The 72,089-nt window shown below is 32.7% G+C and overlaps 5 protein-coding genes and 1 pseudogene across 18 annotated transcripts; 2 read left to right on the top strand and 4 right to left on the bottom strand.

Moving 5' to 3' along the window:
- Positions 1-6,200: 6,200 nt before the first annotated feature.
- LOC137811804 (WAT1-related protein At1g68170-like) lies at positions 6,201-8,821 on the bottom strand (annotated as a pseudogene).
- Positions 8,822-20,342: 11,521 nt separating this feature from the next.
- Positions 20,343-28,439, bottom strand: LOC137811801 (putative pentatricopeptide repeat-containing protein At1g12700, mitochondrial). Of its 10 annotated transcripts, XR_011081151.1 has the most exons (6): positions 28,123-28,358; positions 25,940-27,701; positions 23,812-23,896; positions 23,501-23,555; positions 20,824-20,898; positions 20,343-20,748 (listed from the first exon to the last, which is right to left on the bottom strand). XR_011081151.1 is itself a non-coding variant. In XM_068613632.1 (4 exons), exons 2-3 carry the CDS (start codon positions 27,628-27,630, stop codon positions 23,836-23,838), a joined length of 1,752 nt encoding a protein of 583 aa, XP_068469733.1. In that variant the 5' UTR covers positions 27,631-27,701; positions 28,123-28,358; the 3' UTR covers positions 21,743-21,881; positions 23,812-23,835. The 10 variants fall into 10 exon arrangements, 2 of the variants coding, with proteins under 2 accessions (XP_068469733.1, XP_068469734.1); XR_011081156.1 differs by lacking the exon at positions 25,940-27,701 and having other exon boundaries at positions 28,123-28,287; XR_011081152.1 differs by having other exon boundaries at positions 20,403-20,898; positions 25,627-27,701; positions 28,123-28,419.
- Positions 20,677-23,184, top strand: LOC137811803 (WAT1-related protein At1g68170-like). Of its 2 annotated transcripts, none has more exons than XM_068613635.1 (7): positions 20,677-20,876; positions 21,051-21,113; positions 21,192-21,308; positions 21,608-21,851; positions 22,110-22,268; positions 22,413-22,564; positions 22,655-23,184. In XM_068613635.1, exons 1-7 carry the CDS (start codon positions 20,677-20,679, stop codon positions 22,875-22,877), a joined length of 1,158 nt encoding a protein of 385 aa, XP_068469736.1. In that variant the 3' UTR covers positions 22,878-23,184. The 2 variants fall into 2 exon arrangements, with proteins under 2 accessions (XP_068469736.1, XP_068469735.1); XM_068613634.1 differs by having other exon boundaries at positions 22,101-22,268; positions 22,655-23,098.
- A 10,171-nt stretch (positions 28,440-38,610) lies between the features above and the next one.
- LOC137809447 (protein AGENET DOMAIN (AGD)-CONTAINING P1-like) lies at positions 38,611-39,036 on the bottom strand. The gene has a single exon (XM_068610556.1). It carries the CDS (start codon positions 39,034-39,036, stop codon positions 38,611-38,613), a length of 426 nt encoding a protein of 141 aa, XP_068466657.1.
- Positions 39,037-47,303: 8,267 nt separating this feature from the next.
- On the top strand, positions 47,304-49,498 carry LOC137811800 (protein ROH1D-like). 2 transcript variants are annotated; one of them, XM_068613630.1, is made up of 2 exons: positions 47,304-47,557; positions 47,989-49,498. In XM_068613630.1, exon 2 carries the CDS (start codon positions 48,085-48,087, stop codon positions 49,252-49,254), a length of 1,170 nt encoding a protein of 389 aa, XP_068469731.1. In that variant the 5' UTR covers positions 47,304-47,557; positions 47,989-48,084; the 3' UTR covers positions 49,255-49,498. The 2 variants fall into 2 exon arrangements, with proteins under 2 accessions (XP_068469731.1, XP_068469730.1); XM_068613629.1 differs by having other exon boundaries at positions 47,334-47,557; positions 47,946-49,498.
- A 1,061-nt stretch (positions 49,499-50,559) lies between these two features.
- LOC137811798 (uncharacterized) lies at positions 50,560-70,712 on the bottom strand. Of its 3 annotated transcripts, none has more exons than XM_068613626.1 (15): positions 70,038-70,712; positions 69,854-69,939; positions 61,061-61,215; positions 56,396-56,457; positions 56,056-56,250; positions 55,666-55,720; positions 55,281-55,496; positions 55,044-55,180; positions 54,461-54,653; positions 54,298-54,357; positions 53,963-54,208; positions 52,285-52,543; positions 51,997-52,202; positions 51,716-51,766; positions 50,560-51,365 (listed from the first exon to the last, which is right to left on the bottom strand). In XM_068613626.1, exons 1-15 carry the CDS (start codon positions 70,220-70,222, stop codon positions 51,078-51,080), a joined length of 2,394 nt encoding a protein of 797 aa, XP_068469727.1. In that variant the 5' UTR covers positions 70,223-70,712; the 3' UTR covers positions 50,560-51,077. The 3 variants fall into 3 exon arrangements, with proteins under 3 accessions (XP_068469727.1, XP_068469729.1, XP_068469728.1); XM_068613628.1 differs by having other exon boundaries at positions 61,061-61,184; positions 70,038-70,647; XM_068613627.1 differs by lacking the exon at positions 55,666-55,720 and having other exon boundaries at positions 56,064-56,250; positions 70,038-70,555.
- Positions 70,713-72,089: the final 1,377 nt, after the last annotated feature.

Here is a 72,089-nt window from a genome sequence, read left to right as displayed (position 1 = left end):
AGTCACAAGTGGACCACCTGCCAAAAGAAATAGCCAAACGTTTTATATTACTAATTGAGATTCTAAAATGATTTAATAACTCAATGTGTAATTTACGAAATTGAGTAGCAACATGTTTTGATCATTAGAATTCTAGTTTGGATATACTTTTTCAAAGTACTAAGAGGAGGACATCCAGACACCTCGTTCTACTCACAGATTCATACCATCATTAATTATAATGAGGTCAAACTAATATGTTACATATTGTCTAATTTAAATTCAATTATATTAGTCTTTGTATGTTCTCATACTCCAATTAGCATGATCATAAAAAAAATATAAAAAAAAAGTTAATTAAAAACGTCAAACACATGGAAAAGTAGTCTTTATCCTTTAAAATTATGTAAACCTTAATTTTCCATTACGAATGGAAGTAAATAGGGTCAAGATTATTCTTGTCAAGTTCAAATAAAAAATTCCAAAAATATTTTCTTTATTATCACATGCTTTTGTTTCTATTTTTAGGAAAAATATTCTAAAAGAAATATTTGTTTTGCATATTTAATTAAAAATATCCTCTTAGGAAAGACGTTATATGGTACTAACACCTTGCTTCCACGTAACCAACTTCCAAATCTGGTTCATAGACCTTTCTTTCGATTTTTTTATAATTTTTCATAATAAACTATGATGGTGACTCCTCTGTTTTTCAACGTTTGTTATCATTGTCCCGTTGTGATCCCAATTGCGACAACGTGCATGTGAAAGATGTCACAGACGGTGAACAAGATGACTTATATGGCGTATTTATGAATTGCAATATCTGGGAAGCTCTAAGAAGATTCACCTTTTCCATTGTGAATGATTTGATCTAAAATTTAGATGATCCATGATGTTACTTTTTTGGCAAGAAAAATAATTAGGAGTAGGGATAGAGATGACTCTGCAATTAGACGTGGCAATGTACAACGTGAAGTTTTTACATCTATGCATGGCCATTTGGTCATAGAACTTGGCAACATCCCCTATTCTAATGTGCCACCAGGATCTACTGCTTTTGTTGATGGTTAGCAAAGTCTTCCATATTCCTTAACCCCATCATCCTGCAACCCTTCATCCTGCACCCCCTCTTCCTCTACCCTTTCTTCCTAAAGTGACCAACTCCCATTTGATTGATCATCTTTGTTATTTGTCGCTTCAGTTCCTCGTATCCTTGTTGGGGAACATGTTGTACAACATCCTACCTTTAGTCACTCCCCATCCAGGTTATCACCCCATCACAGAGTTATGTCATCACCTCATGCCAGCACAACTCATCTACTACATCTTGCAATAGGTCCACCAATGCAATCTTAATCTTCTCCAACAATCCATCACTTTTGGGGTTTAGCACTACAACCCACTGTTGTTCCCTCTCTCTACACTATTTCTACCTTTCTCCTAGTCCACACTAGCCCTACTCCCCACACTATTTTCTACCCCAACTGAGCCCATCCATGATGCCTTAGTCCATTCCATTGTTGCAAATACAGACCATGATCTTCCTGATGAGGAAGTACAACGTGATGCTAATGGGAGGGTCATCATTCGACCAATGGGTAAAGGGTAAGCAAAATTTCTCATTCATATTTCATTTCATGCTTAAAAATTAAATGCTTAAAATATTCATTTATATGGTGTGTAGATGAACACCTAATCATCATGCTATTGAGGCGATTAGTCATTGATCACTAATTTACGACAAGTGCACCGTATTGTCAAAAGTAATAATTTTTCCCTAAGAACGGATATCAAATTCACAAGGAACATTCGAATAATCAAGTAAAAGATTCACTAAATAGAAAACAAAGTAATAAAGTTTGTTGGGAGTTTCTTATGATCGCAAAAGAAAGTAAGTCAAGGAGTTTGTTGGTTCAATTGGGAAAATTGGAATTGAGGTTCATCCTTCTTACCCCGTTGTATTTTGAATACCATGGTAATATTCTATCATTTGATTGATATTGATAGTCGTATAAAAATCATTTATATCGATTCATCGCATATAAAATTATTAAGAGAGTCTCCTAAATATCGATTTCTCGCATATTTATAAAAAAACTTCTTATCATTACAATTAGTCGTTGACAGCAATTAACATTTCAAATATATTCCTGGAATTCAAATATGTTAAGCATGATCATTTGGGTCAGAGACTTATACGTACTTTCCAATCAAATCTAAGGATCTAGATCATAGAAACAAACATTACGAATAAAATGACAATACCAATCATCAATCAAGAAAAAAATGTTATATTTAAATATCACCCAATACATAAGAGTTTGAATAGATTAATTCCAATCTCAAAGGGTAGAATTAGCCATTCATGTTGGCTATTACAAGTAGGGAGAGCAAGAAAATAAGATCCAAGATGTTTCTCCTTGACGGTTGCCTCCTCTAGGGTTTAAACATCTTTTATTCTCCCAATTGGATTCCAATCCACTTAATGATCCTCAGGGTTGTGCCTTAAGCCTCATATTTAACCTAGTTAGACTTAGGCTAAGTGACTTCTCGCTTGGGTGTTCTTGGGCTTGCCTGGACGAGTTACACAAAAAAGTCCCAACGTCAGTGGAGTGATCTCACCTGGGCGAAATTAGGCTTATTAGGGCGAGATTCTTTGGGAGCATCTGGCTTGGGCAAGTTTGGGTGAGTGCTGGTGCGTTCCAGCTTTCCCTTTTTAGCTTTGTGTATTCTGCTTTTCCCCTTTCATCTCCATTCTTCCCTAGAACTCTGAAATTAATACAAATTTGGGAATAAATCATTCTTATTCAAATTAAAATCACAAAATATGTAAAAAGGTATAAATTTATAAATTAGGGATTATTTTATGTTTATTTTATCAATTAATATTCATAAGTGTCTATATTTTAATATGAAATATTACTGAAATTTTTCACTTATGAGTCATGCAATTATGTCACAATTGAAAGGCCTCTACCACCATTGTGAAACCATGAGTGAGGAGACCCAACTTAGATGGCGGATCAAATTTAATGTGAGTTTTTTTATTATTAATTACAATGAATTATAATTTATTCAAGCTTTAATATAATCATATTAATTTAATTGTTCCTCGTTTGTGCAGACTAGAGTGACTTGGGTCCCTCATGATGAGTGACAAATTAGAAAGGTGTACGAGTCAAAAGTTAGAAAACGCCTCTATTACGTGCTTAGTAAAGCTCGGGCGGCTTTAGACTCACTTGGATAAGAGAAGAAACATACATACTTGGATAGGAGAAGAAACATACCTACTTGGATAGGAGAAGAAGCACGGGGTGAACTTTGAACTATTGGGATACCTAAAAGTTAAAATACAAATCATCCCAAAACAAAATTAATCGGTCTTCATCATGGGACAGAGCATTGCACTCAAGTGGCGGAAAATCAAACTTCAATATTTCATTAGACCTTATAAGTAATACTCTTTACTTATGTGTAGGAAATTACATGTAATCCAATTAAAATGTGAAAGACAACAAATTCTTTATAATTGTACAACCTTTCTTAGGAACCTAAATATGGACGACTTGTTGAACTAGATGAATTATTCCTTGCCACTCATACCAACAAGAAGGGTGATTGGGTAAATGGTCATTCCCAGGAATAGTAGAGGTAGAGTTTATGACACTACGGATTTGGCTGCTAATTTTCACCATGGTGTCTCATCCCTCACTCAACCCTCTGTATTAACTTCTATCATTGATTGTAATGTTCTTAGATGAAAAATCCTAGAAGTAACTGGAAGAGAAAACTAGGCTAATGAAATGACTACACAGTTAGAGGACATAATGATGTTGATGCAACAACAATTAGCTATGATGGTGTTACGACATGTTGGTGACATTTCAACAGGTACCCATCAAGTCCACCTCCAATATGTTGAAGATTATGATAATCACCTATTTCCTTGATGAACACTTACAATGTAAGTTAAATTACTTGCTCATTGTTTTCCTCTACTAAGTGTTTCAATGAACATGTTCAGTAGAACTTTGTGTTCTATATTTTTATTTCCTTCAATTCATCTGTATTCTCAATTTTTTATTAATTTTAACTGTTGTTATTCTTTTTCATAGGTACTTCCCTTAGTCCACTAACTCCGATGCTTTGGAAAACACTATATTTGTGAAATGGAACACTTTTTTCCCTTATCTATAATATCCATCTTTTATTCGTACTTTCTTTAATTGGCACATTGACTATTTTATTAAACTTTGATTACTACTTCTTATGTTCGATAATTTCAATTTCCATGTGGTGTTTACCTGTATATATGTATTTTTCATATTGATTTGTCCTTTCCAAACAAAAAATGGATATCTAATTGAACTTTCAATTCTTATTTAGATTAGGAATTATATTTCATTCATATGTGTTATCATTGAAAAAGAAGTAAATGAACTTCTATTGCATTTAGATTAATCACATTGTTCTTAAAAGATTGAGAATTCACTTATACCTTTATAAGGCCAATTAAGTTCTCCTAACTTTTATTATTTGCATTGCACTTTGAAATTGTATAATAAGGCAAATAGTTCTAAAGTTCTGGTATTCTATAAAAACTACAACTTTTTTTTAACTCGTAGAATGCGTGGGCTAGACTGACGCTAGGGTCAACAATACCCCTAACTTAGCAAGGGCTTAATGAGTGTCTAGCTCACTCTAAGCTCTTTTTTCTCATTGTGTAGTGTCGACGGTTGAGGATAAGTGAAAAGTCTACTCAACTTTCATTAAGAAGTGTTTGATGAAGATAACTTGTTTGAAGGTTTATGAAAAAGATAATTCATAGTCTTAGTTAGGTTAGAGTTGTTTAAATAGCCTTTTTCACTCTGAATCTTCCTTATATATCACAGGCATAGTGATGAGCTTAAGCACAAGGGTCTCTTAATAAGTTTTTTAAAATCTATTTCATTGTTTTCAAAACATTGTTTTACTGCACAATTTAATCTTTTGTTTGACAAAACAATTGATTATTTGGTATTGCTTCAGAAATAGTTACCTTTTTCAAAAATTAGTTTTGACTCTAAATCCGGTTGTGTTCACATTTTCAGTTATCAACAAATCAGAAAGTGGTTATGTTTCCACTAAGAGTATTTTCAAAAAACAATTTGTTCTTTTGAACTTTAATATGTTATTTTTGTCAATCTGTTCTTTCCTGTCAGGTTTCTTAAATAGTTTTCTTTGTGAAAATTTTCTAAGTCCAATTCACCTCCTTCTTGAACTTAGACACTAAAAAACTCAACCCTCTCTAAACAAAAAAAAAATACTATTAAAATGTTTAACTTAGAAAGTTCTTGACCCACACTATTAGGTTCAACTTAGCGAGACCTCAACCTCTATAGCGAGAACTCAGCTCTCAGTAGTAGCTTCTACTTAATGAGAACTCAACTACTCTATTAGCATTTCTCTTAACAAGAACTCAACCCACTGTATTAGGTACATGCTAACCCAGAAAAATTATCTTCAAAATATACATCATTCGTTTTCTCCTTTAAAATGGTTAGTGACTCACTTTATTAAGAAGTTTCTTGTAGCGTTTGTAAACAATTTACAATCGTACATTTGTTTTAAATTGCAATAAAATAAATAAATGATCCTACTAAAAGATAAAATTTGTTGCTGGTCTAATAATTATTATTTATGACACAAAATCCTGCCACTTTGTATCATTTGGAAAAAATATTTTGAGATCTTTTTCTTACCCCATCACTTAGTATCCAATTCTTGGCTAAGAAATTCATATCCACCGAAATATGAAATGTTATACAAGTATCTTTTCAAAATTCCCATTATTTTGTTTCAGAGTCCTTAATGGCTGTAATTTTTTAATATTGAAGTTTATGTGATGGAGATACGCCTAGTTATATTGTAGAGCTTTTAATGACTGTATTATGTTTGGTTATTTCAAATTCATGTGATAGTGAAAAATGGAAAGTTGCAATCTATTTTCTGGCATGGCAAAACTTCATGCAAAATTTCTAAACTAAAGTTAAGCAGAAGGGCAGAGTGCCCTCTGTTTTAGGTAGTTTTGTCTATTTTTCTTTCTGTATATGCAGCACAGTGACAAGGATCTATATGAAATAACCTTCTTTTATAAAAAGGTTAGAGTATCTCAAATACTCTATCATTTATATATTCTTTTTGCATATTAAAAAAAATCAGTGAGTTAATTCAAACTCTAATGTGAAGTGCTTTTAAACATTATATTTGTCGAAAACCTGATGGCAAAGGACAACTTTATGTTTCAGTTCTATGATAATAAAGTGTACAGTGACTTAGAAATACACACATATAGTATGGTCAGTATACATCACGAGAAACGAAAGGCTTTAAGTTCAAACTTTTCCGAAACCATGTCTTCTGCTAGCTGGTAATTTTCAGTGTCGTGTGATTGTGTTCATTTTCCATGAATAGTCAAGAAACTTTGGCAACTATGTTACTTTTGCAATTGGCGTTGGAATGGTAATGCAGTCACTATTCTCACTATATTTTGTCGTGGACATGACAACTACTTCGGGTGCTTCATGTTTCTGGGTGATTTCTGACGAGACTGTCATATTCACCTTTTTCACTTCTTTGCTTTTACCCCACAGAAACATGTACAAGCCACACACAATTAGCACGCCTCCAATCACACTAACATATGCACAGAAAATTCACGTCATTACTAAACTTTTAAAGCAAAACATTTTAAGAATAATACAACCATGGATGAACTAATGAAGGGATAAACAAGGTTTTCACGAGAAGAGAGTCATTATGACATAGAATTTACTTTGTGATACATAACAAATTTAAGTGATCAAGAGCTTGACTCATACCTTCCTACATATAAGTTTTCACCTAACATCAAGCAATCAGCCACAGCCACAAGCACAAGCATAAGAGGGTTGAAAACAGATACAAACAATGGACCTCGCATCTTTACACACCATGCAATGGCAATAACCACTAATCCAGATGCCACGATTCCCTACAAAACATTTTCATTTCAAAATTAGTAATTATTCTGTTAACCTATTCATTATCCAAATCTAGACCCAATTATATTATGAATTTATAGCATAAGATATTACCGTATAAACCACAGTTAGAATCCTAATACTCGAACCCAACTTCCACTGGTTCCAGTCCTTCTCAGCATAAAGGGCAAAGGCTGTGGCTTGTATTGCACCCATTAAGGACATCAACGCAGTACTTGAGTGATGACTTGGGTATTCTTTATTTATCTTAGACTGTTCCATAGAGTGATAATGACAAAATATGAAATCAAACTCCACGATACTCAAATATGTATGTAAAAATAGGAAGAGCATGTACCTGAATGATGAGCCATAATGCAAAACTGAAGCAGCTTCCAAAACCACACAAAGCACCCAGAAATTTATGACTAGAGTCAGTATGCAAAGTTACTACCTGGTTATTTTTATGCAAAAGATCTGTGTGAAAACTCTTAACATTCAGTTCTTGCCCTTTGAAAAATGTCAGTAACATTGACCCTCCAATTCCTATTATCGTCCCCACCACCTTGGCCTTCCCTGCTGTGGTTCTCATATTCAACTTTTCCAAGCTACCAAAATTCAAAAAAATAATCCAACCAACCATGCTCAGTAATATTAATTTGATATTAAATTAAACTACTTACTTAGTATTTATAATGATGGTGGTTTTCGTTTTATAGAAACATATTTCTATTCAATCCATGGTGTGTGTATGTATGGTATTTCATTGCAAACAGTGGCATATATATGGTTATATTAGTATATATAGGTCTAAACAAATATATAAATTAACTTTTAATTTCTATCATGTGGTGGTGTGTCTGAAATTGACATTCGACAAGTTTGTATACAAGTTATAGATGTGCGTCCTCCACTGCAACTAAAAAGCAATGGTTAATCAACTAGTAGAAGTCACGTAACAACTTTTTAGTTAGTGAACCAGATTTAAGTCACTAAACCCATCATGGATGCTGATTGCAATTTTTGCAATGATGGCCATAGCATGTATATATTCTATCCACTCTCTCTTTCCCTAAATATATGGTCTATAAATCGTCCTATTAGCGATAACACATTTAAATAAACATAAAAAAAAGCATAATGGTTATAACTGGTGACTACGTACCCGCAAGAGATAGCCAAAATAAAAGTGACTGCAGGAACAAGATTATATATTGCTGTAGCGAATGTTGGCGACACCAAATCCAAGGCCTCCAGAAATAGGTTATGCAATAAACTTGCACTGTATATATGGTTTCACAATGACAAACATACATATGAATATGGATATTCTGTTTAGTACTATACAATTTAGCAATGTACATGCATGTTAAGGCAAAGGGGTGAAGACAGAAAGCTTAAATGAACCATATGTAGATGCATAAACATACCCAAATAGGCCACTAAAAAATGACATGAAAAGCACCCTCGATGTCAGTTTTGGTCTGCTCTTTCTGTTTAAAAAGAAAGAAAATGGAATCATGTTCTTCTTGTATAGTTATTAATTGAAGTGGTGTAAGTGCTCAAAATGAACAAAAGAAGAAGTATGAGGGGGTGAGAATGAACCTTTCGAAAATGAAAGCAAGAGAAAAAGTGAAAACTACTGCGAAAATAAGACGGTAGGCAGTGACTACCCTAATGCTCATTCCATCATTTATGGCGAGCTTATAGAGCACATTCACAGAAGAATATGTGATTTGAACCAGTACCATCAGCAGTACAGGCTTGAAGTCTTGCACTAGTTTCCATACGTTATTCATCTTTACACAAACTATAAATCAAGTTTGTTTGAGATTGAAGAAGAACATAGAGAAAAATGTGTTCTAGTCTTAACCCGAGTAGTGCATTTATATATATGTATGTAGACAATCAGCAACACTTGTATTGATCTGAATAGTCAAACTACTTCACCAATAGTATGACCAGTCACATAATAAAAGAAATCATGCTTAAATTAAGTTGCATTTTTTTAGATAGTTTATATATTGTACCATTAGGGTCAATATATGATAAGATAAATGTAAATTAATATAAGTTATATAATAAAAACAAAGTAGGTAATACAAATGTTTGATTGTGATATGCATATTTTAAATTTGATCTGACTTTACTTTAGAAGGATTCAGACCTTATTAATACACAATCAAGAAAAGAAACAAAATGCATTATTATTATAGTATTTAATACATCAGTATACTAAGTATTCACTTAAACATCCAACATCGGATAATTTTTTATAAATATATTCTAAATCCAAATCAAAAATAAAAAACAAGAATGTAAGTTAAAGGTGGAAGAATCGTGATCGACTAAGAGGAATTAGTATCTCAACTCGTATATAAATACCTATCAAATTACACAATAAAAAGATATTAGGAAAAAATTTAATTACTAAATACAAATTTAAAGGTAACAAATATATTTTCTATGATTAAACTATTAATATAATAAATTTTTGAAACTAATATTTTATTATTTTCTTGGTATTGCCAACATTTAGAAAGTGCACTTTCTTTAGTGGAGGCTAATGATAAATACAAAATGAGCCCTTCAATTAAAAATAATAGAAAAGGTTACAATCAAAATTTTATTTTATTTGACTGTTTGACATGTCAAATTTTAAACTTAACATTACAGTTAATTATTCTAATATTTATTTTCTTTAAGTTATTGGCACCCATTAATTTAATAAACAATATAATACTGTTTACTGGGAATAAAAATTGTTAAGTAGTAGAAACTAAATACATATCAGACAACCAGAAACTAAGGAAAACATGATATTTTATTAATATTTAAGAAACAAAATTAATTAAAAAAAAAACGTGTTAGACAGTCAAGCGAGGACCATGCATTCTTTTTAAATGAAAATAACAGTTAAGAATTTGTAAACATGTGAAATTGAGAAAAATAATTTGTAAATAGAATTTAATATGAAACTATATATCTTTTAGCTATTTTGCAGATAATTTAATATACTTTTGTGCTTTCAAATTTAATATAGGCTTACTTTTAAAAAAAAAATACTTTTAATCCTTATGTAACTTGAAAAAAAGTATGTTTTATTTTTGTTTAGTCCAGACGTTTTCGGCCTAAAATAAAAAAAAAAACAAAAAAAACTGAATACTTTAAAAAAATGTGATAAAAAAACGGTAAAAATGCAAATTCAAAATAGATTCTAATATAAATAATTTATATATTAAAACAAAAGTTTATTTCAAAATTGAAAACTAAGGAAAACATTTAAATTGGAAGTAAAAAACATATTTTGAAGTCTATATTAACTTACACTTAATGATTTCAAAGTAAATTAGTTTTTAACAGAATAATTTTGAATTAAAATTAATTTTTAGTAAGACTTTATATTTATAAAATGATTCATATTAATATTCAGAAAAATATTCTATATGAAAACAAATATTCTAAATATAATTATATGAGAGTAACCCTTGCTTTAAGACTTGACCTAAACCTAAGGCGGCGCTAATTTTAGCCGTTAATCGTGCCCGATACCTTTTCTCTTTAATCAGGATGGAACATCAATCGTAGAAAAAAAGAGAAAAAGAAAAAGAAAAAAGGAAATCAGTAGGAGCATTGTAGAATAACTTGTTTGGTATCAATTATTAACTTTTTTAGTATCTTTTTGGTTTAGAGTAGGAAGACAATTTTGTAGTTAATAAAGGCACCCAATATTTTTTTTTTCTCTAAATACTTAGCTCAACTACTTATTCAAAATTCAAGATTATTGACAAAAATATGAGTATATATTAGGATGAACTTCTTCATAAATATTTTTAAAAAATAAAATAAAATCAGTTCATGTATAATCTAATTTATAAAAACTTTTTCATATTAGCACTTAATTTTTAATATGTGACAAGTAAATAGTCATTTAAAGTTTTTTTATTAATAATTAAAATTAATAAATGTGAAACACGGTGTTTCAATTCTTTTTTTTTATCAACAAAGAGATTACTATAATCCTTATACAAAGCAGAAATATAAATCACCCAAAAAACCACATCAAATAAAAAAAAATCCGATTATAACTCAGATAATTTTACTTTTGTTTTCTTTTATATAAAAGTGATGTTTATGTGAATAAATGTTTAACACATATAAATATTTAAAATGTATAAATAGTTATAAAAGATAGTGCATATTTAAATAATTTTATATTTAAGTGTAACTTATATCATTTTAATTTATATAAATGTGCTTTAAGAAACTATTATCTTCAGAAATATATGTATAAGTTACAAGTATTTAAAAACCAAATTTTAAATATTAGAAAGAAAAAAAACCAGGTAATTGAGACAAATTGGTTTCGTTCTTAATTATTAGGTTCAAAAGGGATTTCATATCTACAAAAAAAATATTTATTTAGACATGAAGGGGTTAGCGATGAAAATGGATAGGTATATTTCATTTGGTCCTAAATTAATTTTCAAAAATGATCTAAATATCATCTATTCCCACATAGTATAATCAAAATTAGAAAGAGAAAAGTCAAATTCTACCCACATGCAGTGTCGTGAGGATATATGGCTAGCTATGAAGCATCGTGAGTGATATTAGTGAACAGATTCAGTGAATCAAAATTGCAAACAGAAAAATCAAAATCATCCCAACTAAAAATAAAAGAAAAGTGCAAGAAAAAAAGAGATTTGAGAAAAGGGCCACAACTAAAATGAAGAAACCACTGCCACAAGTATTTTACTTTTAGATTGATTAGCTGAACTCGTGTAGATTAATTTTTACATCAGATACAGAAATTAAAATGTTTTGAACTAAAAACATAAAATAAAACCAATTTTAAAAATAAAAAATAATTAGTTGTTATAATGATTAAATTAGAGAGTATAAAAAATTTTGTTTCTAAATTAGTTTATATTATTGTTAAATAATTTCTAAATTGGTATCTAATTAGCAATCAAGGTTTTTCTACCAAATTTAGAATCTAAATAATTGGTAGTTAAAACCTTAGTAGCTAATTAAATATTAATTTAAAAACTATTTAACAATAATAAAAATTAATTTAGAAACTATTTTTTTTAATTTCTAAAATATTTTTTAATTTAATCACTATAGCAACTAATTAATTTTTGTTTTTAAAATTAATTTTTATTTCATGATTTTTTTTATAGTGCTATAAATCAATTTTTACATCATGAATAGAAATTAATTTTTACTTGGATTAAAACTTCAATCATGACAAAAGGTAATTGGTTAAAGCCATAACCATATGTTTGAGACATTCTAGAAGAGTGAGTAAGTGGCTGAGAGTGAAAGGGTAGAAATGGGTGTTTTGGTGATGCAAGCTATGTGATGCAGTCTCAGACAAAACTTTTGGGCTATGAATTTCTCTTCTGCATCTTATCTTATCATTAACTCTCCAAAAGGTGATTTACAAAGCTTTAGTTGCTCCTGATCAGTTTGTTGCATTTCAATTCGCTTTTCTCATAACAAAACATCTTAGTGTCATATCACCCCACATGTAAAAATATTATAAGATTCAATTTCATATAACAAAGCATCATTACTTTATTTTATTCTTGATAAAAATAAATAAAGCATCATTACTTTAATCTTAAGCGAATAGCATTTTTAGTTCATTGTCATCTTGATATGGTTATATATATAATTTACATATTAAGAGCTTGTGATTGATTTGCTTCTTCTTTTTTATGAGAAATAATAAATAGAATAAAAAAAATATTTTATGAATGTTTCAATTCTTATAAAAAAAAATTAGTATATTGGATACTATTTTTCTAACCCCTAGCATACTAACCCAAAACACAAAATTGATGAAGGTCACAACCCCTCTGCCATCATCCCGTAAGCTACTACAAGCAAGGTTAAAACACATAAAATTATACAAAGTCTAGCTATTTTATTGGATTATGGTATTCATGACCCACACCAACCTTTCTTGTGTGTGTTTAAACTTCTGTGACAGGTGGCAGCGTTTCTATGATTATGACATGCATTAGATGATGCGGTGGAAAGATAGAGAAGAAAGAAGAAATATTGTATTTTTCATATTATGAAGGGAGAAAGGTGTTAAAATTTATGGTCTTAAATAAGAGGGGAGTGAATTGTTTATAAACGATTTTCGTAAACTTTGAAGGTATAATGAAATCCAATGATGAATCATAGAGAAATAAATCAAGGAAGTCAAAGAACAAAACTGATTAAGGTGATTTCCAGAAAATCAACTGGTTGTTTTTGCAATTCAACCGGTTGTTTTTATCAGCAGTGAATAAAAACAACTTAAAACATATATTAAAGAGTTCAGGGAAAGAGATAAGCGCACAAACAGATTTATACTGGTTCACTCTTATCCCAAGATCTAGTTCCCAGAAACCACTGGGTATCCACTATGCAATAATCACATATTACAAACACACAACCACCAAAGAAGTGATATTGACCTCCTCAAGAACACACACTTCCTTTGGCACACCACAATCACATCACAGATCAGAACACCCTCTAACTTTGTGAACACCAGTACTTATAGAATTACAAATAAAGAAAGAAATAGGATTGATCACATCTGGTACAAATCAAATCAAAGTACACAACAAGTTTTACTTCACTCTTAGAGAAATATCCAAAGTCTTAAGCAATCTTGGAAAAAACTTGATTTCACAAAATGATCTTGTAAAGTTAATGCTAGGAGCGTAAAATAGAACATTTATACTCTAATTAGCAGTTGAAAACATTTATTATAAAAGACAAATCAGTTTCAAATCATTTAAAGCAGATTTAACCAACTTAACAAAATTTTGTTAAGACAGTTAAAAAAACAATCGGTTGTTTTGTCGAGATAACCGATTGAATTGGTTTGACAACAAAGTCAACCAAATTCAAATCTACCGAAACCAATTTCAAAAACCTTAAGTATGAAACAACCGATTGAAACGATAAAACAACTGGTTGTTTTTCTGCTTCTACATAAAACACTCTTTTCAAAAAGATTTGAATTAAACCAGCTTTGGATTCAAACTAAGAGTGAATTAAAAAATTCAAACTACCCCAGAACACACCCAACTAAGCTACAATCAGCCTTCAAGCAATCCATGGAGATTTGGAGTCATCAAAGCTCTTCTTCAACAAAAGGGATACAGTATATATAATATTTGTTAACTAAAAAACAGAGTAACAAAAAAAAAAAACTTATAAAACTTAATATCCCCCCTCGATCTTAGGATGTTGATGAGCCCAAACTTGAAATAGCATAAATAAAATCACCATGTTCAGGTGGTTTTGTGAGAACATCAACAGTTTGATGATTGGAGAAGATTGGTAATAGCTGGAATAACTTGGATTGTAGTTTTTCACGTACAACGTGACAATCTATCTTTATGTGCTTCGTTCTTTCATGGAAGCTTTGATTGTGAGCTATATATCTTGCAGATTGATTATCACAATAGACAGCCGTTAGGTCTAAACCTTTATCTTGAACTCATCGATCAAATATTTCAACCATTGAATATCACAAGTTAGAGTAGCGAGAGCATGGTAATCTGCTTCGAATAATGATTGTGACACAGTAGATTACTTCTTGGATTTCCAACTGATCAATGAAAATCCCAGGAAAACACAAAAGCTAGTTGTTGATCACCTAGTTTACGGACAACTTGCCTAATCTGAATCACAAAAACCTTTAAGTTGGACATCAAAATTAGCAAGGAAGAAAAGTCTTTGTCCAGGAGTCCCCTTAATATAATGTAGGACTCGGTGTGCAGCACTGTGATGTTCTGATGTAGGTGCCCGCAGGAATTGACTTAAAAACTGAACACAATAGCTTATGTCAGGTCTGGTGTTTGTAAGATATATTAGCCTCCCAATGAGTCTTTGATAATCACTAACATCCTTTATGGGAATTCCTTCTTGAAACATGTCCTTTGTGTCCTTCATCATAGGCGTGGCAAATGGTTTAGCAGTAAGGAGACCTAAGTCATTGATGATGTCTAGAGCATATTTTCTCTAAGAAACATGAATTCCCTTATTAGATCTAGCTATCTCAAGACCTAGGAAAAACTTCAAATCTCCCAAGTCTTTTACTTTAAAGACTTTTTCTAGGTGTCGTGTGACTTGTTCAATGTTTGATATATATTTTCATGTAAGAATAATGTCACTTACATATACCAATAATATAGTAAAAATGTTTTCAGCGTTTCTTATGAATAACGAATGATCATAAACAGAATGAGTGAAACCAATTTTGTTAAGAGAAGAAGTAAGTTTAGAAAACTATTGTCAACTTGTTGGTTTCAAACCATATAAGGATTTAACTAGCTCGCAAACATGTCTAGATTTGACCTTGATTCCAGGTGGAGTAACATGTAAACTTCCTCATTCAATTCCCCATGCAGAAACGCATTGTTCACATCTAACTATTTCAGGTGCCAGTTTTGTGTGGTTGTAATGGCTAGGAGCATTTTTACAGTTGTAAGTTCGACCATAGGTGAAAAAGTGTCAAGGTAATATATTCCCTCCAGTTGAGTATACCCTTTCGCGACAAGCCTAGCCTTGTGCCTTTCTATGTCATCCTTCGCATTATATTTTATTTTACACACCCATTTACATCCAATCGGTTGCTTACTGTGGGGAAGATCAGTTAGAGTTCAGGTTTCATTTTCTTCCAAGGCTTTAATTTCCTTTTTCATGGCTTCACACCATTCAAGTTTCCTTATAGCTTCATTGTAATTCAGTGGTTCTTCAATAGATTATATAGCTAAAACATAGTTAAGGTGCTTAGTAGTGAGATTACCATAGTCAAGATAATAGGGAATGAATGACATTACCAAAATGATTTAGTCGTTCAGTGTCAATGTAACTAGAAAGTTGGCAATGATAATCTTTGAGATAGTTGGGTGATTTATTGTGTCTATCAGACTTCGCAGTTGTTTTCTTCAGTTTTATTCCCTTCAGGTTGATCAATATGATCACTTTCATTTGTATCAACTGGTTCAAAATTGAAATCAAAGACGCTTATTTGCTAATTACTCTTTTCATTATTACAATTATAATTCTCAGAATAGGGAAAAACAAACTCAGAATTTTACATTTCTTGAAACAAATATTTCTTTATTATGAATATCAAACACAACAAAACCCTTCATACCAGTTTTATATCCAAGAAAAATACATTTCCTTGCTTTCGGATCTAACTTAGATCTATTCCATTGCAGACTTGAAGAAAAACATAAAGAGCCAAAAACCTTTAAATTTTGAAGATCGGGTTGTTCCTTATATAAAAGATCATAAGGTGTATGATTTTCTAGAACATTGATACGTATTTTGTTTATTAGATGTGTGGCATATGTCATAGCATAAGACAAAAAACAATAGGCAATTTGGACTTAAATAAAAGACTACACGTAAAATTCAAAATGTGTTGATGCTTCCTCTAAACAATAGAATTTTGTTGTAGAGTTTCCACATAACTAGTTTGATTAATGATAACTAAACTTTCATACAAAGTGGCACAAATAAACTCATTTCCATTATCATAACGTACGACTTTTATAGCAGGATTAAACTGGTTATGTATAAGAGTGATGAATCTACTTAAGCCATCTCTAGTTTCAGATTTTGTTGTCATAGGATAAATCCAAGTGAACCTACTATGATCATCCACTATGGTAAGAAAAAACTTGTGTTCATGCAAAGAGCAGTCCCAAAAGGGCCCCGTATATCCACATGAATCATATCAAATATATGTTTAGTACATGTGTTGTTATGAGTAAATGTAAATTTGTGTTGCTTAGCATAATGACATACATCACACGGTTTGTTTTCACAACAACTAACATAAGGAAAAATGTTACTGATATATTGTAAGACTATATCAGATGGTTGTCCCAGCCTGAGGTGCCAAATATTCTTTATAATGTTTCGGCTTGCATCTTTCAATTATCCTGTAGTGTTGATTGTAACTTCATGCTTTGGTGTATCTATCAGATACAATTCTCTGTTCAGCATAGCACATCCAATCATCTTCAATGATTCTGCATTTGGAATCTGACAATACTCAGAAGTAATAGTGAGTTTACAATTATGATTTCTAACCAGTTTTTGCACATAAACAATATTAAATGCAAACTATAGTATATATAACACGTTATATAAGAAAAAAAAATCAAGTAACATTATTGTTCCATCTAATAACATGTTAACCATTTGGTAAATTGATGTGAATAGGATTTATTCTGCGAAATGTCACGAAGTTATTTATAGAAAAATTCACATGATATGTGGCTCTCGTATCTAAAATCCAAGAGTTTTCGTTTTTCATACCTTTCACAATGTTTTCATCTGAAGAGTCATTCACAAAATTGTTCACCTTATGCGTATAATCACTCTTTGTTTCTTGGATAAGTTTCATGATTTGATATATCTAGTCTTGTGTAACCTTGCTCCCATTATGTGCGTCTAACTTATCTTCTTGCTCTTCTTTAATTTTCATATTCCTATCCATCACAACACTGTTTATAATTCTTTCATTTCTTTCACTTTTCTGTTTATACCAAGGAGGAAACCCATACTTGCAAGTAACATTCATCTGTTGTATGGTTCAATCTGTGACAATGTGTGCATTGTTTGACATTGTTTTGATACCTATTTATTCTTCTTCCTTGAGATCTACCACTTTAACTGTGAAACGTCTTCCAATTTCCTTGATTGTCTGAAGAATTTAACAAAGATTTGATATTCATCATCACATTACCTTTATTCATCATCTCATTGCCTACCAATTGTCGTTCTTGTTGGATGATAAGGGAAAAAATATGATTTATACTAGGTAAAGGCTTCATTAGCAAGACTTGTGTCTTAACTGTAATATAAGTATCGTTCAAACCTTTTATCAAACACAAAGCGTACTTAGATTCTTTATACCTCTAGATATGCTTAGTTAATGCATAATTGCATTTGATCTTGAACTCATAATCAAGAATTGGTCTTAGTGCTTCAAGTTCTTCCCATAAGGTCTGCAAATTAGTGTAGAAATCAGTTATTGTTTGTTCACCTTGCCTCATGGAATGTATCTTTTGAAGAAGATCTGAAATTCTGAAAACATCTCCCTTTAAAAAACATTCACGTAAATCTTCCCAAAGTTCCCTCACATCCTCTACGTAAATCACACTTTGCGCAATTTGTGCACTAAGAGTTCCTGTTAGCCATGATATAACCATCATATTACACCTTTCCCATGTTTCATGCAGTGAAGTACTCGGTTTTGGAGAAGGCAGAGTGTCATCACTGAACTTGTGTTTGTTGTTTGAAAGAAGAGCACGATGCATAGTCCTACTCCATGCATGATACTTTTTGTCGTCAAGCTAAAGATTGATTAAAATTGTTCTTGGATATTCTCTAGGATGCAGATAGTAAGAACTGTTTGGATTCTGAGTGGGATCTTGATTACTACTACTGTTAGTTTCCATCACAAATATTACAAGAAGAAAAAGAAATGTAAAGAAAGCACACGAACCAAAAACAAGAACAAAAGAAAGAGCGGAAGCAGAGCGGGACTTTAACCCACTCTAATACCATATTGGATTCTGGTATTCATGACCCATACCACAATGCAACAACCTTCCTTGTGTGTTTAATCTTCTATGATAAGTGATAGCATTTCTATGCTTATGACATGCATTAGATGAAGCAGTGGAAAGAGAGAGAGTAAAGACAAAGAAAGAAGAAACATTGTATTTTTCATATTATGAAGGGAGAAAGGGATATAATATATATAAGCTCTGTTAACTAAAATACAGAGTAAACAAAAACAAAACTTATAAAAACTTAACATGCGCAGATACAACAATACAAGAGACTGAGATTGAACTCCATAAAGTATCTTATAAGACAAAATATTGGTAGAACGCTCAGATACATAAGGAACTTTAAAACAATAATTTCATAGTATGACTGCAAAAGTTGACAACCTCCCAAAACTACTCAAAAAATTACTATGGTAAGAACACTGCAACACTGTGTTGAGAATGTCACAAATCTAATTTTGTGTTTCTTCAATTTAATTTCCTTGATATAAATATCTCATGAACTCTCTCTCATCTTTGGGAGATTTTCCACACATCATATTCTCAGTAGTATATGTGTAGGGTGGGTGTAGAAAAAAAAAAGTAGATTATCAATATATCATAGTTCTACTAAAAAGTGTAAAAAGAAAAAAGATGTCTCGCATTGTTCTCTATGTATCGTTGTTGCCCCATCTTCATGTTCATATGAAGATCATTTTTTTGTCTTGAATTATGTGATTTTTCCTTTTTTTTCCTTATTAACTTTTTAGTTGTTATTTTATTGGTTTTCTCTCCATCCTTGTCTTTATTTATCTGCTTCAACAACTTTGGAAAGTGGTGGAAGAAGTTAAAAAGGGGGTTAAGGTTTATAGGTAACTTAGTCTTTTTACATAATTTCTTTAAAAGTGAGATGTAAGTTAATTTCTTAAGCATTTTCCTTTTATTTTTATTTTTTTTATCCAATGCATCTGGTCCAACCTATTTCACATAGGGATGGCAAAGTGGGACAGACCATACGAGCTAGCCTGCAACACATTGAGAAAAACGTGGGGTGAGCTACCTATTCCAACCCGTTGACCCACTTAGGCCCGTGCTGCATAACTCATAGCTCGCGTGGACCAAGTACGGGGCGGGGCAGGCTAACCCGCATGACCCACATAATTTAAAAATCTAAAACTTCTTTCTGCACCCTTATTCTGCAGCTTCATATTTCACATTCCAAAATTTTTACTCACATCTTATTATGCATGTGTTGTGAGAATAATAATGTGAGACCATTTACCTAATGTATCTAAATAAAAATTAAATTTATTCAAAAAAAATTATTTAATTTTTTTATTAATTTAAAAAAAATTATGCAAGCTGGCTCGCGAACCCACGAACCAACCCTTGTGCAGACGGACTAGTAAAATCAATCTGTATATTCTATGCGAAGTGGACTAACCCAATCCGAATTTTGCGAGTCAAATACAAGACGAGTCTATGCAGGGCGGGTCAACGCCATTTCTAATTCCACACACATAATTCAAACCTATACGCAAATAAAAAACCAAGTTGTGAAGTATATTTCAGTTCCTTTCCCTAATTTGTTTTTAAACATTTATCAAATCAGTAATTAACAAGTGCTTAAGATCAAGTGGCATCACAGTTATAACTTAAACAACTCTCGCCGGCAGACCTTTTGAAACTTACTAACAGCCAACTATGCTTCTTCAGGTTTCTCCTTATGCACAATGCAACCTATGGGTGTTGGTAAATAAAGACATTAAAAAGAAAATACAAAAAATTTAAAAGATCGAAAATGAAAAGGAAGGGACCAAAAACAAAATAAAAACTCGCACATGTTGCACTCATTTTGTCTCCTTATCAATTCTAAAGGCATGTCTGCATGATATAGCAAAGGGGCATATTCTGCACAAAAATCTATTAACCATTATTTAATTTCAACAACAGAAGCCAAAGTTTAGTATTGTCAAAAACTGAAAGGGGTATCAAAAGCTGCTACTTCTTGGTCATATTCATGCTGCATTGCACATTGTTGCTTCACCAAGTCTTGTATATACTTTGAGAAGTGTATTTTGGTCATAAGGGACTGCAATATGGATACTTTATACAAAGTTGACGCCACAGGTAATGTGAAGCCTGTACTGTTAATGATACTGCTCCAGACTCTATATTCAGTGGTGAATATCATGTTAAAGAAGGTAGCAATTGATGGAATGAGCTTAAGTATTCTTGTTGCCTACCGGTTCATCTTTGCTTCTGTCTTCATGGTTCCCCTTGCTCTCATCATTGAGAGGTGTTTCTCTAATAAGTTTCCCCTTAAAGAGTTTGGACATAAAAACAGTTAGTTTCATTTTCCATGCACATAACATAATTTCATGTAGTAAAAGCTAATGCATACACATTAAACATTAAGAAATTGATGTTAATTTGAATCTATCTACTTTTATTTTGGAATGTGTTTCAACAGGAAACATCTGCAATATGTTACTGGGCAAGTTGTATTCCAAGGTCTTCTTTGTGGGTTATTTGGGTAAAATTTCTAATGCCCTAATTCATTTAACATATAATTTAACCAAAATATGTAAGATGATGATTTAAATTTTTTCAGGGGATCCTTACTACAAGGTCTCTACGTTAAATCTTTGGCCTTGACATCTGCAGTATATGTTTCAGCCATGTTGAATCTCGTCCCTGCTGTCACCTACCTTTTGTCTATTGCTCTCGGGTAGGCCCCATGTAACTTTGCATATCAAGCAATAAACTTCTAAAAAAGGGTTTCAGAAGAAAAAAATAAATATATATATACGGTGAATCTTCAATTATAATCAGAAATCAGCACAAATAACTCACATTTAACCTTATTCAAGTTCTTTAATGTTTTTCAATGGTGATTTTTAATTTTGAATAAATTTTAACGAATACAAAGTGTATGACTAGCATTGTTCCCAATCACCATTTTTAATAGTTAATAGCATTTGATCCAATGGTGGGGATTACATCCCCCATCCCTGCTCAATTATGTAGACTTGAGAAGTCAAATCTTGGAACAGCAGGTGGCATGGCCAAGTTGGTGGGAACTTTAACAGGAATTGGTGGTGCCATGATTCTCACTTTTTACGAAGGAAAAAAGCTATGCCTCTGGTCAACACATCTTAGCTTCTTGCACCATGCACCATCACCACATGGTGCCCCCACAGGTTCTCTCTGGTGGGGCTGCATACTAGCCTTTGGAGCCGCTTTGAGCTACTCGGTGTGGTTGATAATCCAGGTTCAACTCATACTTGCCTTCAATAACTTTCTGAAGATTTTACAAAGTGTGTTACAAACTACAATAGTATGATACTAATACAAATCTAAAGATTTTGGAACAGTTATTTTTAGGATCAATAATCAAATGAGTCTGCACACACCAAGAGAGTGTTTCTTAAAAACGTTACCAAAACCTTTAAATTTTCAAGACATCCTAGAATTTAGACTACTTTTTTGCCTAAATTCACTAGAAATTGAATTTTGTAAGATAATGCAGACAAAGATGAGCGAAAAGTTTCCATGGCACTATTCAATTGCAGCTTTAACATCTTCAACGGCTTCAATCCTGTCCGTTATATTTGCTCTTTGTACGGAGAGAGATTGGAGGCAGTGGAAACTCGGTTGGAACTTTAGGCTTTTAACAGCAGCCTCTGCGGTAATTGATTAAATATTTGCTTTTGGTGCTTTCTAAATACTCTCCTTTCGCATGAGCAGGCCACACATACAACCAAAATATTGCATGCTTAAAATGAAGTTAAATTACAAGGTATAATTGGTTGCTATATTTTTTGTTTTGAAGGGAATTTTGGCCTCTGGAGTGTGTTACACCCTTTTAGCATGGTGTGTGCGAAGGAAGGGACCACTATTTGCGTCTGCTTTTAGTCCTCTAATGCTGGTGATTGTGACCCTTTTCGAGCCTCTGGTACTAGATGAGTGTCCCAAACTAGGAAGGTGAATTGAGCAACTATGCAATTATATATGAAACCTTCAAATTCCTTTTCAAGTGTCAATGCCTTATGGTTGGTTTACGTACTTTTGCAGTGTTATAGGATCAGTGTTAGTTGTGGGGGGATTGTACATGTTGTTGTGGGGCAAAAGCAAGGAAACACAGATGAAGCAGAAAGAGGTGTTCTCAAAAGACTTTGTTCAATGTGAAGCAAACCACATTACCAACCCATCTTTGTCATGCTGCCAAAGGGATCAAGACAACAAGATTGTAGCAAGTGTTCCTGCTTATACACCATCAACTATCAACCATTCCTAAGTGAAAATTCAGCACCCACTAGCGTCAACCCAGTGGGAGAAATTTAGTAATTGGTGTGAAATTTCAAACATTTGAGGTAGCAAGCAATTCATATAAGCAGTTTATGGGCATCAAATACATTTCTTGCATATTTTATTACTTCGTTTTATGGGAAAGCCTTACAGATATTAACATTTTAAATGGGAGTACATTTATATAATATTTTCCTTATTTTTTTGCACAAGATCATCAAAAAATTTGAAGAGAAAAAACAAAAGAAAGTTGTATGTTAGTATTTCGTTTTTGCATAAAAAGTCAAGGTTATGTTAATAAGAAATCCAAAGTGAATTGCCTTAAGTTTAAGTTATGTGTGCACATGAAAGTAATAGTGTGAATATGATAAAGGATTTCAATATCAAGATGAAAAATTATTCCAATTCCAAAAGTTATTATTCCATTATGATGCAATTAAAGTAAAGTCTAAAGGATTCACTAAATATGGTAGGTAGGCTAATTACAACTACACAAGTAAACAGAATTAAAGGAAGGCTGAGTTGACTTGTACAAGAGCTATGGAAATAGTTGCAAAAGGTTTTAACTTTTATGACCAAGCCAAAAAGAAAAGGGAAGCTCCCCAATGTTACCTGAGGTGCAAGAATTCAAATTCCATTGGAAGCACCTCAGTACCAACGCAAATACCTGTATCCAAAAAAGCAATTTATCCCCTCAAACAGGGCGTATAGAAACTTTGTATAGTATACCAGAACAGGGACAACTACAAAAGACTAAAATACATACATTGCATAATAATATTTAAAAAAACAAAGGACAGAAGCTTAAGAACCTTTTCTGAGCATATAATCTATGGGAAAACCTTTAAAGAACAAAAAAACATATTTAACATGAACTGAAACTTGACAAAGAAAATCTGATCACTCAATATGCCCTACTATACCAGATATTTGGATGAAAAACTTGATTAAGGTAATTCCTGGCACAGAACAGCATTTGCTTGGATTATGTTCTTTAGCCTCTCAGTGCTACAATAAATTAAGACAGAAACCATAAGCATTAGTTATTATCATTTTCTATAAAAGAATTGTTAGATTTGAGGAAAAATCTGGAATTGTCCTGAAACAGGAAGAGCAAAAAGAAACTGTACATATACAAGTTTCATCTCATTAGAACTCTCTAGTCCCTCAAAATATGCACCGAAGAAAAGCATTGTGCTAATTAAGGGGAGAAAATACAAAATATAGCCGCACTGGAATTAAATCAATGATTCATCCATTACAACTGAAGGTCGAATGGCTATTAGGGGGCACAACAATGTTAGTTTTATGAATTTCTCTGGTATTTCAGCAACATAAAGTAATTCACAGTCCTACAACCAAATGTAACAAACATGTTCAACTTGTGAAAAAATATACCTCTTGTTAGCATTCATAATGTCCACTAAATTGCAGACAACATAATCTTTTCCTAAAATAAAAATGAAAATGATTTAGACAAATCAAACCCAAAAAAATACATATGAATATAAATATTTACCTCTCAAGCATCTTTCTAAACAGAAAAAAAAAACTTGGAATGGGTTAAGAATTCAATTAGGCACATTGGTGGTATCCCTAAAGTCTTTTATTCGAGAAAGTTTGGATTCAAGCATTCAACAATATTATTTTTACATTTTGAACAATCATGCATGATGGTCAGTGAAGCAGGAAGCTTCTTTACTGAACCTGTATAATATAACAATAGTCATCACAAATACCATCTCAGAGACGTAAAAAGTGCATATCTTAACACGTATTATGCAAGGCAATCATATATAGTCCTCTTAAAACGGTTAAGCAATTAGTGTAAATTTTCCCTTATAACAAATTACTAGTCTTCTTTAAATTGGGAGAGCAAAAAGTGGTTCTATTTATGACATGTTTAGTGATGATCAGTTATGCAAAATGAGGGTCTTGAAGGAACAAGACCCTGCAATAGAAGTTTAACAAATGTTGAGCCTGTGTTAGCAAATAGTCCGTACAAAGTTAAGACCAAAACATTGGGAATCTATATTTTCCATATAATAAAGGACTAATAAAGCACCAACATGAGGCAGAGTGTTAGAATCCTATAAATATTATAATCAATAATACTAAGATCAATTGATGATATTAGGACCAATTAAATTCATTTTATATTAATGTTATTAGCCTAAAATAGGGTAACTGAATCTTCTGTGATTATGTCCTTTCACCTATAAATTGAATAGCTCTGCTGTGGACTAAACACAGAGCTCGTCTGTATACTGAATTTACCCTGGCAGAATTTTATGCTGTCAATTATCTTTTCCTAGTAACATTCAGCAATTTATCCCTAATGTTGTGGGGAAACAATATATCTTAATCTAACTAAATCAATAAACATGAAGGCAAACATATACCTAAGTAAAAATAACTACTCGATTCCATAAAAATGCACTCAATTTATTGCATGTAAGTCTATTTATTCTAACCTATTTTAATATGCTGTTGAGGATATGCCAAAATAAATGTGCAAGTAGAGATTAATATACTTGCCAATAAAAATGTCAAGGAGCAATTCCCTTAATGCAGCTAAAAAAAATTGATCTAAAATCCCTTTAACAAGAGCTTTCTGAGCTTGAAGTGTGCAAGGTGCATAAACGCACCTTACCTTGGGCCCTAATTCGAGTTAATTATGAAGAATAGAAGCAGCAAGGATCAAACTCACAAGTACTTATTTATAGAAGTTATGATACCATTTTAAGGACCAACTCTCCTGCTCACATAATTTGCCAGGTGGAAGAACTATGCTAAACAATCAAGTTCTGATGTAAAGCTCATTCCAGGTCTCAATTTAGGGTCCTATATATAGGAATTGTGGAACGTGAATGAATTGGATTCGAATAAAGATCTAGTGAAACTCTTGAAATGCGCTATCTTTTCGGAAACAAAAATTCTTGAATTTCGGAGTCTCCTTTATTAGTAGATAAGTAGTTTATAATCATTTTTGTGGTAGCAGCATCAACTGAAAAACCGTTGTCTCTCATTATTGTAAGGTATTTTATTGACCTTGCAATCTCCTTTTTTGTCAGCAAGCCCTGGACAAAGACATTGTAAGTGCAGTTATTTGGCAGGCATCCATTCTCTTCCATATTCATCAGCAAGTCTTCAGCTTTATCTAACAGTCCTTGTTTACAGAAACCCTTAATCATAATGGTGTACGTATAAATGTTAATTTGCAAACCTTTAGCAGGCAAACTAGAAAAGAGTTCCCATGCAGCATTCAATTTCCCAGCACTGCATATTCCGTCAAGCAAAATGGTATAAATGACAATATTAAGATCCAAATTACTCTTCTCCATTGCCTCAACCAATGCAACTGCTTCAGAAAGAAAATTTCCTTTACACAGGCCATCCACCATAACAGAACAAGTCTGGATATTAGGAACTTGACCATGTTTATGCATATTAAAAAATAGTTCTTTCGCAGCTAATGGTCTACCTGCTTCACAAAACCCACCTATAAGAGTGGTCCAAGTGACAACATCAGGTACAAATCCCATCTTACCCATTTCCTCCAACAGATACATAGCCTTGTTAATGTTTTTGTTCTTGCACCATCCATGGATAAGTGAAGTGAAAACTACAATGTCTGGTAAACAGCCCCCGCTAACCATAAAATTAAATACTCTCATGGCCTTGTTCATTTGGTTTTGCAAACAATATACGTGAATCAATGAATTATATGTAAACACATCCGGTACCTCCCCCATTATAATCATAAACCCAATCACACTTTTAGCCTGCATTACTTTTCCTTCTTTGCAAAAAGAATCCACTAAAATATTGAGTGTTTGCAAATCCGGCATCATTCCCATTTTCGTCATCTCATCCAGCAGACAACCAACTTCTTTCCATCTTCCAAAATTGCAAAGACCTTGAATCAAACACGTATAAGTGACAAGATTAGGCAAGACACCTTTCCCATTCATTTCAGAGAACAAATTTAATGCCTCGTATACCAATCCATCCTTGCACAAACCATCCATAACACTGCTGTAAACTACCACATTAGGTTTCCAATTCCTTTCCTCCATCTTCCTTAGCCACCGAACCGCCACCAAAGTGTCTCCCGTCTTACATAACCCATTAACCAACACCCCATAAGTGTATACATCTAATGGATACCCCATCTTCTCCATATGATCAGCCAACACCACTGCCTGAGACACATCGCCTTGAACACAAAACCCATTAATGAGAGTGGTGAGAGTCATTACAGTGGGCTCCAAACCAAGTTTGAACATGGTTCCCAAGACAGAGAACCCAAAAGATATCAACTTTAAGCGGCAAAGACAGTTGATCACAATGTTAAGAGTAATGGTATCAGGTTCTATGCCTAGAGAAGAATACATGTGCTTAACTAAAGATATGGCAGCGGTGTAATGCCTCAACCTCACAATAACACCCAACAACAAAGTAAAGTCCTTCACAGAAGGAAAAGGCTTCATTCTACCCATTCTTTGAAACAAGTCCAAAGCTTCATCAAAGTTCTTCACTTGACCTGACCTGCATAGGTATCTCATGAAAATCAAGAAACGCGTTCCGTTGGTGTGCATCTCAACGTCATCTGTGTTTGTGGTAGTGACTATGGAAAGGGTGTGAGAGAAACTGCCTATCATGTGATGAAGACAAGGGAAACTAGAGAGATTGAGAAATCTTGAAGCATTCAAAGTTACTCTTTTGCATCCGAACAGCATCAGTCTACGAGTACTAAAGTAGTGCCATCAAAGAGCAATGATATGGTAAAAAATCAGATTCAACCAAGCACCTGAAACATTTTTTTGCATATTTCATTTATATTTTCCCTTTACACTAACATCAAATTAAATATAAAGAAACATTACAGCATCATTATGCCACTAATTCTCCATTTAGATTGTAGCCTCGTAAAAATGTCAACGTTTAGTAACCTTTCAAATACAAGCATAACCCTAGACAAGAACCCAAATACTGGCATTGTACAATTGAACAATGAAATATGCAGCCATGGTTGTCAAACTCGCGAGTCAACTCGTTGACTCGTCCGAGTTCACGTTTCCACGTACCCTTACCAAGTTAACTTGATAGTAAACTCGAATTTGAGTAAACTCGACAGACTCGGAGTGAACTCGCTCATACTCGCGAGTCTGCTCCCAGTTGGCGAGTTCAACTGGCTTCTGAATGGGGAAAATTAAATGAAATAAACTGACCTTTAGGGTTTCGCGTTTCGTTTTGGTTTCGCTTTTCGTTTTCGTTTTGGTTTCACTTTGCGTCTTCTGTGGAATGCGCGGAGGTGGTGCGTCTTCTCTGAACGAGAGCGGCGGTAGTGGCGATCGAGGGGAGCGGTCGCGCGGTTGTGGCGGTCCGTACGTATTCGTGCGGCGATTGCGGTGGTCGCCGGGTTGCAGGTTCTTTATTGCAAGTTGCTGTACGTGAATTGTTGACTATTTTTTACCATGTGTTTGATTCAGATAGAATAGGGCGTGAATTATTGTTTGTTTGGTTATGATGATTATCTCGTATGTGTGAGAAAATAAAGTGGAAGGTGTTTCAATTTATCTTTTCTATTCTAAACAAATATGTTGTTTTTAAAATTATTTGTAATTGACTTAAGTAAATTAGTTCAACATTTTTATATTTTATCTTTTAATTTAATTTGCACTTCCCATTTGAAACTTTTTATTACACATTAATTTTTTTTTAAAAAAAATATATGAAAACAAAATTATTTTTATTTAGTATTGATGTTGTAATAATGTTAGTCAAATAAAAAATACACTACATAATTATAAAAACTAAAGTTAATTATTACTAATTACTAATAGACACACATTAATTTTTTTTCTTAATTAGTATTAATGAGTAATACAGTACATAATTTTTTTCTTAATTTTTATTTTAAAATTATAACTTATACATTTATTTTTTTATTAAATTTAATAATAGTAAAATTAAATACTAATTTATGTTTATAGATTCAATTTTTATGTTGTCGTAAGGTTTAATTTTTTATTTTCTTCATTCTTACAAAAATAAATTAGAACTAAACATTTTTAATTTATTAATTTTTATTTTGTAAAAACTCATTTCTTTCTTTAATAATTATAATTCTAAATATTTTAAACATTAAAAATATTTATTTTTTTACAACCAATACATTTATTTTTTTAATGCATCCAAAATTAAAATTATCAAATTTTTTTAATTTATTATTTTTTTTTTTACTTTTGAAACGGTATTAGATATGGAAATAAAAACAAAAGGGTGTTAGATAGGGAAATAAAATCGAAAGAGTGTTAGATGAAGAAATAAAAATGGAAATAGTGCTATTTGAGAAAAAATCTCTCAATTGGATGTAAATAATGCCTTTTTACATACGGTTTCACCTCCTAGGCTTAAATTAACTCAACCAAATCAAGTTTGCCTTTTGACAAAGTATTTATATGGTCTTAAACAAGTCACTAGACAATGGTTTGACAAATTATCTTCCTTCCTTATATGAACTAGTTTTATTCAACCAAAATCAGGTCATTCTCTTTTTATTAAAAATACACCTACTCTTTCACTATTTTACTTGTTTATGTAAACAATATCATTCTTATTGGAAATTCCTTAACAACCATTGAAGAAATAAAACAAACGTTCAATAACACCTTCAAGATTAAAAACTTAGGAGACCTTAAATATTTTCTTGGGTTTGAAATTGCTAGATCCAAAAAAGTTATACACCTTTGCCAAAGGAAATATGGATTGGATGTCTTAGCAAATTCGGGAATGATGGCAAATTAACCTTATCCTTCCCTTTTATCCAAGAATACCAAGTTTCTCTTCCTGTATGACGCTCTTCTTCATGATGTGAGTCTTATAGACGCCTTATAGGACGACTTTTGTATTAAGCCAACACACATCCTTATATTAGTTTTGTTGTTCATTTGTTGAGTTAATTTGTTGAAAGTTCTATTATTTATCATCATCAAGTTGCTTAGCATGTCCTCTGTTTTATCAAGTTCAATCGTTCACAAGTGCTTTTCTTTTCTTTAGAGACACAAACTCAATTAAAGGGCTTCAGTGATTTTGATTGGGCATCCTACCCTACCACTAGACAATCAATGACTACATACTGCATTTTAGGAACCTCTCTGATCTCATGGAAATCAAAAAGCAATATACAAAAGTGGAATATCATGCATTAGCCACTATGACTTGTAATGCACTGTATTATTCTTAGTACTTGTTTGAAAAAAAAGAATGGTTAGGTTACGAATTTAATAGTTTATAGTATCTTTGCTTTACTATATAAGATGGTGTTTTTGTTGCACTTGTATGAGGTCATTTTTAATGCAGCAGGTAGAACTTCAGTCAAAAGGCACTTTACATAATGCCTTGAAGGGAACTTAGACAAAGGGTCTAATGAAGATTATAAGTTTAAATTTTGTTCTTACTTTGTGATACAAACCACCTTGACAAGCAGATGACTAAGGACACAACAAAAACTTCCAAAATTAGGTCAGTCATCCCAGCATACAAGACTATGCCCCACCAAATATAAGAAGGACCTTAGCAGAAGAAGAACTAGACATAGGCTAGAGCATCGGATGTTCTTTCTTATGGTCTTTTTACAAGACAAGTTTATGTAAATAATTTTGTCTCTTTTTCGGGGTCCAAATAAAAGAATAAGCTAGAGTAGGGCGTGCTTAGTAATTTGGGCTTGTGCCAAGACCACCTTTTATGATGGTGTATTGATGTGTTAAATGAAGCGTGCAATGATGTGAAAGTGTGATCAAAACATAGTATTTTCAGAAAATGAAATACCGTGTTGAGATTGTTGTTAGGGTGTATTGATTTGTCAGGCCCGTAAGGAGACATCCTGACTCTACTGATATAATGGAATCACATAGATGAAGTTATTTCGCTGGCGAGAGTCGATGGAGGTTGATATGACTTTGTTTGCGGTTTGAAATATAATTTGTTTTTTCATGTCATATGAATTTACCATGTCATATGAGATGATGAAATGATGAGATATTGAGATGTTTATGCACATGATTGTGTTGATTCACAACGAGTAGTATGACAAGTACATGTCTTAGGATTCCAATTTCAATACACGAGTCTTCTGTGTAAGAAAAGATGGCTTTAAACTAGAGGGGGGTGAATTGTTTAAAGAGGGTTTTCGCAAACTTTTCAAAACTAGAATGAATTTATCTCAGGAAATAATTGATTCATAAATTCAATTCGCCAAAACAGCAAGCAAAAGTTGTAGTACCAGAAAAACAATCGGTTGTTTCGTGGAAACAATCGGTTGTTTATACCAGTAAACAACAAAATAAACTGAATTTAAAGAGTTAGAGATAGAGAGATTGTACACAGTTGTTTATACTGGTTCACTCCAAACCCAAAGCTACATCCAGTCTTCTCAAAAACCCTGAGGAAATCCACTAAGCAATCACACCTTGATCACTTACACAACAACCAAGAGAATGACCTTGAACACCTCAAGAAACACACTCTCCTTGGTCAACACACCAACACTAAGATTGCTGATCTTGATCCCCTCAAGAACACATAGCCAATCTCAGCAAACACAGAAACGAATATTTGTTCAACAGAGTACAAGGATTACACTTGTTACAGAAGATAATCTGAAAGCAATACAAGCAGAATCCTATTCCATACACCTTGATCAATCACAAACTCTTAGCAATCTCAGCTCTTTGAAAAACTCAAAAAACAAAACTCTTAGGAAAAACTTTTTCAAAGATTCTTAAATCTCAAATCTGTTTTTCTGAATATATTCAAAGATGTAGTTTGTTATCAAATCTTAACAAACTCTTAAATTGCATTAAAAGATTGGTCAAAGCATTTAATGACTGGAGCATAAGTAGTTAAATCATTTAAAGCTCAGTCAAACAAAAAACAGTTTTTCTGTTATGGTCCCAAAACAAGCAATCGGTTGTTTCCTCGAATCAATCGGTTGTTTTGGTACTTAACAGTTCAACCATTTAAAAACAGTTTTCAATCTTTTCCTCAAAACACTTAAGTACAAACAATCGGTTGTTTCAATAAAACAATCGGTTGTTTTAACTTAGTTTGAAAACATTTTACTTTCACAAAGATTGAGAATGCTAATGTTTTAGATTTAATCAAAGGGTGGATTACAACATATAAACTACCCCAGAACTAAGCTAAACCAGCACAGCAACATCAAGCACAGTCAAGGCTTCAACATCCTTCAAAGGATTTGGATTCTTCAAAACTTGAACACCACTTGATTCAACAATCTCCCCCTATTTGATGAAGACAAATCCCTGATGCTTGTGTTGTATCTGATTAAATCTGAAGCAGTTCCTGTAATAGAACTTTGAACAAAACATTGAACTTCTGATATTTTGTTAGCGCACAGATAAACAGTTAAAGTTCAAAGCATAATATCATAAACATATTACATAACCCAAACTGTTTTATCAACTGAAAACAGAAACTTAAAACACAACATATATCTCCCCCTATTTGTCTTCACAAATAGACAAAGATAAGATATAAAACAAGATATTATTTGGATTACATCAGAATTAAAGCAGCAACAGCAGAAAGAAAGAAATTTAAAAACCAGATGTAACAGCAAGAAAACAATCGATTGTTCTGATAACCAATCGGTTGATTTTCCTTCATTCTTCTTCATTAGCAAACTGAAGATCAAAGATTTGATTCTGAACAGCTTCAATCTGTTCATCCAGAGTCATGAATCTTGCATCCATGTTGTTGAATCTGTTATCAATGTTCTGGAAGTTGCTAACACACAGATCATGAAGATTTCTTTGATTCTCCCCAAATGTATCAAGCCTATTGATCATGTATCTTTCAAAAGAAGACATGGTTGGCATTCCATCTTCCTGATCTCTAGCACCAGCACTAGGTCCAACATCTTGATAATCTTCAGGTTGATCTTCATTTTGAACATCCATGTCAGCAGGTTCATCTTGTTCAAGATTAGCAGCACCACTAGATGAGGCACCATGATCACCATCCTTGCTTATCCATTTTCCACCTACTTTTGTAAAACCCATCATTGCTCAACTCTTGAGTTGACTTGACCAACTCATAAGTTTCATCTTCAAGATTAACTTCAAAATAGAGTAGAAATTTAGATATCAAAACAGCATATGGATAATGATAATCACCTAACCTCATGGCTTTTTGCATGTGTTCTTTGATGATATGGATCCAATTGATTTTGATTTTCTTGGTGATGCAAAAGATATAAACCAAATATTCTTCAGTTAGCACAGAATGATTACTCCCCCTTGGAGTTAGAATCCAAGTTACAATGAGAGCAAGCAATCTCTCGTCAAGCTTCAAACCTCCAACCGAGCATGTACTAACTTGAGCATGTTTATTCTTTAAACAACTTTTGTAGAATTGGATTTTGTTAAAATCCTCCACCACACCAAGGTTTCCCTTGTTGATTCTCATACCAGAGAACTTAAGACCAGCAACAGCAGTTCATACTTCATGAGTTATCTCCATTTCTACACCTTTCACATGAGAGACTAGATTGTTTCCCTCAAACTTCAAGTTTGTGTAGAACACCCTCACCAAATCTGGATAAATGTTTCTCTTCATCTCCAGGAACTTTCTGAGAGATTGATCCTTGAGCAGCCTTCTTACATTATCAAGCTTTTGACTTTTCAGCCAATCAAAGCATACAACCTTGGGGTTGTTTATCTTCTTGATACTTGTTTCATACTATACTTCTCAATGAGATCATTGTCTCCAGAAAACCAGCCTTCTAGCCTTCCTCCAGACCTTACAGCCTTGGTTTTGACTCTTTTTGAGGTCCCCTTACAAATTTGGGTCCGTTTGTCTTTTCTTTGCAGTTAGAAACATCACATCCCTTAGGAATCCATTTCATAAAACCTCTTGGAACATAATATTTCCTTATTTTACAGAACCTAACAGAGTGACCTTTCTTCATGCTGTAAAAGCATGTAACAACCGGTTGTTTCATCTTAACAATCGGTTGTTTTTCTTATTTTCTTAAAAAAAAATTTGAAAACTTATCTTGCTTGTTTTGTGGATTAAAGCCTAAACCAGCCTTTCCAAAAACACAGCTTTAAGATGCCAAGACATTCTCAAAGTTTGATTTCCTCTTTGAAAGCTTGTCCACAGTTTCAACAAGATAATGAACATTTTTCTCAAGATTTTCACAATTTTTGCAAATGAGAGTATCACACTTGCAAGAGGCATTTTTGAAATGATTTTCCAATTTTTCAAAATCACTTTTTGCTTTTTCCAGATCCTCTTCAAGTGATTTAACTCTCTTTTCAAGCCAACTGTTAAGATCTTTCAATCGGTTGTTTAAAAGAACCAATCTATTAGCGTCATCATGTGTTTCTTGAAAAGCTTCAAGCAATTCACTATAATTTTGTTTATTTAAGGAAGCACATGAACTTACCTCACTTGAGCTGCAAGATTCATCATTATTTTCAGCTACCAAACATATGTTTGCTTTTTCATCTTCACTTGATAAAGAACTTGATGATGACACCTCATTTTCATCCCAAGCTTTGTAGGCTCTTTTTGTCTTGCCTTTCTTCTCCTTGTAACTAGTCTTTTTCTCTTTGCTCTTGTTTGGACAATTTGCCTTTATATGACCTTGCTCACCACAACCAAAACAAGTATAGTTATTTGAATTGAATTCATTGGGTTTCTTTTTTCCATACCTATTATTGTTATTGTCTTTGTTGCGGTTTCTCTTTAGGAATTTGCTGAATTTTCTTGACAGCAAGCTAAGGTTTTCCTCATCACTATCATCACTAGAATCTTGCTTTCCCTTGTGTTTGGATGCTTTCATGGCTATGCTCCTTGTGTGCTTATCTTCACTCTCTTGAACATTGAGTCTATTCATCTCTAGCTCATGTTCCCTAAGCTTTCCAAACAAAGAAGCAACACTTAATTATGTTAGATCTTTAGATTCGGAAATAGCAGTTACCTTTGGTTGCCATGCTCTATCAAGACATTTCAAGATCTTGATGTTCAGCTCTTCTTTATCAAAGGTCTTGTCTAGGCTCATAAGGTGATTGATGATGTGCGTAAATCTTTTCTGCACCTCAACAATTGTTTCTCCTTTAAGCATTCTAAACATTTCATACTCTTGGATAAAAGCATGCTTTCTAGCTCTTTTCACCTCATTTGTTCCTTCATGAGTGACTTCCAAAGTGTCCCACATTTCTTTTGATGATTTGCATTACGAGACCCTGAAAACCTCATCAGAATTTAAAGCAGAGGTTATAATATTTTTGGCAATGCAATCGAATTTGGCCTTTTTGCTTTCTGCATCAGTCCATTGAGACCATGGTTTCTCAATGACAGATCCATCCTTTTCAAACTTTGGGATAAAAGGACCATTTTCAATTGCATCCCAAATTCCTTTATCAAGTGATTCCATAAATATTTTCATTCTTACTTTCCAAAATTGGTAGTTTAAACCACAAAACAAAGGTGGTCTGTTAATTGAAGCACATTTCCCAAAAGGTAGTCTATCAGCCATTAAAAAGGTTTTTAGTATCAACTTGAATAACTTTCAAGAACCAAGCTCTTGATGCCAATTGCAAAGAAAAGACAAACGGACCCAAAAACTTTTTCAAAGATTCTTAAATCTCAAATCTGTTTTTCTGAATATATTCAAAGATGTAGTTTGTTATCAAATCTTAACAAACTCTTAAATTGCATTAAAAGATTGGTCAAAGCATTTAATGACTGGAGCATAAGTAGTTAAATCATTTAAAGCTCAGTCAAACAAAAAACAGTTTTTCTGTTATGGTCCCAAAACAAACAATCGGTTGTTTCCTCGAATCAATCGGTTGTTTTGGTACTTAACAGTTCAACCATTTAAAAACAGTTTTCAATCTTTTCCTCAAAACACCTAAGTACAAACAATCGGTTGTTTCAATAAAACAATCGGTTGTTTTAACTTAGTTTGAAAACATTTTACTTTCACAAAGATTGAGAATGCTAATGCTTTAGATTTAATCAAAGGGTGGATTACAACATATAAACTACCCCAGAACTAAGCTAAACCAGCACAGCAACATCAAGCACAGTCAAGGCTTCAACATCCTTCAAAGGATTTGGATTCTTCAAAACTTGAACACCACTTGATTCAACATTCTGAAAGTAGAGTCAAGTGTCTATGTGTTGTGAGTTAGTAGAAGTCTAACATGAGAAAAATGAATTGTGAATTTTCGTAGACACTTGATGGTTATGTGGAAATGCATGAGATTGATGGCTTTATGTGAATATTTAAAGTTATATTTATGTTAGAAGTTTTAAAAATAGCAAGCTTACTCTTTTGTTTGTTTGTGGTTGTTTTCTTTAATTTATGATAATCATATATTTACACGGAAACAAATGATGTTAAAGGTGATAAAACTCCTCGGTGAAAAGTTGAATGATAGAAATGTTTATTTATTATGAATATTGTGTTTTAAATATTTGTGTATATACTTAACATTCCTATGAAGAGAAATATATTTGGAAACATTGTATGAAAGAATTATATATATATATATATATATATATATATATTTTGCAAATTATAGTTATTAGATATGGAAAAATATAAGAATGTTACAAAAGTGACATGTCTAAGTATATATTAACTTTTTTCCATTTTTTATTTTATTTTGAAAAAATAGTTTATATTATTTTAAAAAATGTTAGATACTCATTAATATACATATAGGTTTAGGGTACATGTAGGTTTTTTTTATATAAATGATTTGAAATTTGATCATATTATTAAAATATTTTTTCTCATCTATATTTAATTGATGAATCTAGTTTTAATAGAATAAATTATGTTTACTTATATTAATTAAATAAAAAAGTTCAAGTAATGTATATTGTTTGAAAGAATACAATCATGATTCACATATTATTATTCTGTAATAATAATGCTTTTTTTTAAACAAAGTCTTTATGTTACAAAAAGATTGTCATTTATGTTCCAAAACATTGTCATTTTGTTCTAAATGTGTGAAAATTGGAAATTATGATTGCAAAATGCGTGAAAATAATTGAATGATAAAAATGTGACATCTACATAATTTGAGAAAAGAAATGTACAAATTCTAATTAATTTATTTCACATTTAATTTTAATAGAATTAATGTGGTATAAACACCAAATTTTGATATGAAAAATATATAAGAAAAAAATAGATATTAAAATTAGTTAATTTAATAATTATTTTTATAATTTTAACTTTTCAAAGTAATTATTTATGAAAAAAAATTATTGTATTAAAAAATTATAACAAATGAGTCTCTCCTCTTCTTCTATTAAAATCATAAATTATCGATTTAAAGTTGAATTTCACTAAACAATTATAATTATTATATAATAAATTCTTTTATTAAAATAAATCAATCAATATTATAAATTAAGATATAAATTTTAAATATATTTAATCATGATTAAGTTATTATCATATAACTACTAAGTTAACTATGTTTTGATCATAATATATTAATAGGTGTAGTAAAAAAAGAAATATGTTTTCTAATAATATTTGTACATATTTGTAGTTATTAAAATAAAATATAAATTTATATAAACACGATTGTTTTCACTAATATTAATAATAATATTTTAAAACTGAGATTATTTTAGCACTCCTACTTAACGACCAATTAACATCATTATTTTATTTTAATTTTTTTTATTAATTAAATGATTTTATTTTAATTTTTTTTATTAATTAAATGTAATATTTTATTATTAAAAGGGTTGTAAAGTAAAATTGAAAGTGTGACACTTTTTTTTTGTCTCATTTTAATAATAAAAGATTATATTCTACTAATAAAATTAAATAAAAATAAAATAATAACATTGTTGGTTATAAATTGGAGTGTGAAAGAAAAATTTCAATGTGAAAATATCATTCTCCATTGATAAAATATATCTCGCAATAATGTAGTATCACCAATAATTTATTTATCGGAGAACACTAAAATTTATATTACTCTTCACAGTGTAAACACTAAAATTATCCAAGTAAAATGCATGTCCAAAACCATTAACTAGAGTTTGAAACACCCAAAAGGGTGTAGTGGAAAACCAAATCATCAAAGTTAATTAACAACAACATTCTATATAGATTCATCAGGAACAAAAAAACAATGGGTAACAGAACCGCAAATAGTTTATGACATTAACAATTTCACTACAAAAATTGCAAATGGTTTTTAACAAATCAAAAGAACCCACGTTTCTTGTTCCTTTCTACATCAACACAAAAGGTCAAAACACTGTGCAACATTGCAGTTTTTCTCTTTCTTTCTCTTCAAATTTGATTTTCAATAAACCACCATAACAGCCCCTGGTATCCCCAACTTTCCCACCCCTAAAATCTAATAAAAAAACACCTATTTCACCAAGAAACACATACAATCCAACACAGTCAAAGAAACTAACCCAGCAAGATTAAGAGAAAAAGAAAACAATTAAAAGACAAGAACGGAAATGAGGTTGGACTTGAATCAGCAGAATAAGCAAATGGAAGTACAATTAAATGTATAAACAACAAAAGACACAGTGCACATCTTCCATTCTCTAACAGATTCAAATTAAAACCCACAACAAGAAATCTATCCACGATTCCTTGCACGAATTCATCAAATTGAAACGTAAATTGATCAATTGGAGCGAATCCATTGGCCGTTGATCCACTCCTGGTGAACCCTAATTGCGGAGGCGGGGTACAGGATTTCCTCGTGAGTGGTGGAAAAGTATACATAGTAGTGGTTGAGGCCGACCTTGCCGGTGATCTCGCCGACCCACCAGCCGTCATTGTCGAAGGCGTCGACGCGCTGGTAGAGCGCGAAGGAGGAGGCGGCGATGCGCGGAGGCTTATAGCGGAGCTCTTTGGGGAAGACGGTTACCGTGAGCGGTTGGGACTCGTCATCTTCGAGCAGCGTGTGGTAGCGTACGACGTAAAGGCCGGTGTTGAGAGCCGACACAACCGTGGCGAGGTAGTAGGAGCCGAAGAAGCCCTCCTCGTTGCTACACACCTCCACCTTGTCGCCGGAGCGAAAACTCACCTTCTTCCGCGGTGGACGCATTGAAGAAGAAAATGGTTCTTGAAAGTGTTTGATGGTTGAAACACTGTTATCAAAAGACAGAAAGTGTTGTCTCTGTGGGGGTTCCTCTTTCTTATTGTTCTTCTTCTTTTATATATATATATATATAAGTGTTTAAATTTCTATCAATATTTCTTTTTTATATTTTTTCATTATTTCGGATTCGTCACCACTACGCCAACATTTATTTAATTTATTTATTTTTTCTTTTTTCAACATTTTAATCCATTAGTATTTTTTTCAATTTTTGGTTTACTCTTGCAGCTAAATCTTTAGGTACAAACTTAAATTTCTAAATAAGATATTTTTCTTAAATTACTTTTGAGCTTATAAGCATAATTCAACATAAAAAATGGGATATTTGGGTTAATAAAGAATAGTACTTTTGTAATAACATTAATGGTGATGGGTTTATAGTTATTTTTTATTGCGGTATATTATCTCCTATTGCAGTATATAATCTACAAGGACGATTTGATTAAATTATTTTGTAATATTTTAAATATGTTTTGATCAATTTTTCTAATTTTACGAATTATGATGGAGTTTTTAAAATAATTTTTAATATATTTAACTAATTAAAAATTATTCTAAAACAAAGTTTATTTTTATATATTCAAATAATCAAATTTATTCTATATATAATATTTTTTAATGATAGTGTTACAAAGTTTTACTATACATAATTGAATCACAATGCAAAAAAATTAGACGGTCTAAATAATGTAATTAATTTTATTTATATGCAACTTGTTTTTTAAGTATGAGACTTTTAGTATGTGAAAAATAGTGATCCTAATTGAATTGGATAAATTCATTTAAGGAGATAAAACATCAAAAGTAAATATAATATTTTTATAACTTTTTTTTATGGGGAGATGAACTCAATCCAACTAAAACAAAAATATAGTAGGAACTCCCTCTTTATTAAGACATTATCAAAAATAGGTAATGAAAGGTCCTTGTGTATGACAAGCATGAAATGCTAGATATTATGATGCAATAAGACCAAGTCAAAGTTGGTCAATTGACAAATAATAATTATGGATAATTTATTATTTAAATAAGGTGAATCCTGAAAAAAGAAGTTAAAAAAAGTTGTTATAAAATTTAGTCTATTTAAGTAAATATGAATTTAACAAACTTCGAGATTAAGTAAGATATATTTATTTTATGTGAGATCATTATGAAATTACTTTTATTGACATATATACATTCCTTAATTTCTCTTTTTTATAGTAAATTAATACTTCTAAATGACAACTGTTGTGATTTTGACATATATAGAAAACTAATGTACAATTTTTTCCATAGAATGAGTTAATGGTTTCTTAGTCATGTTTATATCCAAATAATGTCACGTTTAATTCACAAAATTGTTAAAATATAAGATTGGAATAAATCGAATGATGACAAATGAAAAAAACCCTTATCGATTCATAACTTTATTAACGTGTAGGACACTATCATGCTTATGTGAAATATATCAGTTGTATAGTAAGTTTTTTTACTTTGTAATATGTTAAATCTAACTTAAGAAAAATGCAAAACATATTTATTGTTAGTTGTATCATAAGATTTTTACTTTATATGTTAGATTAAATCTAACTTGTAAAAATAATACAAAATATTTTTTTATTAAAGTAGTTATCTATTTTTCATATTCATTAATAAAATTTTCTGCCTATAAAAAAATATATCCAATTTCAATAAAATTGTTTAATTATGTGAAACATAAATGTTTAATATAGTTTAATGTTTTTATATTTTTACTATGCAAAACATATTTATTTTCAAAATAAACATTATGAATTTACACTTTGCTCCATCACTTAGCCTAATGGTGGTGATACTTTAACACAAATCAAATAAAAAATACTCATTTGATAATTCAAAATATTAATATTTTAATAATATTTTGTTTTTTTAATTTAAATTTTAATATATATAATTATATTATTAAAATGAATTGTAAAGTAGATATAATTTTTTCAAAAAGTATCAAAGTATTATTTTTCAATACAAAAATATCTAATATATATATATATATATAAATAAGTATAACATGATTGGTTTATATTTCTTAAAAAATAGTTAACTCTATTGAAATCATATTTTTTATAAAGAATTATATGTAATGGTTTTATTTCATTTATTCAAATGATTTACAAGAACAAAATAAACAAGTTTTTAATAGAACAATAGGATTTTTAATCAATTCAGACATGGAGCATGTAGGAAGCTTTTTCCATAGTTGTAAAGTTTCTTTCAAAACAATTAAATTTAAAAATATTAAAATATTATTTATAAAAACTAAAAACATTATATTACAGAATTCAAGTTGTAGAGAAAAGTAGAAAGGAAACAAAATTTCAGTGAATCTGCACAACATTTCCCAAATTTTGTTACCTCTTGCTTTGCTCTTATGCATGTCATACAAATGTCAATTTGTATCATTATGTGTAGGTATAATAAAACCATGCTAGCTTTATGTTATACAGCATACACGAACTTCGACATGAGCTACAAATTATTATAACATAAAAAAACAAACAAAGGTGAGTTGAGAATTAGAATTATAAAAAATTATATTGTTTTTTATGTCTTTTAATAAGAATATATTCAATGTTAAAAAAGTAGTTAATTTAACTATATTTGTGAGAATTTTTTTATCATCAACGAAAAAAAATATTGATATGAATATATACAATATATAAAAGAAGATAAAAGTGGTAAGAACCATAATTGTTATTACAATGTTACTTCCTACTCTCCTCTTTGTATCATACTTAGAGTTTACACTTTTTTTTCTTGCTCTATGTCATTATCTATCAAAACTCACAACAAGTATTCATAACATTAAATACAAAAGAAGTTTTCATGTGCATTTAATAAGTATGGTCAATCTGTAAGTAAATTTGGAGGTTTTCTTTAATTTGTAATTCGATTTCGTATTTTTTTAATGGAAAAAAAAATTATCCTGAAATTAAACAAGTTGTACAGGTAGAGTCCGAAATAATTGAACAAAAATTTTCATATGTTCACGATTTTTGAAAAGTAAATTTTTTTCAAGGAAATAGTATATACAACATACGACTTCAAGCTAAATCACATTTCAAATAACATTTGTGCAAGAATCGAATTTGGTGCATACAATTTTAATTAGCATTAGCTGAAACTCGTGAAAAATAATGATGTGTAACTAAAGTCATATGACAAGTATGACTTCAGTCTAAAACTGTTAAATTGAAGTCGTATTTGGTGTTGACAACCTTAGTTATATCATATTCCACTAAAATCGTGCTTATCATGTACGATTTCAATTTTGTAAATTGTTTTTTTAAGGAAAAAAACTTGTTAATTTTTTTAAATGATGGAATAATTTAAAAAATATTTAGTTGTGTTATTTTGATTAAAAAGAATGTTGAAAATTAATAATGGTGGTAAAACCCTAAATTTGAGACGTTAAAAATAAACCAAAATCCTTAATTGAAAATCTTATATGTACGGAAACTTTAACCAAAAAGTCGGATATACACATATACTAATAACAAATCACTCTAAATAAATACACAATAATATTTTACTACATATTAAACAAATTTTCATAACATTTTTCAACATATTTAAAAAATTATTGAGTACTATTTCATTCATCGGTTAAATAATTTTAGGCTTTAATTTTTTACTATAACGAATTTTAGGATTTATTTTTACAAGTTTACGGTTATGGGCTACAGTTACATGTGTCTTTATGATTTAGGTTTCTCCAATTTTAAAATTTACTACTTACCGTTTTTGGTTAAGATTTTCGGAGGTTTCCAATTAAGATTTTCGATTAAGGTTTATAGTTTCTTTTTAGTGTCACAAACTTAGTGTTTTACCACCATTATTAATTTTCATATATTATTTTCAATTACAATAACACAACTAAATATTTTTTAAATTATTCTACCATTTAAAAAAAAATAACAAGTTTTCTTCCCTAAAAAAATAAATTTACTGAACGGAAGTCGTCAACATAAAGTATGACTTCATGTACTTGTTATGTACGACTTCAGTTACACAATATTAATTAATTTTTCACGAGTTTCAGCTAATACTAATTAAAATCGTATGCACCAAATATGATTTATGCACAAATGCTACCAGAGTGTGAATTAGCTTAAAGTCGTATGCTGCATATACGATTTATTTGAATAATTTTTTTGCTTTTCAAAAGTCATGACCATAGATGACAATTTTTGTTAAGTTATTTCGTACTCCACATGTACGACTTGTCCAATTTTGAAATAATTTTTTTTGCCAATTTCAGGAAATAACAAATCGAATAACACCAATATTTTAAAAAAAAACTAATTTGGAGCTTTTCCTTTCTAGTGCAAGTCAACATGAAGTCTTTGCCTACATAGATAAATGCACATTAGTTGATAATTACAATAATTTCCCAATAACCATCCATTGATATTACCATTGAATATATATAATTTATCAATATTTTTTTAAAAAAAATAATCAACATATTTTTTCATAAAAATATGTCAAAAATGCCTATTACTTACAAATTTTAGTAATTAAAGATAAATATGTTGTTGTAGAAAATTTACAATTTTCTTGTAGTGACTTTCAATGGTATTGATGCAAAAAAATCAACAAAACATAGCTTAATTGTCTAGCATTCTATATATTTTTTTGCTTTTCTAATCCAACTCTCTAATTTTACGAGCAACCAAACCACCATTATTACCTCATGAGTAATCTTCATTAACTCTACTATCACTCCCACCAATTTCCTAACCATGATGTTCTTCATTAGTCTTTTCATCCCTTATTGTTTTATAATGTCAAAAATGTTTAATTATGTCAAAAAGGGGAAAAATGTGTGTTGATGTAAATAGAAAGTTATGTTTTAAACATGTTATCTTTTTTCACCCTCTCATACTTTTTATATTACTTTTTTTCTTTATGTTATGCTAAAATACTTTTAATTATGCTACAATATAATTGACTATATGCTCTCATACATTTTATTATGCTCTAGTATAATTTTTTTATACATTTGATTTTCATCACATGCTTTGATAATAAGCTGAAATATAAGGATAAAGATACATTTAGTCTTCATGTCATACCAAGTTTACATGTTCTCATACATTTTATTATGCTTTGATGTAATGCTTTAGTACATTTGGTCTCATAATTTGATTATAACTTGTCTAATAATAACATACAATATTGATTTCTATTCAAATAATTTATATTGTTCATATAACTATCTAGTCCATATAAGAACTGAAGTGAGCTACCACTCTTTATTCAACATCCAATGTGATGCAAAATCCAATGTCAAAACAAATATTATCTATGTATACAATATACATGATCCACTTTATTCATGTTCTATTTACTCGTCCAAAAAGGTAATTTTGTAAAGTTGAATCACAAAATAAATAACTAGTAAAGTTTTCCCTTAACCACAAAAATAACAAACACAAAAAAAAATTGAAAAACAAAAAGATGATTAAGGAAATGAAATGGAAAGAGCATGCCACCTAAGTCTCTTTCGGATAAATGCAATGAAGATCTACCACTTAAAGAAGCTCTCAAACCAAATTCTCACAAATTTTAATTAATAAAATTTCAAGTGTGAAGAGTATATAGAGGGATCCATTTGTTTACAAATGTAAAAGGGTTAAAGAGTCAGGATAAATAAATCATATGCAACCTTTTAAAGTGACACGTGCCACCTCATATGAAGTGACATATGTGTGAAATAAAGTTATAATTTTCAAGTGCGTGGTTATGTGTGAACTTGCTTAACCTTCTTAAGCCTGAGTTAGTTAAGTGATTTCACTTCCACTTTTTTTATACCTTCCATAACTTCCTAGAACTTACCATAACATTCTTGAAACTTCTATGCAAAAACTACTAAAATATTATTGAACTTTTTGCATCTTCTAATTTCCTTTTTCAAGTTGTTTAATTTTTCTCTATGTAAATCTTCTTTGAAATTATTTATTATTTTTTCTTCTTTATTTTTTTAGTAATGTTCCTTGTAAATACTCCTTGAGTAGCCTCTCCTCCCTTAAAAATCTCTTCTCCTCTTATTCCTCTTCCATTATCACATCATTAATAAATATAAATAAGTTTTAAAAAAGTAATGTTTTATTGAGAATTTGTTAGATGTTAAAAATATTAAGATAATAAGTCGAAGGATATAAACAAAAATCACTCAGACACACACCAATTTATTATGGAAAATCATCCATCAGGTACTAAGTATAGATAAAGCTCATATGACAAGACACGTTTATGAAGTTAGAAGATACAAGAGCATAAACAATTATTTATAGATGATGTAGGTTGATGAACCAAATTTCAATAGTTGAAGAATATAAACAAAAATCACTCACACATACACAAACTTATTATGCAAAATCGTCCATGTGGTACTAGCTATAAACAAGACATGTTTATTAAGTTAGAAGATACAAGAATATGAAAAATTATTTATAGATGATGCAAGTTGATGAATCAAATTTCAAGAAAGATTCTAACAAAAGGAACATGTTTTTGTGTCAATGAGAGGATTTGTATCGTCTATCCACCCAAGCATGCTTTTACATATTTCAAGACCTACATCTTTGCATAGTATTTGACTTTTATGAATAGTATCTAAAAAAAGTTTGGCACATGCCTAACTAACAATTAAAAAAGCACAAAAGCTACATTAAAGATCCAACAATTCTTTTCAAAATGTCTATAAAGGACAAATTTCCCTTTGTGATGGATTACTGATCCAATGAGAATATATTCTCTTTAAATGAAAACTTTTGAAATGAAACAATAACCACTAGACCATCTAACCATGCCTTTTAGCTCAAGAGAGAGCTATCTTTTGCGAATTCTTCATTTAGTGAAATTTATCTTTCGTGAGGAATGTTCTTCATGGTAAATTCTCTCTGTTAAGAGAGTTGACCATTTCTTACTCAAACTTCTTTATTTGTTCGCCAATAGTCATAGAGTAAATAATACTTAAAAAAGTTATAAATGATTTAGTTATTAAAGAATATTATATTATTTATTTCATAAGATAAAGAAAAATTTACTAATGTACTCTAAGTTAGAAGTGATAGATACAAAATACTTATTCTAATTGATTATAAGAAATCTTTCAAGTAATGTTTGAAAAAGAATTAAATGTAACTCGTTTAAGTGAACATGTATAGAACAAATCTTACTTTTCTTCCATGTAGTCTATCATTCTTGTTTAAATATTTTTATAAAATTATTGTGAATATTAAACTATTTTACTAATTCATTTAGATGACAATCATTTAACTTTATGCTATTTTGTTGATTTTTTTTGTATAATTTTTATAAAAGTTTTACAACTTTATACAACTACCCTTTTAAAGTTAAAATGTCATTTAATTGATACCTCAAGGTTATTTTATAATTAGAAAATGTAATAAAAAATTAAAATTAAAATACTTAAACTTAAACTAATTAATCTAAAATCTCAGAAGTAGTTTATCAATCAAGCTGAAAACAATTATTTAATTTTAATAAATAAATAAAATAAAATTATATTCAAATTTAAAGTTAAAAATTTAACCAAATAATTTAAATAATTTGATTTACATTATAAGTTTGTTTGTATATATTTATAATTTTTAAAGTTAAAAAAACATTAATTATTCTTTGATAATTATATCCTCATTTTTACCTAATTTTTAATTAATTTAAACTTATATATTTATCATGAAGTAGAAATTAGAATAGGTAAAAAAGATAGTATCACAAAATATTATTTTATTACAATAAAAATTTACTGTGTTTTTATTTCATAATATAAATTTTAAAAAATTAATAAAAATAGAAGAATGGAATTTATAGTTGACTTATTTGTAAATAAATTTAATTATTTTCGAATCATTCCTAAAATATCCTTTAATTAATTATTATTTTACTTTCAATTTTTTTTCATTCATGAGATCAAATTTTAATAAATAGTATTTAAAAAATTAAAATTAACTTAATTAAAATTAAATAATATTAGTTGGCTTTCTTAATTCGTATAATTTTAATTATTTTCACTTATATTGAAGTTTAGAATCTCAAATAAACTCTCAGAGAATTTTAATACCAAATTGTTTTTCTTATACCTTGAAGAGGGGAACATTTTCTGGTGGGAATTATTTAAATTGTATTTTTATATGATCTCCAGACAAAAATCTTGTGTGTCTTATATTTCTCAAAATAACCTTAAAAAAAACGTTGTCTTGTCAGAACTCTTCACAATAATAACATTCCAACTACATCGCTTTTGCTTCCCCTGAACTAGCGTACACCAAAGCCACCTCTGGCTTTGGTCCTTCGCTAGGGTTTGGGGATTTGCCTTTTCCCATTTCGTCACTTCTACGTTTTCTATGACAACTCTTTTACTCCTACAAATTCCAATCGTCTTCTTCTCTCGGTTCTAAACTTCTCAAGTTCAGAGGTACCTCCTTTATTCTCTATTCTCTGTTTTTCTTTAAGCCTTCTTACAAGTTGCAAGCTCTTGCACTTCATTTTTAATTGTTTTTCTTTTTAAAACGATGATGTTTTACGAAACCCAACACTTTTTTAAGATTGTTTGAGCATATGGTTATCTGGGTAGAGATCAAGGTTTGACTTTTAGTTGAGTTTTCCCAGTTTTTGAATTTGAAGAGCATGAAAGTCATGTTATTGAAAGTTGAGATCTTTTAAGATTTGGGTTTCGATTTCAGTATTGGAGTTTGGTTGATCTGTTTACTTAATCGGTGTTTGATAGTCGTAAGGTTGTCAATTGGATATTTGGTGTTAATTTTGTTGGACTGTTGAGGATACCCTGAATTCTTTGCGTTCAGTAACTTATCGGAAGTGAAACTGAAACGGGGAAATTCAATGCAGTTGTTTTTGAGGGGTTTCATGTGATCTTTGTGATTCTGGTTCGGTTTGTTGGGGATCTTGAGTGGGACTTTTGCTGAAGGCTGTGACTCTGTAGCAATGCCTGAAAATCAGGGCTCTTCTTCGTCGTTGTCCTCGTTTGGTCGTTCAATATTTGGTGTAAGGCAGGAGCAAGTTCATTCTGTGGAAGCAAGTCATGAATCCGATTCCTGTAATTTAGAGCTTGGATCATTCCAAAAGCGTGTTACAGATAGGTTTCAAGACCTTTCTGTGGCTAGTGATGAGGAGTTTCTCTCAATTAGTTGGATCCAGAAGGTCCTCAATGCGTTTATCCTCTGCCTAGAGGACTTCAGAGCCATTCTGTTGAATAACAAAGAGCATGTCACAAAACCCCCGCTGGATCGCATGGTTTCCGAATTCTTCGATAGATCAGTGAAGGCCCTTGACATTTGTAATGCAAGCAGAGACGGGATTGAGAAGATTCGCACATGGCAAAAGCTTCTGGAAATTGTCTTTTGTGCCTTAGGTTCATCTAAGAGAGCATTAACTGAAGGCCAGTTCCGTAGGGCAAGAAAGGCACTGATGGATTTAGCATTGACAATGCTTGATGAGAAAGAATCTGGATCAATATTTTCTCAGCGTAATAGGTCTTTTGGGCGACATAACTCTAGCAAGGATCATCACTCAACAGGGCATTCAAGATCACATTCGTGGAGTGTCTCCCGGTCCTGGTCTGCATCCAAGCAACTACAGTCCATTGCAAATAACCTTGTTCCACCCCGTCCTACTGAGATTGCTGCTACAAGCAGGCTTGCGATTCCGGTTTATACGATGAACTGTGTTCTCCTGATAGTTTTGTGGACCCTTGTTGCAGCTATTCCTTGTCAGGATAGGGGTCTAAGCATTCATTTTTCAGTTCCACGGCAATTATCCTGGAGTACTCCAGTTTCTGTTCTTCATGAACGGATCACCGAGGAGTCAAAGAAGCGAGAGCGTAGAAACTCGAATGGCTTGTTGAAGGAGATACACCAAATTGAGACTAGCAGCCGCCACATGACTGACCTGATAGATTCAGCTCAGTTTCCACTGGCAGATGACCAGAAAACACAAATTGATTGTGATGTGAATGAGCTAATGCGTGTTTGTGAAGCTTTTAGAAATGGGTTGGACCCATTGGAGCGCCAAGTGAGAGAGGTCTTCCGGAAGATAATGGCATGTCGAACTGAGGGCCTTGATTACCTTGGCACCTCAAGCCATAATGAACAATGAAAATGGTGAGTTGTTGATGAGCTATCAGATGTACAAATTTGCGGAGCGTGTACATTTTTTTACATCTCACCATCTTTTTTTGAGAGGAGGAATGACTCGGCAAGACAAGCAGATAAATCTTTTAGCACTCTTGTAATGCACTGTATTATTCTCAGTACTTGTTTGAAAAAAAGAATGGTCAGGTTACGAATTTAATAGTTTATATTATCTTTGCTTTACTATATAAAATGGTGTTTTTGTTGCACTTGTATGAGGTCATTTTTAATGCAGCAGGTAGAACTTCAGTCGGAAGGCACTTGCAATAATGCCTTGAAGGGAAACTTAGACAAAGGGTCTAATGAAGATTATAAGTTCAAATTTTGTTTTTAATTTGTACCCAAAACTTGGGGAGAGGGGATGGGCAGAAATTATACATTTACATTTTTTCCCTTACAATTCAATTTTTTTTTCTGAAAGAGTACATTGAAAAGAAACGCAGAATGAAGATAAATTAATGGGGGCTGAGTGGAATTTGAGTCAGCTGATAGAATGAACTTTGTTTCGTCTTTCTTATATACATCTATTTGACAATATTGGGTTAATTCATTTGTGACTTCTGGGCTTATTTTAGTGTTTATCTATAAATGAAAAAAAAATCATTTTCATAAACTAAAATTAATTTTTATTTCTTATGTCACTTTTTTTTTAAAATTTTGTTTATAACTTATGTTTAAACTAATTTTAGTTAATTGAGATATTAATTTATTTATTTGTTATTGTTTTTCCCTTTTAAAGCTTTTTTACTCGTAATCATAGTATATTTGTCCATAGGTCCTAGAATCTTACAGATTTCGTGTAATATTTCTAGACTTAAGAAAAGTAAATTGCTGTTGTTTATCTCTACTATAAGCACTTGCAGCTAAGAGCTTCTTAGAGTATCCTTTATTAAGCCAATCGTACAAAGAAAAACGCTGAAAGAAAAGCGCTGGTAGAAAAGTAGTACATTTGATATCTCGCTTGGTGCTATTACTATGTAGTCGGAGTTCAGTTTTTGCACATGTTCGATTTCCACTCTACCGTATGATGCACAGAGCACCATTAAATAAAAGGCATCTATAGTCAAACTGCTCACATACAGATATCTATTTGAAGGATTTAGTTTGGATGAATTGTTCAGTGTTATCCAATGAAGCACTGTACACTAAACTAGTGTTACGTTGAATCTACAGTGAGGTATATTTAATCTTCACACACAAGTACAGAAATATGAACAAAATGAACTAGTAACAGGTTTAAAGAGGCACCATGACACCAGAAAGCGTAATCTGAAGCAAAAGGATGGAAGTTATCTAGGAAATTCTTTCAATATCTGTCAGCGTACAACATTTTCTATAGGTTCCTAAGCTTATAGAACTAAAGACTCCTATAAACATAAAGAGACAAGGTAAACTCACAATTTTGTCTTTTGTACAGACACGCCTACACCCTGCCTATTGGCCAAAAAAGGCTGTAGCACCATCCACAACCGAGAAAAAAAAGTACTATATAACTACATAAAAAAAAGTATGTTACAATGGCCAAGGTCACATGCATGTTTGATGTTCTGCAAATTCCTCTATTTTCCTGACCTGAATTTTTTGGAGGGGTCAAATTTATCAATTCTTCACACCGGAAGATGGTGTTGAAAGCCTACTAACTCTGATGGAGTTTAAATTGGCATCTCTGAGCTGTGTTTTGATTACAATCCTATGCATTAAGTTCCAATGTTCTTGAAGTATTGTCTCAACTTCACTCTCTATCTAAATCAACAAGGTTGTCTAAATTCCAAGTAGATTACTTCTTTACTAACAAAACAGCTCTGGGTAAGACCACATTATGAACTTTGCAAAAATGTCAGATTCCAAAAACTCAATATGAGCCGTCCGTCCAATAAGTGTGTTTAAGTTCCTGCCATAGGAAGAGGTATTGAAGTTGATGTCACAGCGCATGACCACCCTATGGTCAGAGTGGGCTCGGATTTGGTCCAAACAATTATTCAGCATCTCCATGAAGACTTTTCCTCTTCTAGAGAAATCCAAAGAAGATGATGGACATGGTTCTATTCTGGCAGAATGGTACGGAACATAACCATCCTGGCATGCAACAAAAAGGAATCATTATAAAGGAAAACTGTAGTCAGGTTAAAGCTTATAAAGATGAAATGAACTATATAACAAGATCCTATCATTTGCACAGGCCCCCTTATCATGAACAAACAAAAAATAATTTAAGATGGAAGACACTTGCAGAAGAGTGTGACTAAACAGTCATGATATCATTATTAGCATGAATCCTAATCAATGTCAGCTTTCCACCCTGCAGATATCTACCTATTTTGCTTTTCTCTTGCTACATCTTCACCTTTCCAGAAATGATCTAGCATTTAAATGCAGGAAATTTTTAAAAATAATGATGATTCCCATCATAAGCATATAAAGGTAACCTGAGGTGAAGACAAAAGAAGAACATTCCGGAAGTTAGCCAATGTCTTCTCCTGTGGACAATAAAAAGCAGTAAGACTAATAGCACTTGTGTCCCTATTTTCACTTCATTAAAATATAGCAAATGAATATAAACAAAACATCCCTGTAGCCCCACTTCTCCAATAACTAAAGTCCCTTTTCAAAACCCTAAAACCGCATGAATTTCACAATTATGGAAAAGGATAAGAAATTAGGCATCAGGTAACTTGTAATCAAGAGCAAAATATTATGCATTCCATACCTTGGAAAGATTATAGATGAAAGTATTTTCAAGATCAGGGTCATCTGTAAATGTAAGTTGGTGAATACATTGTGTGCCCTTGAGCTTCTTCAATATCCACAGCCCTGAATTGAATAAAGAGTTCGAACTATACATATAACCCAAATGCGGACCAGATATGGAGACATATGTTTGCAAGTATCTTAGATATGGCTCCATGATGCTCTCTGGAATTATTTAAAAAAAGAGATTACTTTCCCTAGTTTAATTTCTGAACACTACTGTTAAAAAAATTATGCATAGATGTACCTGTTAAGGCTGTCCTGATAATGAGATTACCAATAGAATGACCAACAAAGCTAAGTTTGATATCCTTCAAGTTTCCACTTCTTGAAGCTTTATCCATCTTCTTTTTCAGGAAGGAGATCACTTCCTGGGCAAGCCGTGATCCCATTTCTCTGAAGTCTCCGGATGTTTTATCTTCATTTGCCTCTGACATTAGAAATTGTATCTTGGGGTCTATTAAAAGCCATTGGTTCCGAACAAGCCGTAAATCTAAATGATTTCCCTGTTAAGTTAAGTCATGAAGAGCACACTTAGTCAAATCATCTATTAATGGGAAAAAATGATAAACAAGACAATTACATAATAGTTGTGATGCATTCGCATGAATCAGCATAGGAGACCATCTACCAAAGAATGTGTAGTAGTATTAAGATTTAGTCAGACCGTCTATTGTTTACCCCTTGTATTGTAGACAATATTTTGTTTTAACTATCTTAATGGTTTTCTGTTATCCCTTAGTTTTATATATAGAAACACTATTCTTTGGGTATGTTGTGTTACAACTTATTCACTCTGTGTAACCTTATGTTATAACACAATTGTTTTCTTTTATTCTTGTTCTTGTGCTTTTTCTTGTTACTGTTGTACAAACGCAATAAGAAACATAATACAAAAATCAAGCCACACTGGAAAATAAAAGAAAGGACATTGCAATACTGCATATCTAACTTTCTCTGCAAGAAAATCCACGTTAACCATTGAAGGTTGATAGAAAAAATAGCTGAAACTAAACAAAACAACAAAACCAATTTCTTTTAAGAAAATTTTGTATTGAGCAGAGTTAGGTGCGGAATGACTAAAGAAAACAAATAGAAACCTCCAAGATAGAGCAATCGCAGGAAAAACTAATGCCTATTTAAGCAAGCAGCTTAGTTCTTAATCTAACAACGAAAGTAAAGTAGTCATTAGAACCATTATATAAGAGAAAATATATGGTAAGAATGAAAGAGTGATTATTTTAAAGTTACTTTTCTAAATAAATTCATTATTTTATAAATATAATAGTATACTAATACTTGGTATTGAAAGGATATTTTCTGGTAGTTTAGAGGTAGCTTATATTAGAACATAGTTTTCCTTCCTTCATAGGTCCCCAAGAGGATACCCCCACTACCAGGATCACATTCCAATAATAATAGAATCCTCAACTAAGCTATAGATAATTCTAATTATCCTACAAACAAGTAATATATGTATTTTTGGGAAATGGAAACACAAGCAAGACGGTAAATATTTGATGCAGACAGCAACAACAAAAGAAAATAGGGGGGCAGAAGAAAAATGCAAAGATGGAATAGAAATGGAGGATGTATTATATATCACTAAAAGAGGAAAACAAAATATGCACATAAAAGCTACTCTGTCCCACCATAACAACGTCAACAACAAATTGGACACAATTTGATGCTATTTCGTGCAAAAAGTTTGAAAGCAAGAACTGCATATGATATTTTATTATATCAGATAACAACAACATAGTTTTGAATTCTCCCATTTATTATCCCAGAACATAAATTGCCGTTTCAGTTTTCAAAGAGAAGTACTGTGGATTATAACTTCAAAAGACTGAAGGCCAAAAGTAACAGAGAGAGACAAAACCCATAACAAGGAGATAAAAGCAACTAGAGAATGTGAAACATGCCTGAAACCCATGAACAAAAACAACTATTCTCAAAACAAGCTCATTTTGCTGTGAACTACTACCACACAACTTCTTTGTGGCTCTGGATCCATTTTCTACAATATGCCTCCCTTTGTCCTCCAAAGGATTGAAGTTTGAGTTCACACTGGCAGAATGGTAAGCGTTTGCCAAGCGTTCTATAATAATGATAGGAACCAGCAGAGGATCTCCAAATATAAACATGTCTTGAAGTGACCGATTGTTTATCTGCATGGGAATCACATATATCACCAATTCCAGTCAGCTGAAACTATAATACTGCAAAGAACTCCAGAAAAAAAAACATATTGGCTTACCCTCATTTGTGCTATTCCCCGCCTGTGAAGTTCTGCACGCATTGTTGCAGCTTGAATAGGCTGAATTGAAGAAAAAGGGACATAACATATTCGAAGAAAACGACCCAGTAAAGAAAATTCATATGAAAACAGAACTAATAAATATTAAATAATAGATTATTACATCATCAGTAAACCTCCTTGTAAGTATTGAACTTCTATGTACACCGTGGGACATCAATGTCCCCTCAACTCCATTGTTCATATTTTGACGAGGCACTGCAACCTTTGAGTACACCATCCATATAGACCATTCGGTTCTCCGATCAATCACCCAGGTTTTCTGCAGAAATTCCAGTATTTTTGTTTTGTTTTCCCTGGTTAAAATGATGAGGCAAAACAAGAGATGTTATTGAATTAATGCACTGCAGAAATGTTATGGTAAAATAGTTAATTTCTTACAACATAACAGTCTAGCTATGCATTTACATTACATATAAAAACTGTACAAATTTATGACAAAAATCAGCCTCGTCCTGGACAAGCTAATCTCACTAGCCAGTAAAATAAACTCAAGCTTGGCAAAAAGCAGCAGGAAAAAAAAACTTCAAACTGAAAGAAGACGAGGAAAAATAGTTCTTCATTCCGCTATAATGATCAGAATGGATATAAAGCTATAGAAGCATTAATATACTAAAAAAGAGCTACAATTTCAAAGCTGCCAAACTTAAATAATTATTTGGACATGAGATCACTGCAATACAAACCTGTGGAATTTCAGAAATATGTTCCAGAGACATAAGAGCTGATTCCCTAGAGACTGGAAAGAGCTCAAGAGATGATCATCCCAAGAAAAAGGTTGAATTGACTTCTCAGTAAGATTATTGATATAATAAGCAGACTTCTGTTTTAGGGAAAGATGGAAGTTGTAAGTCGGTAACTAGTCTAAAACACAAAGAAGCTAAAACAAATAATAAAATGTTCCCGTTGACAGAATTAAAAACCTCAGCACTTGTTACTTGTGCCATGGACAGTTGAAGTGATGGTTCACCATCAACACTTTTCACACATGCTGGTGGAGTAGGAGCAAACCATTCTGTAGCATCTGATTCAAAAGTAATTTCAGTCAAATCAATAGCTTTGCCAATGCCTGTGCTAATTCTTCTCAAATCTTCAAGCAGAATATCATACGCAGCCATCAATGCTTTGATAAGCATAACCTAATTTGAGTTTTGAGAATCAGAAGAATAAGTTACAATAGTACGCAAAGACATTTCTCAACAAAATTAAGCTTATCAAATAATATGAACCACAACTGTGCAACTTAAAACACCGTAAAACAAGAATCACTGTTATCATGTGATGTGATCTATACAGAACACCTCATACCTTGTTTGACCATACATAATCTTCAACATAAGCACCTTCTGAACCTCTGGAATCACTGATATAATTCAACTAATCATATTCAAAAGCTAAAACAATACAGTATGTACAATAAGTAAGAGAAACATAATTAAATTAAGGCTGTTAAATTATAAGGTTTAGATAGTGAATGGGAAGAGGCCCATTGAGACTATTAATTAGGTATGACTAAAGTAGCACTAGCTCAAGCCCACAAATAATAGCACACCTAACCTTAACCAAACAGGGAAGCAACTTCTAAGTTCTAAGACTACTCCTTGCTCAGAGGACTAATTCTAATGATATATTCATGATATTCCAACTGAAATGGTGTAATAGTTAGTTTGAACTTCAAAAACTGGAAGTCTGACAAACCTGGATACCTTCTGTTGAGATGTGTGATAACTAGCTTTTAGTAGGCTGATGTGAATGCTTGTATCAACAACGACAGCATGGAAAGCATCAAAATGAACAGGACAATAGGAATGCAATCCCCGAAGAGCTTTAGGGGGAATTTTATATTCATGAACTGAAGCAGCATATGCATCCAGAGAACCTTGTAACTCGGGCCTGCACAATGATGAAATAAGTTCAGACTTAACCTCAAATTCACATTATTGTAATAATAAAATCTAACTAAAAATCAATATCAAAGTATGGTCACTAGTTAAGTACACTAGTGCAGCAAAAAAAGGAAAGGGAACTATTAACTAACCCAGTTCCAATTATAGGAGCATGCATGAGTTCAAACTTCAAGATGACAGAAGAGGATTGTCCCTGTGTTTAGTCAATAACCAAAAGTTTACCAGACAGAAGAAAAATAAAAGGTAGTCTTGTGGTGCACATCAATAAAGCAGCAAGTCACAATAGTTTTTTTTCATGATAGATTATTATAATGAAAGGAAAGCGGAAACATATCCTATTTCTTTGCACAACAGAAGTAGAAATGAATTCAAATAACCATGAGCTCATGAAGACAATTGTATCCAATAGTTGAAAAAATAAAGAGACTAAACATAGGTTTTCCTTCCCCAACCCAATTCACCAAGGAATGACATGACTTCCTTCTTTACAACTCATGATGTAAAGGGAAAACTTTCCTCTTCTGCAATTATTTTATAAATCTCATTGCCTCTACCATCAGCTTATTGAATGAAGAGGACAGGAGGAAGAAAAAGTGTCAATGGCATTAGCAGATATCTTTGTAAATTGTGAATATTCAGTGAGATGATATGCACCAAGGTACAGCCATTAGCAACTTGAATCAGTGTGCATGATTAGGCCCCTCTCTCAATATTGATTTTGACACAATGAATATCTAATTACACTAAAGCTTGTTTGCTTACATGTAGGTATCTAATCTTTGCATTGTGTTTACATGTATTTTCAGTGATCTTAGTTCATATTCATTATAATTGATGGGTTCTTCAACAATAAGAGAAAACAAGAGAATGGGAATAGAAAGAAAAACTATATTATTAATTATGTAGTATAAAATCATACACATTCAGGTCATTTATCGAACAACGTACATAGAGTGTTAAACAAGACTCTATATATAGATTTTAAGTGTAACAGAAAACCGTTAAGACACTAGACGTTTCACATTGTCTCATAGTTTACAAGAGGAGATGATCTAGCTAGAACACTATTAAATGTGCTCAACCACTAGACTACTGTCTAGCCAAAAAAATAGTAGATGTCAGTCTTAACACTACTAGATAGTCTAATAAAACAATCCAGTAGATGGTCTTCTATGTATTTATTAGACAATATGATTTAGAGTCATCATCACAATTCTCTAACTTTACTCCAAATCGGGAAGAGCTCTTTTCGTCATCATTCTTAATCATCAAACCAAAAATTAATCAACTCTAAAATGTGTGTTTGATACACACATTTCTTCTGTTTTCAAAATGTAGTCAGTTGTCATTATTGCACCAAAAATATCCGTCATTCTCAAGAAATCATCAAACTTCTTGTCCCACTGTCGTGGACTTTATTTCAAGCCATACAATGAATTTTGCAAGAGAAAAACTTTTCTTTTATTCTCAACAAAAACCTTAGGTTGTGCATATAGACGGTCTCCAATCAAGAACATTGTTTTGACATCATCCAATTATTCTAACTCCAAATTATAGTGATTAACAATTGGCATCAAGATCTTTATCGAACAATGTTTCACCACAACTTAGAAAATCTCACTATAATCAACTCCTTCTACTTGTATAAAACCTTTTGCCACCAATCTTGCATTGAGTGTTTCCTCTCCATACTAGATATTCCTTCCTTCTTGAGTACCAGCCACTTGCATCCAACCAGCTTCTGATTTTTGGTTAGGTACATAAGTGTCCACATGTGATTTTTTTTCAAAGATTCAAAGTTTTCTTCCATGACAGGTTTGCCACTACACTTCTATGCCCTCTTGTGCCTCCCTGAAATCTCTCTGTTTTGAACCATCTATCTGTCTAACTGCACTAAAGGCATAACTAATAAGATCAACATATACAAACTTGTGTGTACGTTTGATCGTCCTCCTCTCGTTATCATGCATAGGTTGATAGCCAAGGTCCAAGTTGACGGTTGATTTTTGTCATATGATACCTCGTCTAACCCCTTTGGATGAATCCAATTCAAAGTAAAAGGACCTGCATGTACTCAAATAATCTACTGAACACATGTCCACTAGTCTCGAACTTCAATATGTGAGACCTTCGCAATATGCACACTGATCATAGAAATCCAACTTCTCTATACTATCATTGATCACTCACATATGATAGTCTTAAATGTCACAACTTCGTCTTATCTTGTATTGTTTGACCAGCCACACACATATGTGCAATCACTTTTAGAATGAGAGGCATGGACCAATGCAATGGTGTAAAAAAAAAGGCATTTCTTGTTAAACCATTTTAATGTTAAAGACCTTTTTTTCACCCCATTAATAACTGTAGATGTTCCATTTGAAATTTTTACTATATCATGTTCAATCTTGGTCATTAGACCAAGAAAATCAAACATGGTAATTGACAAGGATTTTTCTTGAGCTCTAAAACATACCTCACATCCTTCAACAACCTCTCCTAATTGTCAAACATCTTCAATGTGACTAACATCAGACCTTGCACCTTACAAACTTTATTGTTTTCAAGAGAAACTATACCTCATTCCTTCAATTCTCAGGTCTCAAAGAACTTTTTCACAAGACACATATGATAAGTGCAACATGAGTCCATGATACAACTCCTCTATTCTGAAACTGATGCTACCAACAACCCCATAGATTCGTAACTATAAAATGCAACTGCAACATTTGCGAAGTCTCTAAAACTGAGAATTCCTTTTATTTTTATCATTCTTCGCAATCTTTCTTGTAGTGACCTATTTTTGCAGCAGTTGTAGAACTCAAACCCTTTCTCTGCCCTATCATCTAATGAATGGTTAGATTTCTTCATTTGCTTTGCTCTTTTTCTTGTTCTTCAACTTTGATGCATTCAAGCCCACTCCATGATCACCTTAGACTCTTGAAGCTCCTTAGTCCTAATTGAGGTCTGAAACTCCTCCATAGTAATGGTTTATGTAGAAATTTCGGAATAGCAAAACGTCCTTGACATGCTCAAACATAGTAGGCAAAACATTTAGAAGTAAAAAAATCTTAGCTTCACTTCAATATTCTCAAGATTATCTAGAATTGTTGGAGATCCCACATCGACTAGAGATTAGAGTCTTTCATTGTATATAAGTGGGTGCAAACCTCAACCCTATGAGCCGGTTTTATGGGGTTGAGTTAGGCTTAAAATCCACTTCTTAATATGGTATCAGAGCATGTTTTCTTGCCTATCCTAGCGAGTATTTGTTGGGCTTATCATGGATTTTAAGCCTAACTCAACCCCATAAAACCGGCTCATAGGGTTGAGGTTTGCACCCACTTATATACAATGAAAGACTAACCTCTAGTCGATGTGGGATCTCCAACACACCCCCTCACGCCGAGACTGCCAACTCGTGCGTGGGACTATATATTATGGGTGATCCGATAGCGGCCCGATAGTGGGTGGCACGATAGGCCCAACACAAACACTCGCTAGGATAAGCTCAAAATGGCTCTGATACCATATTAAGAAGTGGATTTTAAGCCTAACTCAACCCCATAAAACCGGCTCATAGGGTTGAGGTTTGCACCCACTTATATACAATGAAAGACTCTAATCTCTAGTCGATGTGGGATCTCCAACAAGAATCTTGATAAAATTTGTTAGTTGCTCCACCATTGTTCTTGATTATGCCATCTTGAACAAGTACAATTGTAGCTTCAAATATAGTTTGTGCACCAATGATTTCGTCATATACAATGACTTAAGTTTCATCGACGTTGCTGCAACAATTCTCTCTTTCACAACTTCTCTTAATGCATTATCACTACAACACAAAATTATGGTTGTCTGGCTTTGTTGATCATGTTAGTTTTCTTTCGTGACAAAGAAGATAACTTGTTCGCCTCACCCTTTCTTGCTTCAGCACAATCTTGTTGTGTCAAGATAGTTTTCACCTTGATCCTCCATAACCCAAAGCCATTACCCCTAGAGAGATTCTCAATGTCAAACTAGGTAACGATGTCTCAATTCTTGATCTTCTTGACTTTCTTTCTCTTGGTGGCGTCAATTATTGGGTTCTTCAACAATAAGAGAAAACAAGAGAAAGAGAATAGAAAGAAACATTGTATTATTGGATGGTATAAGATCATACATATTGAGATAACTTATCGAACAACGTACATAGAGTGTTAAACAAGACTCTATATATAGACCTCAAGTGCAACAAGAAACCGTCAAGATGCTAGAAGTTTTACGTCATCTTATAGTTTATAAGAGTAGATGATCTTGCTAGAACACTACTAGACACACTCAACCACCGGACAACTATCTAGCCAAAAACACTAGTAGGAGGCAATCTACTATTAGACGATAGTCTTTAACACAACTAGATAGTCTAATGAGACAATCTAGAAGACAATCTTCCATGCTCTTCCATGCTCTTCATAAGATAATATGATTTAGAGTCATCATTACCATAATTTACACTGAATGTGGTCAAGGCCATTGTATATCTTTCAATAATTAAAAATTCAATTTGCTTTGATTTTATAGATGAACATATAGTCAGCATTAGGATGTTCACAACACAGGATAGGACACTTCCAACATGTCATGTTAATATTTGAGCATTATATGCTGTTAAAATTGTCCTGTGTTTGACAATATCTTATGACAAGATCTCCTATACTAGTATGTTTCAACAAAAAATTAACCTCCATTTCATACACAGACAAGTTAAAGGGTTATATCAGTAAATCATTAAAATAGGGAGAAAAACTGACCTCACATACACCAAAAGACAGGTAGAATGAGATCATGATGGAAAGATATACATCCTGTCTTGCATATTTAATATGAAACGGTGGTGTTGAAAAACTGTTGTCTGTATCATCAATTATCCAGACTCTACATAAATTGTCAGAACCCACTTCAGGAGCTGCAGCTCAAAGAAAAAGGATGGATTCTAAGATTATACAGTATAGCTAGAATACTTGCACAAAAATAATGCAATACAACAAACTAAGAGGAAAAAATAATATTCAGCATATCAAGCTTGTGATACATGTTCATGTATACTGAAAGTGTACTGAGGTTCAAAACAGTACATCTTAAAGAGATCATTAGGAAAGTATTTGTTGCAGATTATTCCATAATTAGTGCAGATTCCATTTTCTATTTATTAGGACAGATTTGGTATCTTTTGGAGTTTTGATTTGTATAGCTTTAATTACCTATTATTTTTTCCTTAATTAGGTTGTAAATAGTCTATAAATTCAGATTGTAATCACATTTGAAGATACATTCAGAAATACATTCAATATTTTTCTTTCAACTGTATTACAATACAATAACCTAAAGTTGAGTAAAACTATGCACAAAAGTACAAGTACAGGTCTGTTCAAATTGCTTTGCATACATGCATCCATTTAGTTGCAGATAACTTATTTCTGAATATGGCTAACTGAAATTAAAATTGGACACTCAATCTAGAAAATGAAAAATGGTAGAATTCTGACAATGATTGTGAGTTTGATTCCATAGTACCTGAACTCAATTAGAGATACCAACCAACAATTCAATGTTGATTTGATATAAGTTTGTCTTCTGAATTCCTAAAACTAGAAATGTATCACTCAATCTGACAGAATTCACTAGATACCACTATTTGAACAGACCCTGAGTGACCCTTATTTTATAAAAAATCACAACTCTTAGAATTTAGGTATGAGTCCAACTCAACTCCACAAAAAGAGCACATGGAGTGAGTGTTGCTCTCATTTATATACATTATTTTTTGTTGTATACCTAATTGTTAGATATTATTAGATATAATTAGATATTATTTGATATTATGAGATATTATAGATATTGTTAGATATCTCATATTTATGTAATGGGCTTAGCCCATATGTTTCTTTTTCCTATATAAACATAACCCTATGTGTTCAATATACACAAGGGATTTACCCTATTCTTTCTTTTCCCATTTAATATGGTATCTAGAGCATAACGTTAGAGTTTAGGGTTTAGGGTTCAATTTTTATTGGTGAATCCACTATTCACTGGAATTTTCCAGCCACCACCCCCACTGTCTCGCCGGACCTTCGCCGGATACGCCGCCGGAATCTCGCCGGAATCGCTGTCGGAGCCTTCATCTTTGTTGCTCCCGCCAATTAACCGGTGACTGGATTTGTCCTTATCTTTTGTGGCTTCTTCCGCTTCCGCTGCCACTATGGCTTCTTCTTCAGTCATTATGCCGAATTCATCTATTTATACTAATTACGTCAATGTTCATCTTTCCATTGACAAATTGGATGGAACCAATTATGACACTTGGGCATCAGATATTAAATTATGGCTTAAGAGTCAAGGTTATGTTGATCATCTTACTCATCCTACTCTTGCTGAAAATGAGGTTGTTCGTTGGTCGAAAATTGATGCTCAATTATGCATTGTAATCAAATCGACCATTCACTCATCTTTAAAACAAATTTTTCGTACCTATGAAACATGTTCAGAAGTTTGGGAACAAGCATAATTATTATACACCAATGATACTCAACGTCTTTATGGTGTGTGTCAAAATCTTCTCACAATTGTTGCTCCCAAACGTCTTGATGGTACAATGGCATAATATCTAGGTAAACTTCATGCTCTTCTTCATGATTTTAATGAGTTATTACCTCCTGTCTCTACTCCTTCTCAAGAACTAGAACAAAGATCCAAGTTCTTCATGTTATTGGGTTTACATGGTCTTCCTGATGATTATTCTCACGTTCGTGATCAAATTTTGGGATCTCCTATTGTGCCCAATTTTACTTCCACTTGTTCTACCCTTTTGTGCGTGCCAGGTAAACACACCGCTGATATAACGTCTCATGTTGATGACTCTTCTGCTTTAGTATCTCAGCATAATGATCGTACTCGCCCTCACAAGCCGGGCAAAGGGCGTCACAAGTGTGACCATTGTGGCAAACTTGGCCACAAAATTGACAGATGTTATGCCTTACATGGTCGTCCTCCTAGATCTGTTGCGGTTGCTCAAATTGCCCCTGTGCAACCTTCTACCATGGACCATACTTCAATTGATACCCCAAGCCAGCCTGCTATTTTCAATGAATTTCTTAAATGGTATGAGGATCGTCAGAACCCTAGTTCCACGGCTTCTGTTGCACATTCAGGTACATCTTTTGTTGGCCTCACTCACTCCACTTCCCATGGCCCTTGGGTTCTAGATTCAGGTGCCACTGATCACATTACTGGTAATAAATCTTTTTTCTCTTCCCTTATCTACTACGGGTTATTTACCTTTAGTTACCATGGCCAATGGATATAGGGTACCATCACATGGTGTTGGTACTATTAATCTTTTTTCATCTTTATCTATTGATAATGTTCTTTATGTCCCTGGGTCTCCATTTAACTTATTATCCATTAGTCGTCTCACTCGTTCCCTTGACTGTGTTATTTCTTTTACCAAAGATTCTGTTACTTTACAGGACCGGAGTTCGGGACGGATGATTGGCACCGGATGTGAGTCTCATGGACTTTATCAACTACAGATCTCTGCACATGTTGGCGCAATTATGGATTCTCCATCTCTCATTCATGCTCGGTTGGGTCATCCTAGTCTTGCCAAGATGCAACAGCTTGTTCCAAGTTTGTCTAATGTGTCTACTTTATCGTGTGAGTCGTGTCAGTTAGGGAAACACATTCGTAGTTCTTTTCCTCGTAGTGTCTCACAACGTGCTTCATCTCCTTTTGCCTTAGTTCACTCTGACATTTGGGGACCAAGTCGTATTAAGTCTAATTTAGGATTTCAGTATTTTGTTACTTTTATTGATGATTATTCAAGATGTACTTGGGTATTTTTAATGAAAAACCGTTCTAAGTTGTTTTCTATATTTCAAATATTTTACAATGAAATTAAAAATCAATTTGGAATTTCCATCCGAATTTTGCGCAGTGATAATGGACGTGAGTATCTTTCTCATTCTTTTAAAAATTTTATGGCTTCTCATGGTATTCTTCATCAAACTTCATGTGCTTATACACCTCAACAAAATGGGGTAGCTGAGCGCAAGAATAGACATCTTGTTGAAACAACTCGTACTATTTTAATCCATGGTGATGTTCCTCAGCGTTTTTGGGGTGATGCTGTTCTTAGTGCATGTTATCTCATTAATCGCATGCCATCTCCAGTTTTAGATAACAAAATTCCTCATTCTATTTTATTTCCACATGACCCTCTCCACTCTTTACCTCCCAAAGTTTTTGGGTCCACATGTTTTGTTCATAATTTTAGTCCTGGTCTTGATAAATTATCTCCTAAGTCACACAAATGTGTCTTTTTAGGGTTCACTAGATCACAAAAAGGAAATAAATGTTTCTCACCGTCTTTAAACCGTTATTTTATTTCAGCAGATGTCACCTTCAGTGAATCTTCCCTTTACTTTAAGTCTTGTCCTTCTCCTTCAATTTCTTCATCTAATCAAGTTAATATTCCTCTTGTTGTGCCTAGTGCACCTAACAATTCACCGCCGCCGCCAACTCTTCAGGTGTATAGTCGTCGTCAACCGTCTCATCGTCCATCAGCAAACTCTATTCTGGTGCCAACACCTCATCCCCCTCCGGCTCCTATAGTTGAACCTCCGACTGTTGAACCTGATCTTCCTATTGCTATCCGTAAAGGTATACGTTCTACTCGTAATCCCTCTCCACATTATACTGCTTTGAGTTACCATAGACTATCTCAACCCTTTTATACCTGTCTTTCGTCTATTTCTTCTGTATCCATTCCAAAATCTGTAGGTGATGCCTTAGCCCATCCTGGTTGGCGTCAGGCCATGCTTGATGAAATGAATGCGCTTCAGAATAATGGAACTTGGGAACTTGTTCCTTTACCATCTAGGAAATCTGTTGTTGGTTGCAGGTGGATTTTTGCTATCAAAGTTGGTCCTGATGGTACTATTGATCGTCTCAAAGCTCGTCTTGTGGCTAAGGGTTATACCCAAATTTTTTGTTTAGACTATGGCGATACTTTTTCTCCAGTAGCAAAGATGGCCTTTGTTCGCTTATTCATAGCTATGGCTGCTCTTCAACAATGGCCTCTTTATCAACTGGATGTTAAAAATGCTTTTCTTAATGGGGATTTGCAGGAAGAAATTTATATGGAGCAACCTCCCGGTTTTGTTGCTCAGGGGAGTCTTCTGGATTGGTATGTCGTCTTCGCAAATCCTTATATGGCCTCAAGCAGTCTCCTAGGGCTTGGTTTGGAAAATTTAGCAATGTTGTTCAACAATTTGGTATGACTCGTAGTGAAGGCGATCATTCAGTTTTTTATCGTCACTCGAGTGCTAGGTGTATTTATCTTGTAGTATATGTTGATGACATTGTTCTTACAGGCAGTGATCACCATGGCATCTCACAAGTAAAACAACACCTTTGTCAACACTTTCAGACCAAAGATCTTGGCAAACTCAGATATTTCTTGGGGATTGAGGTAGCACAATCCAATACTGGTATTGTTATCTCTCAAAGAAAATACGCATTAGATATTTTGGAGGAAATTGGGTTGATGAATTCGAAATCTGTTGATACTCCCATGGATCCCAACGTCAAGCTTCTACCCAATCAGGGGGAGCCTCTTTCAGATCCTGAGAAGTACAGGAGATTAGTTGGAAGATTGAACTATCTCACTGTTACTCGTCCTGATATTTCCTTTGCAGTCAGTGTGGTGAGTCAATTTCTTAATTCTCCATGTGAAGATCATTGGAATGCAGTCATTCGTATAGTGAAGTACATTAAAGGCTCTCCTGGAAAAGGTTTGTTATATGGTCATAATAACCATACTAAAGTCGTTTGTTATTCAGATGCTGATTGGGCAGGATCTCCATCTGATAGAAGGTCAACTTCTGGTTATTGTGTCTCCATTGGTGATAACTTGATCTCTTGGAAGAGCAAGAAACAAAGTGTTGTGGCAAGATCTAGTGCAGAAGCAGAATATAGAGCTATGGCCTCGGCTACTTGTGAGCTTATTTGGCTTAAACAGTTACTTAAAGAATTGCAATTTGGAGAGGTTACTCAAATGACACTGATATGTGATAATCAGGCTGCTCTTCATATTAGCTCAAATTCAGTTTTTCATGAAAGGACAAAACATACTGAGATTGATTGTCATTTCATTCGAGAAAAGATTATATCAGGAGATATCAAGACTGAGTTTGTTAATTCAAATAATCAATTAGCAGATATTTTTACTAAACCCTTACGAGGACCTAGGATTGATTACATTTGTAACAAGCTGGGTACATATGATCTATATGCACCAGCTTGAGGGGGAGTGTTAGATATTATTAGATATAATTAGATATTATTTGATATTATGAGATATTATAGATATTGTTAGATATCTCATATTTATGTAATGGGCTTAGCCCATATGTTTCTTTTTCCTATATAAACATAACCCTATGTGTTCAATATACACAAGGGATTTACCCTATTCTTTCTTTTCCTTTAATACATACAAACTTCATACTCACAAACCCTTCACTGCACAATTCTGTGCGGCAGAGAAGCAACTTTAAGCCTAACTCAACCCCATAAAACCGGCTCATCTCTAGTCGATGTGGGATCTCCAACACACCCCCTCACGCCGAGACTGCCAACTCGTGCGTGAGACTATATATTATGGGTGATCCGATAGCGGCCGGATAGCGGGTGGCACGATAGGCCCAACAAATACTCGCTAGGATAGGCTCGAAATGGCTCTGATACCATATTACGAAGTAGACTTTAAGCCTAACTCAACCCCATAAAACCGGCTCATAAGGTTGAGGTTTGCACCCACTTATATACAATGAAAGGCTCTAATCTCTAGTCGATGTGGGATCTCCAACAGTTTACACTCGGGCCAAATTTTTGTCCCTAAGCATTTGGGGATGGAGAGTGTGAAGCACTGAAATGGAGATGTGTGGCTTATTTATAATCCATGTAATTTTGAATTGTTGGATTGAGTGCTTATCACTAGACCAAAAGTTATAGCTGACAATTAGGGTGCAACACTTTCTACTCAAGAGTGTGGCAGCCCAAACATCACGATTTGATTGTGACTTGGCCCACCTGGCCTTCGTCACGGGACAATTGGTATCACTTGCAACAATCTCCCCTTCAACAATTGTTCTGCTGAGAATCGAACTCGTGACCTTGATTTGATATCAATAAAATTACGTTTAGTGTTTGTTATCATCAAAACTCAAAAAATCTACCGGGATTAGACTATCTAGATGGGCTACTTGGGTACCATCTAGGGAATAAATATGGATGACAATCCAGGCTTTAAAATATCACATGCCACAAGTCTACAAAAAATTAGTGTGCATATTGATCTCTTGGTTGTTTAAATATTAAAATTGGCTGAATAAACCACTTTAGCAACCTCTGCAAGCAAATATCAATAATACATACATTTAATAAGAAAACTTATTACAGCACCTTATGCCTCATTTAGTACGAAAAACTTTTTCACAAGCTCCTTACAATTGGATACACGACAAGACGATAAGTTGCCTTGAAATACTGTTAGCAATCGAACCCAATCATTAGGGATCAATAGGTTACAAAGATGTCCAATTACTATCAAGATTTTGCTTGGTGAATAATAAAATTAGTTTATGTTCACTGCCATGTAGGAAAATAAGAATAAATGCCTAACCGAATCAATTCTTTCCATTCTTTTTGTTACTTGATTGTGCAGGGAACCAATGAGTTGTCAATGTACTGACTATATATTCCCTAAATGATTGAAGAGAAGCTAGAGAATAATGAATTTTCTTAGTTTGAAGTCATTTAGCTACCTTTACCTTTTCTTTTTACAATGCCATATCAAGTAGTCCAACTTGCATGGCCGATCACAGTACCTACGAATTGGCCACCAACAACCTTGAGGACACCATAGACCCCCTTACCCAACACCAAACCACCCTCACTAACAACCAACAAGACCTATCACACAACATTGATTCTATCCTTGAGCAATTGCCTTCACTTACTACTTCTCCTCATGCTTCCCCTCACCATCATCAACCCCCCCCCCCCCCCTATCAAAATGGACCTTCCTCAATTCAACGGCCTTGACCCTATGAGTTAGATCTTCAAAATCCAACAATTTTTAAATTATAAGGGCATTCCCGATGAAGAACAAATAGGGTCACTTACATTCACATGGATGGCCCTTCCCTGAGTTGGTATCAATGAATGTTTCACAATGGTTTCCTCACTTTGTAGCAAGGCATGTTGCAAGCTCTTGAGTCTTGTTTCACTCTGTCTTACTATGAAAGGGAGCTTGGTTCAAGCTTACCCAATGCGGCACTGTCAATGAATACCTCATCAAGTTTTAGAGTTTACCCAATTGTGGTGTCAAGTTAGCTCCAATGTTCCTTTTGAGTTGCTTTTATTTTTGGTCTCTCACCAGAAATTCACCATATCGATGACTAAAGTTGTGGCTCTTGCCAAGCTGTAAGAGGACCAAATGAATGATTTTCGTCGAAGCTCTCATGCCCCTTCCTACCACTCCAATGGAAACATCCTTTACATCTCCTATTAGAACCTTGTTTCAAAGATACATCTCCAAAGGAGTTGACTTCTCATTGTAAACATGATTTTTGTCTTAATACCAAGAGAAGTACAACACCAACCATCATTACAAAGGCCACCTCCTCTTGATCTTGGCCGATGACAATAACAGTACACAAACATTACCCAAAATCAAAGTTCCTTTTACTTCAACCCTAAAAGAGTTGACTAATCCTTTGATCAATTTGAATGTCTTTTCCAACTTGCCAATGCTAGAAATGTTTCTCCTCTATGCATTTATCCCTGGGTCACGTGTTGCCATCCTCGTCAATGCGGAAGCACACACAATTTAATTCAAGCCAAGGTTGCATAATCTTTTAATTGCCTTGTGCCACCATGCCTACCCTTCAAGTAATGGTTGGATGGAATTGGCTTTATTTTAAACTGCAATAGTTTTTGTCGAATACAGGGACATTCATTTCTGGTGGATACCACACCCTCTTAGTGGTGCAAACAATATTTGGTGTCAAATGGCTTAAGAGCCTCAGACCAATAATCAGCGACTAAGGATCCTTAACCATGTGTTTTCTTGTTTGGGCCAACCCATATCGTTTTATGCAAACTTACCTTTATCTGTTACCTGATTGTGCGGGGAACTAAAGATTTGTCATTGTACTAACTATATATTTCTTTAAGTGATTGAATAGGAGCTGGAGAAGAATGAGTTTTATCATCATTTTGTAGCCATTTAGATGCTTTTACCCTTTCTTATTTACTACCATGTCAAATACCAACCGTAATTTCCATGTAAAGAACATGTTTTTGCCCGGATCTAAGACACAACCTTGATGACACCGCCACAGTATCTCAATGCACCCGAAATTCATGTCTTCAACAAAGTAAATTAGTCTAATACAGCAAAACTTACTACAAACTAAACTACAGAAAATAGATGCACTTAACCACTAACACTTGAAGAGATTAGGAATAAAAATCACCTTCATACTGAACAACCCGCGCCGGAATCCCGGGATAGGAGTCTTCACCATCCTCCCGTTTCATGGTAATCTTGATTTTGTACCATCTACAATAAGAATAAAAGACGAATAAAAAAAAACTGAAAAGTCGACAAGAGTATCACAAGGAAAAAGAATGCTACAGAAAGTGGAGCTTAGTGCTTACCCTTGTTCAAAAAGGTCAAGATTATGAAACCTATGAATGTAAATTGCAACCTCGTGCACGGCATCGAGCACAGGCAACTGGTTTGGCCTTGCAGAGCCAGGATGTTGGTGTTCAACATTGACCAACCTTTTGGTTGACCAATTCTTATGATTCAGACCCACAAACCATCTGAGTCTCCGAAACATAAGTAGTAGTACTAGCAGCCGATACAGCAATACTTAAACCCCAAATGATTACTCATGCCTTCAATGAAAGTGGAGCAAAACCCACATGTCCTGAACCTAAAAAGGAACCAACTTTCTCCCACCCACCTTCCCTTCAGCGCAGACCAAACCAATTAATGTTTTCTCATGCTTGAAAGCATCACTCTTTAAGTCATCTGTGAAGTGGGTTTCGGTTGAAGCGACTGATTGGGGGAATGAAGGAAAAGTTGGGACCAAGATGAAAGAAAAACAATAAAAAGTGAAAGAATCGAAAGCGCGTGGAAACAAGAAGAACAAAGACGCAACTTTGTTCACGATGAGGAGTAATAATTCATGATTTATATACATGTTGGCACTAGGCATGAAAAGGAAAATCACTTTCGTCAACTCTTTTCGCAGGTACCGCTATTAATGATCTTTCGTTTTTCTTTTTTTTAGAAGAAAAAAACTAAAATAAAAATTTGAAAATGGTAACATGGGATGTCGTGTCGGTGCAGGCCTTATGGCCATGTACTGAGATTGGTATCTGTATTCTTAAGGTATAGCACGTATAATGTTAATTTCTTTTCTGTTTTGTTATACGAGGAGAAGAACATTGATTGAAGGTTCATTTCTACATTGGTTTACTTTACCATCTTTAATCCATTTGATTTTGGTGGAAATGGGAAATATGAACGAATGAACTCATTCTAGCAGTTATTACATTTTGTCTTTAGAATTTTTTTAGTACAAATTTGTATGAAGTTAATGATAGAGTAATTTTTCTTATGTTGTTGTGGTTAGCAGGGTAATGGTGATGGCCATTGCAATGGAATGGTATTCAAATTTAATTATTTTATGCTCTTTTGTAAAATGTAGTACTATGAAACATAATGTGTCACTAAATTAAATGTGTTGTTAAAGTAAATTTGTATTGTAAGATGTTTTAGGGTGATAATATACAAGGTTATGTAGAGTTTCTCCCCTTCAAACCAACCAATCAACATCCTAAACACATTTAATGTGAGTTTGAATATCAATTTCTCTGAGTTGAATTCAACCCAACACTCTCAACTTTACATTTATGCATTGAAAATGCAATATCTCCTTTGGATGCTCTTCTAATGGATTTCAAACACACTCTCAAAATGCTTGGTTTCAACAGATTTTATTCATTTCGAAGTCAAAGAGAAAACGACAATAATCAAAGGCATCTCAATCAAGAATCTTTGCTGGAAAATCTATCATTCTTACAATAAATTCTTATCATATAGTTTGAAATCAATATCATGCTGATTAGAGGTTGATTATGATCCTCATTCATTTATTTTAATTACTATAGTATTTGGTTTGACTTTGATACACTTATTATTTTAACCAACTATAGATATTCAATTATCAAATTTTTAAACCCAAAATTCCATTATTGGAATTTCTTAACAAAACAGAGGATCCTATAAAATGTTTTTTTTTTCTGGTTGTTGTACATTACAGACAATGTATTTGGTGAAAGTACCATTTCAAAGCAGAAATTTAGTGAGGGTTTGAATATATAATCCAATACTATTTTTATTCTCAACATAGAATTGGAATCAGTTATAAAAGAATTTAATACAGTTTAAATACACACATATATCTATCACGTCAATTAGGGTCCAATACAAATCTAAACCTATATTTCTATTCTTGTACAATAAATGGCAAGGTATGCTTTTTAGAATAAGTGTTTTCTTCTAAATATATTAATTTCAGTCTTATAAAATCCCATTAAATTTAAATATTTTTTATCAGTATTATATGGTCTTAATACTTAATGCATCTTGGTACTTAAATACCTTATTTTTGCTTGCATTTTATTGTTCTATTTTTC

The sequence above is a fragment of the Phaseolus vulgaris genome, chromosome 2, assembly GCF_000499845.2.
Source record: "Phaseolus vulgaris cultivar G19833 chromosome 2, P. vulgaris v2.0, whole genome shotgun sequence".
Taxonomy (NCBI): domain Eukaryota; kingdom Viridiplantae; phylum Streptophyta; class Magnoliopsida; order Fabales; family Fabaceae; genus Phaseolus; species Phaseolus vulgaris.
Note: the sequence above shows the minus strand (reverse complement) of the source record. Positions and strands in the feature narration are given on the sequence as shown.

Bases quoted from the DNA above. Each gene is read 5' to 3' on its own strand.
- LOC137811803 (XM_068613634.1), top strand. From the start codon at position 20,677: ATGGATACTTTATACAAAGTTGACGCCACAGGTAATGTGAAGCCTGTA. The intron at 21,852-22,100 runs GTTCAACTCATA...GAATTTTGTAAG, and splicing joins CGGTGTGGTTGATAATCCAG to ATAATGCAGACAAAGATGAG. The intron at 22,269-22,412 runs GTAATTGATTAA...TTTGTTTTGAAG, and splicing joins TTTTAACAGCAGCCTCTGCG to GGAATTTTGGCCTCTGGAGT.
- LOC137811801 (XM_068613632.1), bottom strand. From the start codon at position 27,630: ATGCTGTTCGGATGCAAAAGAGTAACTTTGAATGCTTCAAGATTTCTC. The intron at 23,897-25,939 runs GTCAATAAAATA...AATTTATTGTAG, and splicing joins ACAAAAAAGGAGATTGCAAG to CACTGAGAGGCTAAAGAACA.
- LOC137809447 (XM_068610556.1), bottom strand. From the start codon at position 39,036: ATGCGTCCACCGCGGAAGAAGGTGAGTTTTCGCTCCGGCGACAAGGTG.
- LOC137811800 (XM_068613630.1), top strand. From the start codon at position 48,085: ATGCCTGAAAATCAGGGCTCTTCTTCGTCGTTGTCCTCGTTTGGTCGT.
- LOC137811798 (XM_068613626.1), bottom strand. From the start codon at position 70,222: ATGTTTCGGAGACTCAGATGGTTTGTGGGTCTGAATCATAAGAATTGG. The intron at 56,251-56,395 runs GTTAGTTAATAG...ATCATTGTGCAG, and splicing joins GCTCCTATAATTGGAACTGG to GCCCGAGTTACAAGGTTCTC. The intron at 55,497-55,665 runs GTATGAGGTGTT...AACTCAAATTAG, and splicing joins ATTATGTATGGTCAAACAAG to GTTATGCTTATCAAAGCATT.